The sequence below is a fragment of the Lontra canadensis genome, unplaced genomic scaffold (genome assembly GCF_010015895.1).
Source record: "Lontra canadensis isolate GAN:19392208 unplaced genomic scaffold, GSC_riverotter_1.0 scaffold8, whole genome shotgun sequence".
In the NCBI taxonomy this organism is placed as follows: Eukaryota; Metazoa; Chordata; class Mammalia; order Carnivora; family Mustelidae; genus Lontra; species Lontra canadensis.
The window spans coordinates 26,908,662-26,978,394 of NW_022631002.1; the positions used below are offsets into that span (position 1 = coordinate 26,908,662).

General features: G+C 48.2%; 4 protein-coding genes and 1 long non-coding RNA gene across 8 annotated transcripts in view; 1 reads left to right on the forward strand and 4 right to left on the reverse strand.

The window, feature by feature from the left end:
• Positions 1 to 22,277: 22,277 nt before the first annotated feature.
• LOC116865851 (metallothionein-1-like) lies at positions 22,278 to 29,619 on the reverse strand. Its single transcript, XM_032854434.1, has 3 exons — positions 29,554 to 29,619; positions 23,196 to 23,261; positions 22,278 to 22,511 (listed from the first exon to the last, which is right to left on the reverse strand). Exons 1-3 carry the CDS (start codon positions 29,579 to 29,581, stop codon positions 22,420 to 22,422), a joined length of 186 nt encoding a protein of 61 aa, XP_032710325.1. The 5' UTR covers positions 29,582 to 29,619; the 3' UTR covers positions 22,278 to 22,419.
• Positions 28,139 to 29,619, reverse strand: LOC116865850 (metallothionein-1). The gene is made up of 3 exons (XM_032854433.1): positions 29,554 to 29,619; positions 28,961 to 29,026; positions 28,139 to 28,295 (listed from the first exon to the last, which is right to left on the reverse strand). Exons 1-3 carry the CDS (start codon positions 29,579 to 29,581, stop codon positions 28,204 to 28,206), a joined length of 186 nt encoding a protein of 61 aa, XP_032710324.1. The 5' UTR covers positions 29,582 to 29,619; the 3' UTR covers positions 28,139 to 28,203.
• Positions 29,620 to 34,110: 4,491 nt separating this feature from the next.
• Positions 34,111 to 34,721, reverse strand: LOC116865849 (metallothionein-1E-like). Its single transcript, XM_032854432.1, has 3 exons — positions 34,688 to 34,721; positions 34,497 to 34,562; positions 34,111 to 34,320 (listed from the first exon to the last, which is right to left on the reverse strand). The coding sequence occupies exons 1-3, from the start codon at positions 34,713 to 34,715 to the stop codon at positions 34,229 to 34,231; spliced, it is 186 nt and encodes a 61-aa protein (XP_032710323.1). The 5' UTR covers positions 34,716 to 34,721; the 3' UTR covers positions 34,111 to 34,228.
• A 1,301-nt stretch (positions 34,722 to 36,022) lies between these two features.
• LOC116865976 lies at positions 36,023 to 45,914 on the forward strand. The gene is made up of 3 exons (XR_004382285.1): positions 36,023 to 36,068; positions 38,569 to 38,655; positions 45,861 to 45,914. It is a non-coding gene; the product is annotated as an uncharacterized LOC116865976 (long non-coding RNA).
• An 18,027-nt stretch (positions 45,915 to 63,941) lies between these two features.
• The window catches only part of MT4 (metallothionein 4), a 20,316-nt gene continuing 14,524 nt past the window's right edge, over positions 63,942 to 69,733 (reverse strand). For all 4 annotated transcript variants that reach the window (XM_032854634.1, XM_032854633.1, XM_032854632.1 and 1 more), the window contains 3 exons: positions 66,040 to 66,106; positions 64,761 to 64,826; positions 63,942 to 64,199 (listed from right to left, as the gene is read on the reverse strand). In XM_032854634.1, the coding sequence (XP_032710525.1) occupies positions 64,108 to 64,199; positions 64,761 to 64,826; positions 66,040 to 66,070 (189 nt within the window). In that variant the 5' untranslated portion in view covers positions 66,071 to 66,106 and the 3' untranslated portion in view covers positions 63,942 to 64,107. The remainder of the gene's footprint in view (positions 64,200 to 64,760; positions 64,827 to 66,039; positions 66,107 to 69,733) is intronic.

The following is a 69,733-nucleotide window of genomic DNA, read 5'->3' on the forward strand; positions in this document are numbered from 1 at the left end:
AAAGAGAATCTCAGGCAGACTCCAAGCTGAGTGTGGAGCCCGGCAGGGGGCTTGATCCCATGATCCTGAGATCACGACCTGAGCTGAAATCAAGAGTCAGGCGCTTAACCAATTGAGCCACCCAAGTGCTTCTAGTCCTGATTTTTAAAATTGTCAATTTCTTCAGTGTTTTTGTAAAATCTATCCTGGCAAGAAGCAACTTTTCTGGGTTTTTTTCCCCCTGAAATGTATTACTGCAAAGAAAATAAAAATATGTTCATTTCAATGTCAGACCTTATGCAGAATGAGCACTTAATAAGTGTGTCAAATGAATGAAAGAAAGAAAAGAACCTGAGAACAGGAATAACTGCTGTGTTGTGAGTATGAATGGGCTTGACTCAGCCCATTGGTGCATTTCACCAGCTGGCAACATTTAGGGAGGATCTATCGCCATTTATTTTGGCAAAGAGGGCTCTTCGCTCCCTGCCTTCCACTCAGCAAGCGGGAGCATGGCTGTTTGAGCAACCGGAGCTGCTCCTTCCTGGATTGCTGGATCGGGGCTGCTTTATCTCTAGCTAGCGAATAATCTTAGCACCATACTTTACACCCAGAAGGGTGCATAATTAGAATATATTGAATTAACAGTTTCTCACTTCTCAGGGACAAGGAACACTAGAGAACCCTATTATAATAAAGGGAAAGTTAAGGGAAAGGAACTCCATATGCCAAAAACTTTATTTATGCTGTTTAATTTAATCCTGCCAAGAACCCTTTCAAAGCATCCCATGTTTCAGAGGAGGAAAGGAGGCTTAGAGGAAGAAGTTGCCCGAGGTCACGTAGTTAAGGAACAAAAAAAGGATTGGAACCCAGGTTGGTCTAAGGCTGCAGCCCTGGGTCTTGCCATGATACCATTTTCTTTTCAGAACTGATTTTGGGGAATGAGGCTCTGATTTGGGGGAATGAGGCTGTTTGGAGAGGAGTTGAGCTACACACCCCAGAGCAGGGTCTCAGACGAGGATAGATGGCTGATGGGGAGTCATGCCAACTTGGGGACAGCATCTAACAGCAGGCATGTCCTTGCCTCTCTCCCCAGTCCTGGCCCTGGCACACCCCACTGTGAATGGGGGAGCAGGATTTCACCTTTACCCCCTGAGGTACTTCATTTCCAGGCCTTATTGTACCATTGTGGTTCCCAGGTATTCCCAGGATGCCCCAAGGAAAAAGTCAGGGGACCTGAATTCTACCTGTGGCCTGTTTGGGACAGGGGGCAAGATGTTTTGCCTTCTGAATCTCAGCCCCCGTCATGTCTCAGGGGGAATCAGTAATGCTTATCTAGGTCCAACCCACCTGGCAGAGTGCACTGAGACCACAAGAGGAAACATGTGAAGTTGTAGAAATGCTCCAGAGAAATTGCTTGGTGGGTTTTTGTTTTGTTTTGTTTTGTTGTTGTTGTTGTTTTGTTTTTTTTTGGTCACATCCATTAACCAAAGAATGAAAAGTTGACCTTCCCCCTTTCCCCAACAAGGAAAACAGGCAAGTGTTAGTATTTGATTCAATTGCATAAAATAAACCAAAAATAATAATGATAACAACACCAGCACCTATTGGCTTGAGCAAGATAAGACATCATTTCTCTTTCACATTAAGAGAAGTCTGAAGAGTGGCCATGCAGATGAGATGGTAGCTCTTGAATCATCAAGCACACCAGGGTCTTTCTACATTCTTTCTCTAGCATCCTTAGCATCCTGCCTCACTGCCCAAAATGGTTGCTTAAGCTCCAGCTCTTATGCTCAGGTTCCAGCCAGCAGGCAGCAGGAAGGAGGACAGAAACCTGAAGGAGCACTTCATCCTCTTGAAGAATAAGGTTTTGTTTTTTTTTTTAGGGCTTATTTATTTATTTTAGGTGGGGGAAGGAGTGACAGAGGGAGAGAGAGAGAATTCTCCAGCAGACTCCCCACTGAGCAAGGAAACAATGTGGGGTTTAATCCCATGACCCTGAGATCATGACCTGAGCTGAAATCAAGAGTTGGACAGTTAACCAGCTGTGCCACCCAAGTGGCCCTCTAAAGTTTTAGATCCACTTCCATTTACTAGTCATTGGACAAAACTTACTTACATTGGTTACCTCTGGTTGAAAGACAGGTTTGGAAATTTCTTAACTGGAGGCACATGTACCAGATAATTGAATCTTTATTACTAAAAAGAAGGGGGCATGGATATTGGGGGAAAACCCATTGCCTCTGACCCATCATGTCATAGATACTTAAGTTCTGAGTTCCTCGTGCCATGTGGCAGGAGTGTGCGTGTGTGTGTGTGTGTGTGTGTGTGTGTGCGCACACGCACATTAGGAGGAATGATGCCTGTGAGGAAAAATACCCAACAACGCACCATGATCTGGTAAAAATATGGTCAAGAAGCAATGATTCTTAGAAAACGGGCACTAATCAAAAGGAACGAGACAACCCATTGGTTTTCATCAACCACTAAAATTCCGATGATCCAAAGATACCATTAAGAAAATGAAAAGGCTGGGGCACCTGGGTGGCTCAGTGGGTTAAGACTCTGCCTTCAGCTCAGGTCATGATCTCAGGGTCCTGGGATCGAGCCCCACATTGGGCTCTCTGCTCAACGGGGAGCCTGCTTCTCCCTCTCTGCTTGGCTCTCTGCCTACTTGTGATTTCTTTCTCTGTCAAATAAATAAAATAAAATCTTTAAAAAAAAAAGAAAATGAAAAGGCAAGCCCCAGACTTAAGGACATTTTTCCAATACAGATATACGGCAGAGGACACATATCTAGAATACATAAAGAACTTCTGCAAGCTAACAATAAAAAAAATAGCCTTGTTTTTACAAATGGTCAAAAGACTTACATAGGCACTTTATGACATACCAATAAATACATTAAAAAAAAATCTCCTTAGTCATCAGAGACATCTAAATTAAAACCACAATGAGATACTACTTCACACCCACCAGAATGGCTACAATTTCAAAGCCTGACAACACCCAGTGCTGGCAAGAATGGGAAGCAACCGGAACGCTCACATTTGGCTGGTGAGAGTACAGAATACTACAACCGCTTTGGAAAACAGTTTGGCAGAGTCAATTAAAGGCCCAGCAATCCCACTGCTAGGTCTCTACCCAGGAGAGACGCAAGCGTATGTCCACAGGACGCCTTGTACAAGAATGCTCATAGCAGCTTTCTCCATAACAGCCCTGAACTGGAAACAAGTGTCGATCAAGGAACAGACAAGGAAATGGTGGTGCGTGCACACAGTCGAACGGCACTCAGAAAGAAAAAGGAACCAACCAGGGATACATGCAACAATATGGATGAATTTCAAACACTGGGCTGAGAAAAGAAGCCAGAAGAAGCACATAGCATATGATGCCATCTACTTGAAGCTCATAAGCAGACAAAACCAATATGGGATAGAAATCGGAACAGTGGGGGCACCTGGGTGGCTCAGTGGGTTAAGCCTCTGCCTTCGGCTCAGGTCATGATCTCAGAGTCCTGGAATCAAGCCCTGCATCGGGCTCTCTGCTCAATGGGGAGCCTGCTTCCCCCTCTCTCTCTGCCTGCCTCTCTGCCTACTTGTAATCTCTCTGTCAAATAAATAAAAATCTTAAAAAAAAAAAAAAAAGGAAATCAGAACAGTGGGTGGGAAAAGGCAATGTCTTACAAGGGGGAAGACGGGAACCGCTGGGGGATGGCTATATTCCGTCTTTCTTGACTGAGGTATGGGATACAGGGGGGTGTCCATCTTGCCAAACTTAGGTGGCACAGATTTGTGCCTTTTGCTAAGTGTGAATGTAATTTTATCTCAAAAACTGTGCATGTGTGCGTGTGTGAATTACTATCCCTGACCTCAGAGATTCTGATTCCTGGGACTCAGGGAATTGACATTTCCTGGCCTAGGAACTGGCCTTGGTATCATTTCCCCACCTGAGGGTATCCTAGTGCAGGTAGACAGGACAGATGGGATTGTTGGAACTGGGGAGGGATGTGTGACTCTGAAGGGAGTGGCTTCCTGAGATCCAAAGGACAACAGGGTGGCAGCAGGACACACTGGGGAAGGGGCCTGAGTCCCCTGCATTCAGTGCCTTGGAAGGGGTCCCTCCCGTGGAGGTGGCACAAGCGTGCTTGGGACTCTAGTACCTCCTGGTGGAGCTTTGGGGGAGCAGACAGGGCCCCATCATGGCAGCCCATGCTGAGCACGGCTGGGAGAGCATCTTTGTGGCCCAGAGCAGCTGTAACAGATGGCTAATGGGAGCACAACCCTGTGAGTGGCATGGTGACATCAGTGTCTGGGGCTAACAATCACAGTATTACTTAACATTTATTGAGCACTTTATCACTGTTAAGAGCTTTATATGCATTTATTAATTTCATTATTCCCATTTTATAGATAAGAAAACTGAGACCCCAGAGTGGAAGAGGGAGTCTTAGCAACTTTCCAACTTTCCAAGCTCACACAGTATCTGAACCCAGATGGTCTGGTTCCAGGGCTCATATCTTTACCCTCTGTGCTGGTCTTATTCCTGAGTGCCTCAACCCATCACTGGCTTCCTGGACATCACACAAATTGCCATAGCCAGAGGTAGGGAACGGAGACTCAAAAAGACGACTGAGAAGAAAAGAAGAAGATGATTTGAGGTGAGACTTCTCAAAGCCATCATGAGTGGGAAGTCCCGACCCCTGCAGGGCTGCCCACATCTTGTCAATGAATGAAGCAGGCAGGTGTGAGGCACTAGGGAGTAGTGGGGACTATGGCAAACACACTTTAAAGGGGGCAGCCATGACTGAGATAGTCGCAGGGAAGCCATGCAGGAACACTGGTCTTACACTCCCAGAGATTTTTAAGGACTTTTAAAGATTTTAATTCTTACAGTCCACTTCTCAATCAAATGAAACGAACGAGTAAGATGCAACTCAGGGGTACAGGTCGCAATGTCTGCTGCCCTGTCCATCCTGGCTTCCTTGCAGCAGGATGGACAGCAGCCCAGTGTCCTTCAGAAGGTCAGGCCTCAGCCTTCTAAGGATGAAGATATTTAATCCCTTAAGAGCAGACCCTAACCTGCATATCGAACCTGAACTTGGTGAGGCAGCCAGGAGAGTCCCACGCTGCCCTCCTCTGTGTAGTTATCTTCCTGACAAATAGCAGCTTCATCCCAGAACCTCACCATCCATCCCTCTCGGAGGCTCCTTTGCCTCCTGCAGCCTTTTCCAAAGGCCCATAAATCTGCCAAAGCTTAGGATAATCTTCCCTCTGCCTCCCCCTTGGCCCCCCATCCCCCGCAGCCTCCTGCAGCTCTTTGACTGATTTTTTGGTTTATGTCTTAAATTCCATTTGAGCCATCATGTGGCCCAATCTTTCATCTCGTTCCATATCTAGCTGCAGCCCGAGCTTGGGCGTTTGTGGGTTTTGCAGCCAGAAATGAAAAGACGAGAGATTCATTTCCTGCCTCCCGCCTCTCCAACCCCAAATCTTCCAGTTTAATCCAAGAGCTCTGAAGATTTGCTTTAACCTCACAGATGCTTCTTATGAAACCTCACTCATCAAAAGGTGTCAGCAAGGGTCTTGGGAGGCAGGCGGTGGGTGTTAGGGCGTTCCACACCCCTTCATAGGCTGTCACCTTCCCCTGCCTGACCCTGTGACCTCTGCCTCCCCCTAAGATGCCTGGCAGGTTACATCCCACTCCCTGGGCAGCCAGGGTCTGACAGATGTGGGGGAACAAAAGCTCACCTCCCTGCCCACAGCAGGACAAATCAGTGGTACCCGAGTTTTACTCCAGAGTGGGTGGGAAAGGTCAGGCTACGCTCGAGGGTCCCTGACTCACAGACTTGCTTAGCCCTTTCCTTCCCTGTTCTGCTTCCCTCTGTCCTCCAAGAAGTCATGTGCACGGAATCCTTGCCTCTAGCTCTGCCTCTGAGAAACCTGTGGGCAGAAGAAGATTAGTGCTAGGCTAAGCAGGGAGAGGGGCAATACCCAAAAACAGAATGGCAAAACATTCCGGTATTCTATACCTAAATGTGATACTTAAAAAAAAAAAAGATTTTATTTATTTATTTGTTGGAGAGAGACAGCACAAGCAGAGGGTAGGGACAGAAGGGGAGGGAGAAGCAGGCTCCCCACTGAGCAGGGAGCCTGATATGGGGCTCGATCCCAGGACCCCAGGATCATGACATAAGCCCAAGTCAGACACTTAACCGACAGAGCCACCCAGGTGCCCCTAAATGTGAGACATTTAAATCTTATTATCATGGTGAAAAATAAAGTCTTAATTTTCCAACAATAAGGAAAAGCTTTAATAAATGACAGCACATGCTTACAACGCATATTAAGCCATTATTAACAGTTCTGTGCAGAGTACGGCAAAATGTTGACATTTATTGAAGCTGGGGGTGGGGGGTGGGTATTTGGAGGTTAATTTTACCATTCTCTCTACTTTTGTATATGTTTGCAATTTTCCATAATGGCTATAAAAAGACAGATGAAGAAAGTGCTTCAAATATTCAATGATATTTGGAAATTATTCACGCTATATAGCTAAGTGAAACATTTTAAATATGGGCATTTAAAATTTTTCTTCAATTAAGAAATTGAAATGCACATACCCAGTGACCCAGCAAGTCTTCTTCTTCTTCTTCTTTTTTTTTTTTTATAAGATTTTACTTATTTATTTGACAGAGACAGAGAGAACAAAAGCTGGGGGAGTTACAGAGGGAAAAGTAGGCTCCCTACTGAGCAAGGAGCCCAGAGCAGGATTCCATCCCAAGATCCTGGGATCATGACCTCAGCTGAAGACAGAGGTTTAAACAACTGAGCCACCCAAGCCTCCTTCCAGCAATTCCTCTTCTGGGCAGAGAAACAAGCTTGAGAGAGGACGTGGGTAAATGGCCTAAGTGTCCACTAATAGAAAAATAGCTTTTAACTAGTATCATAATTATTTGAAATATTAGGTAGCAGAAAAAAGAAACTTACTAGCTGACACATAAAGGCATGTACCCTAAATACTTAGGCACACTGATCTCACTCTATAATGTTCGGACTATAACTAAGTCACTTTATAGATGAAGAATAAAAAAATTAAGAAACTTGCCCAAAGTTTATTGGCCCAGCGTTGGTCCTGGGGCTTGAGCCCAGATGGCAATCAGCCTAACTTCAGAGCCCATGCTCTTGGCCATTATGCTTATTTTACTACTTAAGAATGAGATGGTCCCAGGGGTGCCTGGGTGGCTCAGTCGATAAGCATCTGCCTTTGGCTCAGGTCATGATCCTGAGGGTCCTGGGATCGAGCCCCTTATGAGCCTCCCTGCTCAGTGGGAAGCCTGCCTCTCCCTCTCCCACTCCCACTGCTTGGGTTCCCTCTCTTCTTGTGTCTCTCTCTGTGTCAAATCAATAAATAAAATCTTAAAAAAAAAGAGGGGCGTGGTCCCAGAGGTATTAACAAATGTATCAAATCTAACATTTATTTGTAGCATCCCACATGGCAGGGACTGTTTTTAATAGTTGATCTCATCTCATTCACCCTCAAAACAACTCTTTTTTTTTTTAAAGATTTTATTTATTTATTTGACAGACAGAGATCACAAGTAGGCAGAGAGGCAGGCAGAGAGAGAGAGAGGGAGAAGCAGGCTTCCCGCTGAGCAGAGAGCCCAATGCGGGGCTCGATCCCAGGACCCTGGGATCATGACCTGAGCCGAAGGCAGAGGCTTTAACCCACTGAGCCACCCAGGCGCCCCTCAAAACAACTCTTTGAGGAAGCAAGATACTAACTACTAAAAGCTTTCAGTTGAAGCACAGAGAGGTTAAGGAGCCCACCCAAGCTCACACAGCTAGTAAGTGGTAGAAACAGGATTCAAATGTCTGTAATCAACTCCCAGAGCCTCCACTCTCAACCCTTTGCCCTAAATCATTAAATCATTTAAGCTGCACATCGGTATGAGTGATTCAGTTCAAACAAGTTTGAGAACCTACAAAATATATTCTCTTTAAGGACATATAGAAGTATACAGAAAAAGTACACACATATGAAGTAAAAAAAAAAAAAATGCAGCTCCAAAGCTGAATTTCCTATATAAAATATATTTCCACCTAAAAATAGGTCTTTACATCTCCACGCACATAGAGATCAGTCTGGAATGACATTTATTACCCTGATGGAGTGGTCATCTGAGAACAGGAGCTGGAGGGAAGGGACCAGGAGTGGGGCTGGCTGTTTAAGGGGACCCGAGGCCTATCTGTAATGCCTTAATTTTGTACAAGAAGAATGTATCTGTGTATTATGCATAATCAAAAATTAATATTGTCAGAAATAGACTACATGGATAGACACTAAAATGTTTGCAAGGATCATCTCTGGGTGTGAAATTTCCTTAGTTCTTTTCTATAATTTACAAATTTTCTACCACTATGAAATACACGACTTCAGCGATCAAGGGGAGGGGAGGAAGAAGGGGAGGAAAAAGAAATTAAAACATCATTCTCACCCATGATACGCTCCCCTCACCCAGCCCTCTCCTCTTGGGTGCATCCAGCTCATTCTCTCAGGCCCCATCAGGACTTGCTGGTTTCCAGCCTCTCTTTCCCAGAACATGTTTATGTTCATCGTTCCTGCCTCACCTGGGACTCCCTGTGAGCCTCCAGGGTCTTCTGACTACCCTCTCACCCCCCAGTGCCTCCAAGAATGCATCACCAGCCCTGGCTTCCTTCTCACTGAGCACATACTATGTGCTGGGCACTGTTCCAGGCACCGGGTTGGCTCACAGTGACATGCCTAGGAGTGACAGACAGCTTGACAGCAGGACTTCGGAGATGCAGCCAACACACTGACTCTAGAATCTCAGGCCCTAGAAGCATCCAGGATTAAACTCCTTTTAGTTAGAACGAGCCCAGCAGTCGCAATTCATTTCTTGGCACCTGTTTTCCAATGTGGGTGACCTCAAGTCCAGGGCAACTGCGCCCCGACTGCCCTGCACTGTCCCCATTCCTTCCTGGATGGAATAAACCCTCAAGGTACCAAGTAGGGGAAGTATAGGTCAGATCTCACCTAAGCCTATGAAACCAAGATGTGAGATGATCATATAGCTTCATGGGCTATGTAAAAAAGATTGAACATTGTTACCATGATTATAAGACATCTTTTACAATAACTATATAATGGCTTATAAATGGTGTCCTTCAAATAATGTCCCTATTAAAGAGAGAGATCTTTCATTGGAAAGTCTGCCTTGTCTGCCTGATTGCTGCAGCACACACCCTGTCAATAAAGATCTGTGGTCAGCAAGACTTCTTCCATTAAAAGAAGTCCCTGCCCTCTGTTACGGGGAGATAGACATAGTGTCAAAAAAATATGGGATATGAGACTACAGGTGCTCGATCATAAAGCTGGGCCAGGGGATGGAGTGGGTTTCTGAGGAGGAGGTGCCGAGAGAAGACTTGAAGAAGATGGGGTGGGGAGCCAGTCTGACAGAGCATCCCAGGCACAGGGGGACAGGAGATGCAAAGGTCCTGAGACAGAATCTTCATGATGCTCACAAAGAACAGGTCTAGGTGAACGGAGCTGATGGGCTGATGGGAGAGAGTTTCCTAAGGCCATGTGAGGACATTGACTTTTACTTAAGAGAAATGCCAGGTCATTATGGCGTTTGGCACAGGGCAGTGAGGTGTCATACCAGATTGAGTCTGGCTGCTATGTCAAAAACAGACCAAAGTCTCACTCTCTTGAATTCCCTTAGTCTCTTGAAACTTTGTTCTCATTTCTGTTAAATATCATCCATAGTAACAGTGGTGGGACTTGGCTTTTCCCCAAGCCTAAGACCTGAATAGACATTTTGTCTGGGCCCAGATGGACAGCAGGCAGCACAGACCTGAAGACTGAGTCTCAGGGATATTCCCCATCCTCGAGGTCAGACAGCAGGGTGAATCACTAGAGAGATAACTCTGGCACCATGACGCTGAGGCTTCCAGACCTCCTTGCTGCTAACAGTCACTGGAGGGCCCTACCTGAGACCTACTTAATTTCTAATTCCAGAGGAATTTGGAAAACACCACTTTAATACAAGACACCCCCTTTTAATGATATCCTCAATACATCTAATTATCTCCAAGTGTACTATGAAATTCTCAAAAAGGTCTTCACAAAATGAATTCGAATGCACCTGATCATAAATTATAAACACATTCCAAACAGGGCCTTCAGTAATAGGAAAAGCAGGGGCAAATTCTGTATACCTCAAGTTCAAACCAAGGCCCTAGAAAATTGGCAGGTCGCTGCTTATACCACTTCCTGATAACTCCAGACTCCTTTCCCAAGGGTCCGTCTGCGCTCCGAACTTAGAACTGCTTTCTAGCATCCGAGAAAAGCGTGTCAAATTGTCTTAACCTTTGGATGTGCTGGTGTGTGACTAGTGAAACCGGACGGGCACTCCCTCCAAGCATGCAATGAACAAACTTACCACCAGGTGGCAGCAAACACCCAGTAAGGGAAGTCAATCCCTTTTTCAACTATAGGGCGCTCAGACTTGCAGATTTGAGAACAGCTGGGATCTAGGACACTGGGAGGAAGAACACTTAGAATTCTGGGTAACCATAGCTACATCATGTTGTTATTTTTTAAAAAATGTATCCAGCTTTCAACCTGCCTGTGATCCAGATCTTCATTCAAAGAAAGTGCTTCCTGGGTAAATGAATCAATGAATGAAACCGTTCTCAGCTGGGGGGTTATTTTGGCCTCCAGGGGACGTTTGGAAATATCTGGAAATATTCTGGGTTGTCACAACTACTACTGTGTCTCGTAGGTCAAGGCCACGGATGCCGCTAAACACCCTCCAATACACAGGATAGCCCCCACCTCGAGAGTCAAAATGTCAGTGGAGCCCAGGATGACATGCCCCAGATTAAACCCCAAACAACAGAGTTCTGCCCCTAGGGAGGTGAGACGGGGGCTCCTAGGTCTCTTCTCTCTGTAGCCAGGCTCCTAAGTCTGGCAGGGAGCAGACACTCCATAATTCTACAGCACTGAATTGTGCAAGAACTTGGGAAAACAGATCTTATCATGATCCTCAAGGAACTGACAGTCGTGGAGGGTGACATTTCAGATGCCTACACGGCCAGAGCGGTAATAAAAGTGGACCAGAAGACAAGAAAATGGGGTTGGGCTGTGGCGGCTTGGGAATGTGTCTCTCAAGGGGCTCGCCGTGGCCATGCAGCAGAGTGGCCTCAATGTCGCTGGACCTTCCACCTTGGGGACTGAAAAGGGGTGACATTTGGGCCAGTCTTTGAAGTAGGAGCAAGACTGAGGTAGGTGAAAGGGGAATGGGCTGGAGTTAGCATTCCAAATAGGGATACACCAGCCAGGAGCTGCAAATTGGCTAAATCTGGTCTTCTGACTTCCGTTTGGTCCACACTATTTTTCTCCTCTCTCTCTCTCTCTCTTTTTTTTTTCTTAAAGATTTAATTAATTTATTTATTTTTATTTTTTTAAAAGATTTTATTTATTTATTTGACAGACAGAGATCAGAAGTAGGCAGAGAGGCAGGCAGAGAGAGAGGGGGAAGCAGGCCCCCCGCTGAGCAGAGAGCCCGATGTGGGGCTTGATCCCAGCATATCATTACCTGAGCTAAAGGCAGAGGCTTTAACCCACTGAGCCACCCAGGCGCCCCCATTTTAACCATTGTTAAAAAGATTTTATGTATTTATTTGAGAGAGAGAGCATGCACAAGTGGGGGGAGGGGAGAGAGGGAGGACACTCCCCGCTGAGCAAGGAGCCTGACACGGGGCTCTATCCTAGGACCCTGGGGATTTGGGGCTATATCCCAGGATCCTGGGATCAGGACCTGAGCCTAAGGCAGATGCTTAACTGACTTTGCCATCCAGGCGCCCCCATTTTAGCCATTTTTAAATGTGCAATGCAGTGGCATCGAGAATATTCACAATGCTGGGCATCCATCTTCTCAAACAGAAATGTGTTTCCCACCAAACAATAACTGCCCATCCCCCTCTTCCTCTAACCACCCTCTTCTGTTTTATGTCTCTATGAGGTTGCCTATTTAAGGTACTTCATGTAAGTAGAATCCTATAATATTAGTCTATTTGTGTCTGGCTAGTTTAGTAAGCATGATGTTGAGTTTCCATACAATTTTTTAAAAACCTGGATATTTTACATAAAAAGCTTAATTTCCAATTTGTCCTGAAAATTTGCAAGGTCTGACCACACTGAACCCACATTCCGCCAGACAAGGGGCTGGAGGCAAGCCGTGACTGCCCTTTAGAGAGGTGCTCTGAAGACAGCATCAGGCCAAGAGTTGGGAGCCTCTTAAGTTTTTATCCACCTTTTGACCTCGTGTATGCCTCAGTTTTATTTCACAAATAATCATTTTTAATTGCAAAAGAAATGCATAAACTCATAAGCTTCTCAAAAAAAAAAAATCAGAACCCTGGAGGTACATCTAAGGGCTCGTTGGTCTTTCAAAGCAGCGGGCGAGCATTCTCATTTGTTATTGTCAAACTTTAAAACCCATGTTAATCTGGTGGAAAGCTACACATCTGTAGCATTATACTATCTGCCACTTACTGATCAGCTTCTACATGCTGGGCATCATTATTTACCCTTCAAAGTCCCATTTGTTGGATGAATAAGCTGAGGCTCAGAGAAGCTAAATATCTTGTCAAATATCACCTAGACGGTAAGTGGCATAAACCAGAATAAAATTCAGGGTTGACTTAGTCCATGCCCTGTAGCCTTCCCACATCATCAGTGAGTGGTCACAGCAAAACCAGGACGTTGTGGGAGAGTAAGCATCTGCTGATGTGAGCCATCACGGAATGACTTATTCTGCGATCGACCAGTGGGAGCTCTCTCTGTCGAATGCAGATGCCCTGGCAGAAGGAAAACCACTGTGAACACTTTGGCCAAGAAGTTTCCATTTAACTCTGTCTCTGCACACCTTTGAGAACAGACACCAGGTAGGGAAGCAGAGGTCCCAAAAGCAGAACCTAGTGACTTGAAGTCAGGCCCTCAAAAGGGGGTAAATCCAAAATAGGACACTGATCCCCCAAAGCCTGGTCCCTTGTGCATCCCTCTTGGTCTAGCTTATCTGCACCTTCCAGACTGGAACTGTGGCTCAGGGTCTGGGATGGGCCATTCAAAGACTATGTGACAAGCATCAAAGAGCCCAGCTCAGACTGGCTTCAGCGAGAGCACAAGCATGTATTGGCTCACCAAACAGAAAATCCAGGAAACTCTTCTGTATCCCAAGGACTGTGAGTGTTCCAGCAAAGACATCAGGACTCCCTCCAGGTCTTGGCCCTGCCCTCCTCTGTCTGCTTCACACTCAGATGGCTTTTCTTCCTGCGGTGGACCCCGCAGCTTAGCAACCCCAGCAGAAACAGAGCATCCTTGGCCCCAGAGTTGAGCAAATGTCTCAGAATCCACTCTGATTGACCTGAATTGGGTCGTGTGACCATCCCCGGACTCATAACTCTGATTGGCCAGGAGCGTGTCATGTACCCATCCCCAATGCCAGGCAAGGCCACTCCGTACTGGGAAATGAGGGTCCCAGTATCAGAAGGTGCGTGTTGCAACTTTCTTTGTTCATTAAAATAACACAAGTGATTTCGTTGGTGAAGATTCTTTTCCCTCAATTCTTTATGCTCCTCATAATGGAATGCTTATGCATTTTAGGTTTGATCTGCATTGTCAACATTAACTGTATCACTTTTTAATCTAGACAATCGGCAAATAATCAAGCCTTGGTTTTCCGTGTTTGCTAATTTAGGTGCTATAAACACTACCCAAATTTGTAGCCACCCACATGAGGTCACTGAACCCAGAGTTGGGAAGAGAGGCACAGTAATATACCATTGCATAGTGTTTTCACCAATCAAATACAACAAACATAAACGATTCCAATACTATAGACCAAGGGTCAGTCAGTTATGGCCAGTGAGTCAAATTGAGCCAAAGTTTGTCTTTCAGTGGCCTGAGAATGATTCTGCATTTTTTAAAAAGATTTTATTTATTCGACGAGAGAGATCACAAGTAGGCAGAGAGGCAGGCAGAGAGAGAGGGGGAAGCAGGCTTCCTGCCAAGCAGAGAGCCAGACTCGGGGCTCTATCCCAGGACCCCGAGATCATGACCTGAGCCCAAGGCTTCAACCCACTGAGCCACCCAGACGCCCCTGATCCTGCTTTTTTTAAAGGTTGGTTTAAAAAAAAGAAGAAGAAAAAAAGGGTACACAAGAGAAACCATGGTTGGCTTTCATTTTACTCATTAATGAAAACAAAACAAAACAATGAACCTGCCTTCATAATGGAACTATATTTACTCATCAATTGCAAACCATCCTACAACGGCAAATACAAGTGTTCAGCAAAAACCAGTGACAAAGTGTTCTGTGAAAATCAACAGACTATATGGACAATACGGAGTATGATAAAGAGTATTGCATATTTTGTTTTTTTTTTTCTAAATTGTGTGCTACATAATCTTTATATCATTACAATTTATAATAAATGTATGTATTCGTGTGTATGAATGCAAACCAGCCCCCCTCACCCCCACCCCCCGGCTGGAGAACTGGAATGCATCCCCCCCTGTTAATGAACTGGTTCGTGATAGGAAGGTTTGATATGCTCAAGATGTCTGCTCTCGCTCTTTCTCTGCCACGTGAGGACACAGCAAGAAGGCAGCTGTCTGCAAGCCAGGACACGGGCCCTCCCCAGAACCCGATCAGGCTGCCACCCTGAACTCAAACTTCTGGCCTCCAGAACTGTGAGAAAATACATTTTTGCTGTTTGAGGGTGGACAAAAAAAATCTGCTTCCCCCAGATTGATCTGTAGTTTCAAAGCAGATCTGATCAGAATCTACAGGAATTTTTCCTTAGAACTATAATAAGGTGATTCTAAAATGAAGAGCAAAGAGCCAGGGATAGCTGGGATATTTCTGAAAAACAGCAGGGGCTTGGAAATAGTGGCATGGGGAGACATCAGGGCTTATTATAAGGTTTTAGAAAAGAGAGGTGATTGGCTGTCTCAGTCAGAAGAGCATGCAACTCTTGATCTCGGGGTTGTGAGTTCGAGCCCCATGTTGGGTGTAGAGATTACTTAATAAAATTTTTTTTTTAAATATTTTTTAAAGAAGAGAGAGCTCAGGGGTGCCTGGGAAGCTCAGTAGGTTAAGCATCTGCATTCGACTCAGGTCATGATCCCAGGGTCCTGGCTCTCTGCTCAGCAGGGAGCCTGATTCTGCCTCTCCCTCTGCCAGCCACTCTCCCTGCTTGTGCTCATGCCCGCGCCCACATGCTCGCTCTCTCTCTCTCTCTCTCATTCCCCGTCAAATAAATAAATAAATAAATAAATAAATAAAATCTTTTTAAAAAAGAGAGAACAATCTCAGAAAAAGAGAGAAGCAATCTCAGAAAGAGATCCACGCATCTATGGAACTTTGGTACTTAACAAAAGTGGCAAGTCAGGTCAGTGGAGAAAAGAAGGAAAAGAAGGAACATGCAATAAAGGACCTGATTACTCACCAGGAAAAAGATGAAATTGGATGCTTGTCTCAACACTATATACAGAAACCCTATTCCAGATGGATGAAGGACTTCAATTTAAAAACAAAACTTCAGAAGATATATTTTAGATATTTTTAGGTATTCAAATATCTTTTAGACTTCACAGTAGCAAAAGATTTCCTAAACGAGCCACAAAAGAACTGATTATATAATAAAATTTGATAAGTTTAACTAAAAGTAAGAATGTTTGCCCATCAAAAGACTCAGACGAAGGTTGAATTTCAAGAGCGTACAATGAACACCTGTAACATAAGAAGGATACAAGTAACCCACGGAAAAATGGGCACAAACGGAAAGTAATGAAGTGATTAAAAAAAAAAAAACCAAGAAAAGAAAACCCACAATGATAGGGGTATGTCAAAAGGGTCCAGGAGCCAAAAACGATCAGTAGCCAGACTGGAATAATTTTTTAAAGATTTTATTTATTTATTTGACAGACAGAGATCACAAGTAGGTAGAGAGGCAGGCAGAGAGAGAGGGAAGCAAGCTCCCCGCAGAGCAGAGAGCCCGATGTGGGGCTTGATCCCAGGACACTGAGATCATGACCTGAGCCAAAGGCAGAGGCTTAACCCACTGAGCCACCCCGGCACCCCCAGACTGGAATAATTTGAGCAACAAAATAAGTAAAGTGGCACTGGATTATAACCCACAGTATAAAGTAAATACCCATGAACCCAGGCTGATAGAAATGAATCACTGAACAAGAAAATAAATTGAAAAGACATAAATCTCCTGTGTGGAATTCCAAATATGTATATAGATACTTGACCTTGAGGAGTGTAACTTCCCATCCCGTGAGTGTGGAAGGGCAAAGTGACTTCCTTTCAAAGAGTGAAGCACAGAGATGGGGGCCAAAAAGAATAACCTTACTGTGGAGACACCTGACAACTGCTGCTTTGGTCTGGGGGTCAAGGTCAACATCAAGAGTGGTAAGTGTAAGGCCACTTGCTGGTTAGATGCAATGCCGTGTCTTCCCTGGAACAGAAAAAGGAACTTAGGGACAAATTAAGGAAATCTGAATAAAGGATGGACTTCACTATTTCCTTTTTAAATGAGCCCAAGATACAGACAGGCATTTTTCAGAAAAAGAAACACATATGGCAACAAACATATGAAGAGATGTTCCACATCAGCAGTGATCAAGAAAATGCAAATTAAAGTCACAGTGAGGTATCATTTTGCACCCATTTCACTGGCAGAAATTTAAAAATCTAGCAGACAATGTGCATCCATAGATAGATTCTCTTACGGCCCTGTGGGTCCTGGTGAGGACTTGGCACACAGATAGATACCAATGTTGTGTTTTGAGCAGAACACCCCTGTTTGCTGGGCTGACAGACTGCAGGGGCCCAAGGCAGACATAGAGAGACCAGGTAGGGGACGAGGGCAAGAACAGATGGCAGCCTGGACCAGCAACCGCCTTTATTGAATTTATTTGTGTACTTGACTCTGCCCACATACCCCTAGAGGGCAAAGGCTGTCTAACTCGTTACTAATCAGTCCTTGCACTGGCCCAGCACAGCGGGAGGACCCAGGAGTGAATAAATGAACAGCTGTACTCAGACTGTTTCTTTGCCCCTTAACCTTCTATAGCTCCCTATTATCTGGGAAATGATCGAACAAGGCTCTTCTTCCCAAGCCTTTTCTTATACTGTGCCCTCCTCCAGGAGAGAAAAGGGCCCACATTCAGTTGGGCACACTGCAAAGGGAGTCAGGCGTGCCAAGCACCAGGCACACGAGGGAGCTTTCCTTGGGAATCTGTCTTGTTTTTCCATCTGTACCAGGGACCCAGCACCATGTGACACACAGGGACATGAGGAGCCTCATCGGACTGGTACAAGCTTTGATTCCCTGCCAGGAAAGTAATTTTCCCATTCCTGAGAGTGGCAGGCCCCAAGGGCAGGAAATGCCTACTGCCCAAAGAAAACCTCACCCATGGGTGTGTCTCACAGGCCTAGGCGAGAAGGCATGTGGGCCAGGATGCTGTGAGGTAGTATCAGGCCCCCAGACTGTTCTGCCCTCGGAGTCTCAGGACCTGGGGGTCTGGTCAGGCCAATCTTACGAACTGTGCTCCTATGATGCCACAGAGGAAGCCTCCTTGCCCCACCAACACCTTCCCCACTTTTTTTTTTTTTTAAATTCTAAATCCAGACTCCTTAGTAGAATTAAGCTAAGTGTTATTTACTGGAATGATAAAAGGTTGGGGTAGGGGGGGCACAAAGGGACCAGGTTTGGAAAGAGGCAGGAATGAAGGAAATGCCACGCATAGGGTTGGGACACAAGATCCACAGGCCTGCTCTCTGGGCCCAAAGAATCTGGTCAGGGCACGTGCCTGTGAGAAATGCCCTCCGAACCCATTCTAACCCACGTGTGAGTTCCAAAGGGGGAACATCTGATTGCTTGGGGATCCTTGGAGGACAAGGGTCTGAACTTCTGGCTTTTTGGACTGGACTCCTGAGTCTCCAACACCCCCTTCTCCAGGGCTGGGCAGAGGAGGTTCACCAGAAGAAAGATCGGTACCAGACAGCCCAGCTTGACCAGCGTCCATTGCAAGCCTGAATGAGCGCCCGGAGTCACTTTGTGGATGAAATGTGGCCTTCTCCGAAGAACAAGGCCGATCTGTGGAAGCCTCCAGCTGGGGTGACTCTGAATCACTTAATGCCTTCCTGGTGGAGGGTATGGCTTGGGAGTTGGGGGTAGGACACAGTAAATATCTTGGAGAGAGTGAGAAGGGTGCCCCAGTTTGTGGCCGAACCCCCACCCTCCGCAATGGCAATGATGTGTCAGGCAGGCCAGAGTGACCTGTGATGGGGCCCCAGATCTGGAATCCCCTGGGATCCAGTCCACCGAGTCTGTTGAGGACATCTCCTCAGCCTCCTCCCTTGAAGGTTCAAGAATCCCTGAGCCCGTGCAGGTGAGGGCAGAGGTCTGGGAGGGTCTCCGACTCCGGAGAGGTCCCCATTGCTGGCTGTGAGGCGAGAGCAAGCCAGCTTTTATAGCATAGCTCGACCTCCCTGTCCCGCTCCATAGCGGAGTCTACAGAGGGCGGGAGGCAGGCCGAGGCGGAGGGGAGGAAGGGGCCAGGCAGGATTTGGGTGTGGTGATGGAATGGGGGTGGGGGGTGAAATCAGCTTCATGGCTTTGCCTCCAGGGCAGGTGTAGGCCTTTAGCCAGCCAGGAGTGGCCTCTGGGATGCTCTGCAAGGGTGGTTCAGTGATGCCAAAGGTGGGGCCAGGTGAGAGTTCCTTGGGGACACCCGTGCATGATTCAGTTTCTCCTCTACCCTCCTCCCCCCAGGGCTGGGCAGACTTAGTCGGCCACACCTGCAAACCGGCATTCTGAGGGACCTCCATGCCCCACCACAGGGCTTCTAACATCCTCCTTGACACCTCCCTTCTTCCCTCCAGCCCCTCGAGTTTAATTCAGCCTCAGATTAGCGAGATTCTCCTTGGGTGTGGCTTGGGCAGATGGCTTCTACGGATGGCGGCACACCCTATTTGCAGGGTGTGCTGGCTATCTTCCCCAATCCACTGTCCACCCTCCCCTCCAGGAGCCAGGCCAAGGGTGCGGACCCAAGAGCATCTGGTTGGGGAGAGCGAGAGGTCACCAAAAGTGTTCCCCTGGCTCCCCTGCAAGGCTGCATGCCACCTGAAGCTCACAGCTGCAGCTGCTCTGTCCAGGGACAGCCCCTTCTCCGCAGGTGTAGGCCTGCTGATGCCTCCTCGGCTTCTCATCTCCAGATCAGTGTTCTCTGAATTCTTCCAACTCCTTGCTTCCCAACACCCCACCCCCCCCAACCCAAAAATCCCCTTATTAAACTCTCTGGAATGACTCACTGGTTTCCAGCCTGGAACTTACTGGCATCTTACCCACAGAGTCATTCTGGGGTGTCTGCAGGATCCTGCCTCCCACTGGGGAATCGACAAGTGGCCAGATAGGCCTCCTCCCAACCCCCAGCCAGCTAGGATCTTCAGGTCTGGGACAAGAGGCAAAGAGCTTAGTGGACAGTCGAGAATTGAGTTGCAAGAGCTGTGGCCAGTGGCAGCAATGGCAGGGTCCAAGGGTTACAGAAGCAGTGATGACAGTTGTGCCCACTGTGGTGGCCCAGCCAGGCTGCTCCTGGGACTGGCCCTGCTGCTTGCCTCCCCCTAGTACCATGGCTCTTGTTTTCTGGGCCTAGCTCTCCATCCTTCTGATCAGTCCCACAGTTCCCTTTGCCCTTTCAATGGATTTTTTTTTTTTTAACCTGATTTCAGCTGGAGTCCATTTCTGGTAGTGCCCTTGAAGGGTTCACTTTCAGAATTGGAAGGGAGGTGTCCCCGAGACTCTTCCCAGCAGGTGTTCAGCTCTCCGGTCCCTAGAAGACAGATGAACAGCAGTCCTCATAGAAAACCAGTACTCTACTAGCTCCTGGGTGGCTCAGTCAGTTAAGCCTCCCACTCTTTTGATTTGTGCTTAGGTCATGATCTCAGGGTGGGGAGATCGAGCCCTGCATCAGGCTCCACCCTACGTGGGGAGTCTGCTTGGGCTTCTCTCCCTCCCTAAAATAAAATCTTAAGCGGGGTGAGGGGATGGAGAAAACATTTGTAGCTTGGTCAAATCATCCTCAAGGACACCATTTGGGTGGATTCTTTGTTCCCTTGACATCGAACCAGTTACAGCCTGAGCTCCAATTCCTTTGTTCCTGCCACCTTCACCTTGAATTTCTACTTCTCTGCAACGAGTGCTGATCAGTTCATCCAATACTAAGTATCTGCACTGGTTAGGCATGTGATACCAGCTTCCTCCCTCTCCCCTGGAAGAGTTAACCCCCTACTTGTCCAGTTCTCCAATTAGTTCTGGCCAAAAACGTGGCCATGTGAATGAAAGGATGACTGAATAGGGTTTTCTCTCCACCTCCTGATCACACCCTCCACAGCTCAGCAGGGCCATCCTGAAACGCTAAATGCTCCCTGATTTCAACAGGGATTTGAATAAGTTCTCCTCCAGCAAAAGCATAGATCTTGTTCTCTTCCTTCCCTGCCCAGCATAAGGGTTTACCTACAGTAGGAGTCCTCTAAGTGCTCTCTGAACTCAGCACTCATGGATCACCTACTGAATGTCAGATACCATGCCAGGCCCCAGAGGGAAGGGCACTTCCAGAGCCCTTATTTTGAGCAGGGACTATGATAGCCACATAGAACCTCACAACCCTCTGGGTAGAGGCTATGACTGTCTTCCACTTTACAGATGAGAAATAGGAGGCACCAAGAGGCCACACAAGTCACCCAAGTAGCGGAGCTACCTACGGTCCTACCAGGCAGGCTGGCCCCAGCGCAGCCACACACAACTGCTTTCCCAGCTCAAGATACTAACTTCTGGAATTCAATGAGGCCCTGTGACGCAGCCATACTGTGAACTAATCTTTCCAACTGATGCCGTAACAGTGACACCCCACCACCCCTTGGGGAGATGGCGCTCGGGGCTGAAGCAAGATGCCACTTGACACATGCCTTGAAAAATGGATCATAGTGTTTGTCAGGCCGAATGGAAACATGCTGTACCCTTCCACAGAGAGGACCGGCAGCTCCTTGTCTCCAAAGTAGAGCTGTGAAATCTCTGGGCACGTTTGTGACGGTGGCACCATGACTTCCAAAACAAGCAGGGCCAACAGCATCCCGCACCCCCGCCCAAGAGTCCTTAAGGTTTGGGCCAGGCTCCCCAGGAAATGGGGGCAGGGACACCAGCCCAGCCACACTGGATGTTTCTGTGGAGTGAGCCCAGCTGCCCTTTCAGCCTATTTGGTCTCCACGGTGACCACCCCCTGCAGTCTTCACAAGAACAAGTTTCCTCCACGTTCCCTAGACCTCCAGTTCAGGCCATTTTATGTTGGGGAGTCGGCTTCAAATTCCAACCAGGATGGAAACATTCCCTGGCAGAGACTCAGTTCATGTCACTGAAAGGCTCCATGTGGTCAGTAGGATCACAACCCTAAAACCCGGGTTCCCCATTCCATCTTATGCCTAAGAAATTGGAATGGGGGCTGGGAAGGGGAAAATGGGACCATGGTGCAGCACTCCAGACCTCTCCAAGGCATTCACAGAGCAAACAGGTTGCAAGTCAAGCAGAAGAGACACATGGGACTCTGCTCTCTTCTCTCAGAGGTCAACTTAGCACATCCCCTCACACACTTGCCCAGACGAGCTAGCCCACCCCTGTCCCCATCACAGTCTTTCCAGTTGTCCCCCCCACCCCGACAGGAATGCAGCTGTCTGTGTGAGGTCTCCTTACTTGGACTCACCCAACAGCATTCTGTCACAACCACTGTCGTTTTTCCATTCAGTAATGACCTCTCCCCAACAGGCCCCAACAGTCTGGTAGCGCCCTGTTACGTCAACACTGAGAGCCCGATGCCTATGTATACAGTAGATGATGCTATGTATACAGTAGACACACCATAGGTGACTACTGAGTGGATATAGGCAGTGACACAGGGCACAAACTCTCTAGGTGACAGAGGAAACCATGTCACAGCCAAGCCAAGAGTAGTCAAAAGAAAAAACAAAAACAAACAAACAAAAAAACAAACAAAAAACAAAACCCAAGAGCTCAAGGAGGTGAACCAGGACAGACCACAAGAACCTTGGACCCTGCTAACATCAACCCCCCAACCAGTTTCCCCTACAGCCCAATTAGAACCAAGTCCCATCTTCCCATCATATCACCAGACACTTGGAGCCGGAACAATCTAGATGAATTTACTCTCATTCAAAGAGTTCATAAAAATGGGAATGTAGCAACTGGCTCAGGTAGTATGAACACATAAAAAACTACAGGTTTGTACATGTGGTTCTATTTACATCAGGAATGGGCTTCCCCAGGATCAGGCACAGCAGCTGCACTTGTCCGACGCCTCCTTGCAGATGCAGCCCTGGGCACACTTGGCACAGCCCGCAGGGCAGCAGGAGCAGCAGCCTAGGGGACAAAGTCCAGAAAATCAGAGACCCCCCGCAGCTTCCTAAGAACAGGACTGGCACCGGCCCTGCCCCCAGCCCCAGAGGACCCTGCCTGACTTGATAATGACATGCTCTCCCTAGACTAGATCCTAGGCACTAGGAAGCCATCTCCCTGCCCCCATCTGATTCCAAGACAAGGCAGAATGCCTGGAAACACAGTGACAGGGTGTCCAAGAAACAATGCAGGCTGGTCCCTTCCCTTCCGGAAGGGACCATGCATCTTAATGGAAGTCCTCAAGATCAGAGAGAGGGAGCCCCCTGACTTGCAGCTCCAGACTGTCCCCTCAAGAAAGGGCTGCACCATGTCAGACAAACCACACATGGTCACCAAGTTCACGTACACCAAGTGTTCAGGACACTGGAGAGTTCAAAGGCTGCAGGAGACGAACACCTGGACTGTAGTTCCGGCTCCTTCCTTGACACTAATTACTGACCTCTCTGAGCCTCAATCTTCCCATCCTAGAGAAAATTGAGACAACTATCTACATACCCTTTCAGTTCCAATTCTGAATCAAGGGCTCAGAGCAAGAGCTGCACAGAGGCTGGGTCACTGACCTGCTCCTGCCTGCTGAGCGCCAGGTTTCCCCCTCTCCACAACCAGCCCAAACCCCCGGATCTCCACAGAAGACCCCACTCCACTCACTCTTCTTGCAGGAAGTGCATTTGCACTCCTTGCATTTGCAGGAGCCGGCGCACGTGCAGGAACCACCTGCCAAGAAGAAGAAAGAGCAGTGAGCAAGGATGATGTGGGAGCCTCAAAAATAAGGCAACGAAGGGTCCCCGAGGCATTCTGCCAGTGCCCAGCCATGGGAGCTCCTTTGTCACCCACGGTGAATTAAGAGAAACTCCACTTCTGCTGCTGGGCAAAGTAGGTTCGTCCCAGATCTGACTCAAGAAGGATCCCAAGCTCCAGAATCGGCCCATGCAAGGAGAGTCCCCCACTTACCACCACGTCCTGGCACCCCCGTGGCCAGAACAGCGTACCGGGTTCGAGGCCAACACCCCTAACCAACAGGGAACCTCAACATGACCACAAATACCCTCAACTGTAAACCCAAAAGACAAGAGAACGGCCGTACCTCTCCAGAGGCTGACTCGAAAAATCTACTTCAGTTCCAGCCACGAACACCGGCTTTTCCCACACCAGAGACACCCCGCGACCCACGCCTCGAAAGCGTATCCCTTACCTGTGAAGCAAGAGCAGTTGGAGTCCATGTCAGACCACAGCGAGGACGGAAACTCCAAACAAACAATGCAACGATCACAACGCTGCAAGTTGAAAGCGCGGTAATGCCTCGCCCCCGCGGGCTGACATTATGGGCAGAGCGGCTGGCCCGGGCGCAAAGGCCCCGCCCCTGCCCTTGCACCCGCCCCGCCTGGAGCTCGAGGCCCGCCGGTGCCTTGACCGAGCTGTGTGCACCTGGCGGGGCCGGGCGCACGAGTCCCGGGAGGGCCGTAGGGCTCGCTACGCACCGCGCCGGGGGCACGAGATGTTTCAGCCTCCCAGCTCGCCCCGGGTCTCCCCGAGGTCGGTAGCCGGCCCTGTTCCCGCGTGTTCCGGGAACCCGGCGCCTGGGTCCAGACCGCCTTCCCCACCCCCGTACCCGGTGCAGGCGTCCCCGGGGTCGCCCTTTCCTGGAGCCCGTGTGCAACACTGGCCTCTCCCGGTAGGGGGAGGGGTTGTGCAGAGCGATCCCAGAGAGTTGTGTGCAGAGGACAGGCGATGGATGTGACCTTTGTGGCCCTTGGCTTTTCTCCCCCTGTCCCCAGGTGGGACTGGGCTTTCAGGCCATTTTCTGCTGTACACAGTGTGGCCGACGCAGACCACTGCTTCTCTCCATTTTGCACACCCAAACGGATATAGGGGCGCGATCGTGCAGGGTCTTCTTGGCATTACAATTAGTGCTCCCCACACCTGCTGGGGCACCCCAGTCCCGGCGGTTTCCAGAGGGTGAGGTACCCACAAAGGAGGGATCCCTTTAGGTGATAGGAGACCTGGCTTTAAATAAAGAAAAAAAAAAAAAAAAGAGGTGGTTATTTCCCTTTCAACATTCCAAGAATTACATAGCATTTAGTGACTTCCACTGCCCCCCTCCCCGACCCCAACTTGGGCCCTCCGCCATGGCTCTTGTAGACAGAAAGGCGGTGAGCTCAGGCTTCTGGCTCCCTTCCTTTCCTCCTCCCCCCGCCCCACCACCCCGCAAGGCAGAAGGGATGCGTGGGCGCGTTTGTCCTGGCGCTCCTTTCCCGAAACTTTCTTGGGGCTCTCCTCAGCCCTGTCCAGTTCACTCAGGGTGGAGGTTCCCAAAGTATGGGATGCTACCCACCCCGTTCACCGCACCCCCAGAAGGGATCCTTTTAGATGACAGGCGGACCTGGCTTCAAATAAGAAAACAAGGTGGTTCTGTCCCTTTCAGATCCCTGAGAACTACACAGTGTGTAGTCTCTTCTGAGTGTTGCTTATCACTCAGCATCAGTCCTAAAGGGGACATTAGTTATCAGCCAGTTTCCCAAAGGCAGAAATGCACACAGTCCAAGGATTTTAAGGTAGCTAACCCAGGGTCACAGTGCTGGGAAGTGGAGTCCTGGATCTGCTTCCAGCCACTCCTGGAGGGAAAGAAAGTAGATGATAGGGGCACCTGGGTGGCTCAGTGGGTTAAGCCTCTGCCTTCCGCTCAGGTCATGATCCCAAGGTCCTGGGATTGAGCCCTGAATGGGGCTCTCTGCTAGGCAGGGAGCCCGCTTCCTCCTCTCTCTCTGCCTGCCTCTCTGCCTACTTGTGATCTCTGTCAAATAAATAAATAAAATCTTTAAAAAAAAAAAAAGTAGATGACAAAGCTTCCCTTCAGCCCATAGGTATGTCTTCAGCACCTCTCTGCTGTCCGATGCTCAATCCTGGGAGTGACAAAGTGATAACAGAAGGAATTTACACACACACACACACACACACACACACCTCTTTGTCTAGAAGTAAACTCATTCTCATTTTCAGGAGGGGCAAAGAGTTTGCTTTTCATATAAATATATTTCAGGAAATATGAATTGTTCAAAAGAAAATGTTAAGTAAATTACTGGTGCAAAGGACCGCAGAAATGGCAGGCGTCCTTCTGTGTCTATTACCAGGACATAGGCCATCTGGCTTTTGGCTTTATATCCCTAGTGCAGTTCCTTCTTTTGTGGGAAGAGAGGGTAACTCTCTCTGGGCAGCTAGTCGCATGATCTTTGGGTGGATAAGGACAGTACAGGACATGCAGCTAAGCCCACAAGTCTGGCCTTTTTTATCTGGAAATAGAAAACGTCTCCAAAGCTATGAACGCTATTAATAAAATAATAGCTAATGTGGATTACTCACTGTGTATGTGTATGGCATCATTCTAATTTCTTTGCATTACTTCTAAGATTAAATCAAGTGAATTTAATCTTTCCATCATTTCCTTCTAAGAGCCACACCCTATTTTTTTCCCTTTATAGAGAGCTGGAGACTGAGCCACAAAGAGGTTCATGTCACACAGCTGTGACATGGGTGGGACTGGCACTCCGTGGGCTGACTGCAGCAATCATGGCCTCACCCACCACCCCGTATGTGTGAAAGGTGAGGACTCTGGACACCTGGCACAGAGGCAGTGTGGGAAGAACTTCTGCATAGCTCTGTCACCTCTCTGGGCTTCCGTTTCCCACGTCTCAAGATAGGGCACAACTAGACTATCTCAAAGGACCCTCCAGCTCTGGAAAATGACAGGCAGAATTTAGCACCCACTAGCATCCTGACCAGCCAGTTGGGTTACGACTCTGACTAGGAACTGTGTGATTTTGGGCTGGTGGCTTAACCTCTCTGGAAATTGGCACAATCACTTCAGCCCCTGAACATTCACTCTCTCACTGGTTCCTGTACAGGTGAAATGACATAAAGGATGGGAAAGACCCTTGGTCTGTCCAAATGCTGTGGCAGCCTCCTGTCCTGAGGGCCTTTTTGCTAGCCATCCACACTCCCCCTGACCCCAGGTAAGCAAATTTCCAATTCCATCTCTAGCCTCCAGCCCAGAGAAACGCTTCCAAACCAATGGGCCTTTCCCTAAGGCTTGTTGGGAGCTAGCAGTCTCTCTCCACAAACGTCATGTGAATATAGGAGTGACCATAGTGGCCCACTGTTTATTAAAAGCCCTAGATAGAAGCCAGGCCACTATCTCATTTAATTTCCCACATTGCAAAATAATCTTTTTTATACATGAAGAAATGGAGGCTTAGCAAGTATCAACGACTTGCCTAGGTCAGTTGGCCAGGAGGTGAAAAAGTAGGCTGTGAACCCACCAACGCCCACGCGCTGGAAACACACTGCCTTCCGAAATCCCCCTTTCACACCAAGCACCTGCGGGCAAGCAGCGGCCTGACTCAGGGCCACGTGACTCCCTTTTCCCTTTGATCCAAGGTCCAGCAGCAATTCCCTCCACAAACAGCCAGGGGAACCAACCGTTGGTGTTAATTACAAGTCACTGTGGGCCTCACTTGGAATAAACACAACCTCCACAGGGCTATCAGCCAGCACGGTTCCCAAGCAGCAGTGAACTCCATCTGGAACCAGTTCTCAGGCACCCTCCCTCTTGCTGGGAAATGGTTGGGACACCAGCCCAAACCAGTGGAGCCCGTGTTGCCGACGGGGCTACTCAAGATGGTCCACAAACCTCGTGAATTGTTCCATGCATACTTTCAATGAATAAATGTGTACTTTACAATTTTTCAATGTTATTGTTCCTCATATGCTTATTGAAATAAAAAAAATGGGGTTTCCAATGTGCCGGTTACAAATTTTTTCCAAAGCTTAAATCTTGTGTTAGAAAATAAAAATTGGGGGGCACCTGGGTGGCTCAGTGGGTTAAAGCCTCTGCCTTCGGCTCGGGTCATGATCCCAGGGTCCTGGAATCAAGCCCCACATCCGGCTCTCTGCTCTGCTGTGCAGGGAGCCTGCTTCCTTCTTTCTGCCTACCTGTGATCTGTCAAAATCTTTAAAAAAAAAAAAAATTGGTCCCTTAAGTGTTTTAGAAACCCCGTGAGGAAAAGCCTTATCAAGTGAGTAATTGGGCTGCATCCCGAGTTACTTTTTAAGTTTTTGAAGTAATTTCTACACACAACATGGGGCTTGAACATAGATCAACTGAGATCAAGAATTGCAAACTCCGACTGAGCCAGCCACATGCCTGAGTGTTTTTGAAAGCCAGCATTGCTGAGAACCTAAGTTTGACAAAATTCCAAGAATGAAATAGAAATTAAGTTCTTAGATTAACACTTTCAAGGAGAAGGAAAATGAACCCACCCCATACCCTTAGATCAACCAGATACTTTCATCTTCTGTCAAGAAACTAACAGGAAATCATTGACTTGCATAAGGGAAGTTGTCACGGGCCAATTCTTGGGTCCAGAACCCAGGTCTCTGTTCCAGGTCTAACTCCCCACCCCACCCACAATGGGATTGCAATCCCCGAGCTCAGAAGGGCACAAAAGAAAACAGCCAGAATAAATTTAACTTTTTATTGTAACTCATGTTATTTCATAGAAACAGGAATGTAGCAAACAGGTCAGGTAGTATGAAAAAGAAGTCTTTAAACTGTAGACTTATACATGTGGATCTATTTACATCAGGAACGGGCTCCCCAAGATCAGGCACAGCAGCTGCACTTGTCCGACGCCCCTTTGCATACGCAGCCCTGGGCACACTTGGCACAGCCCACGGGGCAGCAGGAACAGCAGCCTAGGTGACAAAAGCCAAAGCATCAGAAAACCCCCTCTTAAAAGCAGGCTTGGCACAGGCACTGCCCCCAGCCCCAGAGGACCCTGACTTGAGAATGACATGCTGTCCCTAGACAAGTGTGTCCTACACACTATATACTGTCCTGCCCCCATCTGATTCCAAGACAGGGCAGAATGTCTGGAGATACAGTGACGGGGGCCCAGAGACAACGCAGGCTGATCCGTTGCCTTCCAGATAGGAATCTTTGAAATCAGTGAGGGGGAGCCCCCTGCCTAGCAGCTCTGGGCTGTCCCCACAGAACGAGCTGCACCTGATCAGACAAACTACACGTGGTCACGAAGTTCATGTACACCAAGTGTTCAGGACACTGGCAGAGTTCGGAAGGCTGCAGCAGGAGGCGTAACACATAGATTGTAGTTCTGCCTCCTTCTTTGACACTATCTGCTGACCTCTCTGAGCCTCAGTCTTTCTGTTCTAGACTGAGGTTGGAACTCACCCCTCTACATGCCCTTTCAGCTCCAATTCCGAGTCGGGGGCTCATAGCAGGGGCTGCCAGAGACTGAATCACTGGCCTGCTCCTGCCTGCTCAGCTCTGGGATTCCCCAACACACATACCCACCCCAAGACCAGACCCTGATCCCCACGGAAGACCCCACTCCACTCACTCTTCTTGCAGGAGGTGCATTTGCACTCCTTGCATTTACAGGAGCCGGCGCACGTGCAGGAGCCACCTGCCAAGAAAAGAGAGAGAGGTGAGCAAGGGTGATGTGGGAGCTCCAGCACTCGGGCAACCAAACCACTCTGCACCACCTAACACTGCCCAGTCCTGGGAACTCCTTTCTTGCCCCACCGAATCCCATTAAGAGAAACCCCGGTTTCTTCTACTGGTGGAAAAAATAGATCCCTTCCAAATCTGACTCCACAAGGAGGATCCCAAGCTCCAGGACCAACGCAAACCAAGCACATGGAGTCCCCGCCTGCTATCACGTCCTGGCACCCCCAAAGCCTTAACAGGAGTCCCAAACCAGCAGCCCCGACCAACAGCAAACCTCGACATAACCACAAATACCCTCCACTCTAACCCCAAGACACGGAAAGAACACATACTCTAGAAAGCTTGGCAAAAACCCACCCACAACACGTGCTGACTCGAAAAGTCTACTCCAGCTCCAGCCCCCCAAACCCGCCCCTCCGACTCCAAGAACACACTGCGGTAACCTAAAAAAACTCTCTAAAACTCAAAATCGTGGTTCCTTACCGCTAGAGCAAGAACAGTTGGGATCCATCTCCACCAGGATAGAAAAGAACAACTCGAAACAGACAACAAGAAGAAGAACAGGAGAAATCTGTTAAGAACCTTACCGACCGCCGCCGCGGGCTGACTTTATAGGCCGAGCGGGTGGCCCGGGCGCAAAGGCCCCGCCCCTGCCCCTGCCCTTGCACCCGCCCCGCCGGGAGCGCGCCTCCTGCTGCGGCCTTGGCCGCGCTGTGTGCACTTGGCCGGGCCGGGCGCACGAGTCCTGGGGGAGGGGTGGTGGGGGTCGGTTGGGCTCGCTGCGCACGGTGCGGAGGGGATGCGCGCCGGTTGGCATGCCGTGTCTCAGTCACCCTGCTCGCCCATGTGGGTCTCCCCGAGGTCGGTAGCCGGCCCTGTTCCCGAGTGTTCCGGGAACCCGGCGCCTGGCTCCGGACCGCTTTCCCCACCCCAGTACCCCGTGCAGGCGACCCCGGGGTCGCCCTTCCTGGAGCCCGTGTGCAACCCTGGCCTCCCTTCTCCCCGGGGGGAGGGGGTTGTGCAGAGCGACCCGAAAGAGTTGTGTGCAGAGGACAGGCGATGAATGTGAACTTTGTTTCCCTTGGCCTGTCGTCCCCGTGTCCCCAGGTGGGGCTGGGGTTTCAGGCCGTTTTTTGCTGTGCACCGTGTGGCGGACCCAGACCGCTGCCTCTCTCCATTCTGCTCACCCAAACGGATATAGGGGCGCGATCGTGCAGGGTCTTCTTGGCATTACAACTAGTGCTCCCCACAGCCTGCTGGGGCACCCCAGTCCCAGTGGTTTCCAGAGGGTGAGATGGTGACAGGGAGACCTGTCTCTGAATAAAAAAGTAAGAAAAAGTAGTTATTTCCGTTTCAACATTCTGAGAATTCAAATATCATTTTGTATGTGCCAGGCCATGTTATATTCACTTTTGATTTGTGTACCCTTACAAAGACCCCGAAAGGGAATTACTATTACTCCTAAGCACTTTTTCTTAACGGATAACTACAATACAGAAGTCTAAGTTACTTGGCCCAGGTCCAACAGCTAGAAAGTTGTACTCTGATGAATCCAGTCAGCTTTCTAAGGGAAAGAGAAGGTCTATGATAAACCTGACTGTAGCGTGGGAATGGCTACACTTGCCTACTGCTTGGAACCTTTTCATTAAGAGTTAGGCTGCCACGTTGGGATGCCTGGGTGGCTCAGTCGGTTAAGGGTCTGCCTTTGGCTCAGGTCATGATCCCAAGGTCCTGGGATAGAGTCCCACGTCAAGGTCCCCGCTCAGCGGGGAGCCTGCTTCACCCTCTGCCTGCTTCTCCCTCTGCTTGTGCTCTCGGTCCAACAAATAAATAAACATAATCTCAAAAAAAAAAAAAGGCTGCCACATTAACCATGGGTAGCAAAAAAAGTGACCCATTAGTGAAATATATATAGTTATATATTATATTCTTATATACTAGCTATGCTTTTCTCGCTATTTTCTTTTTTTTTTTTTAAGATTTTTTATTTATTTATTTGACAGAGATCACAAGTAGGCAGAGAGGCAGGCAGAGAGAGAGGAGGAAGCAGGCTCCCCGCTGAGCAGAGAGCCCGATGCGGGGCTCGATCCCAGGACCCGGAATCATGACCTGAGCCGAAGGCAGCGGCTTAACCCACTGAGCCACCCAGGCGCCCCTTCTCGCTATTTTCTATGTCTAGAATAAGACTGATTCTCATTTTCAGTTAAGGATAAACAGTTTCCTTTTCATGTAAATTAAAGAAAACAGGAATCATTTCAAAGTACAATGTTTAATAAAATATGGTGTAGTTGGTAACAGAATGAGCAGGTGTCTTTTGGTATCTGATATAAGGCACAGAACATCTTTCTCAGTGGCTTTATACCCACCATGTGGATCACAGTTGTGTGGAGGAGATTGAATGATGCTCTCCGGCCCATAGGTCATATTCTTATGTGGCTGATAAAGACCACACGGGAAACATAACCGCGCATACCAGCCTGAGCTTATTTGTCTGAAGGGAAATAAATACCCCTATGCTACGCATCATAATAATAAAGTCATACCTAGCACCTCAGGCCCAGCGTGTTTGTCTGGAAATAAACAAATACGCCTTATGCTAAGTATGTATAATAATAATAAAGTAACAGCGAATATTAATAGACCACTCATCACATGCCAGACACTGTTCTAAGTTCTTTATATGTATTAACTCAATCATTTGAGTCAGATGCCTTTTTTTTTTTTTTGCCCTTTTTACAGTAGAGAAAGCTATATGCCAGAGAGATTTATGTCAAGCAGCTGTGACACAGGGGGGAGTGGCACCCACGCACGTTTACTGCAGCATCATGCCCTCGCACTAGCACCTGGCACCATGACTTCATGGGAAAGGTGAGACACAGAGCCTGGCACAGAGGCAGCGTGGGGAGAGCCCTGAACTGGCAGTCAGACCCTCTGCATAGCTCTGTGACCTCTCTGGGCTTCGGTTTCCCATGTTTCAAGCTGGGGAGCAACTGGTCCATCCCCAAAGGCTCTTCCAGCTTTGACTAGTGAGAAGCAATATAAGCACCTAGTGAATCATCATCAGGCAGCGATGGACCGGAGACCCCTGATTAGGAGCTGTGTGACCCTGGGCAGTTTGCTTAACCTCTCAGAGGACAGCACAATTACTCCAGCCCCTGCATGTTCACTCTCTCTCTGATTCCTACAGACAAGAGGACGTGAAGGATGGTAAAGACTTTCATGTCTGTCCAAACGCTGTGGCTGCATCTTGTCCCTGGGGACATTGTGTAGGAGGTACCTCCCCTCTCCCAGCACTGTGTCAGCAGATTTCCAATCCCATCCTTAACCTCCAACCCAGAGTAATGCTTGCTAACTATTGACCCTTTCCCCAAGAGCTTTTTGGGATCCAACAGGGATACCCTCTCCACAAATGTCGGTGTAGACATACTGACCAGTTTATTAAGCCCTAGCCAGGAGCCAGGAAACTGTCATTTAATGCCCACACAGAGACAGAATCTCCTTTCTACAAAGGAAGAAATGGAGGCTCAGTGAGGTTGAGCAGCTGGTCCAGGCCCCCTGTGGCAAACTAGGCTGTGAACCCAGACTGCCTAACACTGAAGCCCACGCCCTGGACACACGCTGCCTTCTGAAATCCCCCTTTCACACCAGGCACCTGCCGGCAAGCAGGGGCCTGACTCCGGACATGACTCCCTTTTCCCTGTGATCCAACATCAAGAAGCAATTCCCTCCACAAATAGCCAGGGGGACTAACTGTTGTCATTAATTACAAGTCACTGTGGGTCTCACTCCTGCCTAATAAACACCACCACGCCCTCCAAAGCACAAAAATCAGCCACCACCGTTCACAGGCAACTGTGAACTCCTCCATCTGGAACCAGTTCCCAGGTACCCTCCCTCCTGCTGGGAAATGGCTGGTCACTTCCCTCTAGTTCTCTAGTCACTCTGTTGGTTTCAAGTTGCCAAGGACAACTGGATTGTGGAGGGACAGATTCCAGCCTGACCTAGGGAGGAACTTCCAAAGATTCAGAGCCAAGCCACAGCAGGGAGCACTCAGGGGTACAGGGTGTTCCCTCAGTGGCAAAATGGTAGAGAGGAGGCAAGTTCCCCGTGGGGAGGGATAGCCAGGACAGTGGTCCTCAAGGTGTGTGGTCCATGGCACTGGGGCATTTGTGAATTCTCTCTAGTGCTCAGTGGACATCTTCCGTGTACATATGTATGTGTGGCATTATAAAAACTAATTTTGTTCTTCCCATATTCATTGAAATCATGTGTGCTCAACCTAAAAACATGGGCTTTATATTGTTCTTTTATGGCATTTTCATAATATCTGTATTTTTTTTTTCTGTAAATGTTTTTACAGAGAGCTCGCACAAGCAGGCAGAGAGAGAAGCAGGGAGCCTGATGGAAGGCTCAATCCCCAGGACCCTGGAATCACCACCTGAGTCTAAGGCAGCGCTTAACTGAGCCACCCAGACACCCTTATGTATATAAAAACAAGGTTTAATTCGGGATGGACAGGAAGTAAAAAACGCGACTTTCCCACAGGTGTTTTTAAGCCCCAGATAGGATTCAGAACAGGGGAGGGTTTTTTTTTTTTTTTCCATGTCTTGTAGTCAATTTCAAGCCTTGACTCCATGAGGAACTGAAGTTAGGCAGAGAAACCGGGGAGCGTTAAGTCTGTATTGATAGGGAACCTGCCTGGTTGTCTATAGAGCTGTGACCGGATCTCTGAGCGGTGAGTTCAAACCCCACACTGGGAATAGGTTGTTACTTAAAAGCAAAATTGGCATGAGAACACAGGGCTCCCAGGCCTTTATATCCTCTGGAATGATGCCTTTTTATTTTACCAAAGATGAAGGTCCCTGAACTCACTGGCTTTGCCTTAAAGCATTCAGTCTTAGAGAATTAACATGTGTCCAGAAACAGGTTTCCGCAATTCTGGTGGAATTCCCTACGCCAACCCTCGTGGGCACGCAAAGAAAAACAGACTGAGAATACAAGTTAACAGCTTTTATTACGTAAGTCACGTATTTTATAAGGGTAAACAACAAGGAATGTAGGAAACTGGTCAGGGTTGTATCCCAAACAAAAAAGCACCAAAAAACACTGTAGGTTTGCACACGTCGCTCTATTTACATCGGAAACAGGCTCCCTGGGATCAGGCACAACAGCTGCACTTGTCCGACGCCCCTTTGCAAATGCAGCCCTGGGCACACTTGGCACAACCCACCGGGCAGCAGGAGCAACAGCCTGGAGGAAGAAAAACGGCAGAGATTAAATAGGGCACACAGATTTTAAGAACTGGGCGCACTATGAAGCAGCACCTTCCCTCCCAAAAAAAGGATTATCAACCATCCAGTTTAAACTCCCCTCAGGGCATAAAGAGTAAAGATGCATGAAGTGTCGTCTCAAAAGATTCCACTCACTCTTCTTGCAGGAACTGCATTTGCATTCTTTGCATTTGCAGGAGCCAGCGCAGGTGCAGGAACCACCTGCAACAACAACAACAAAAAAAGGCAGAACCATGAGTGGACTCGACAGAGTCCCCGTGAGCGTCCCTACCCACAAACATCCCCATCACCGAGAAACAGGAACCAAAGACTCTGAATTTCCTTACCCGTGCCACAGGAGCAGTTGGGATCCATAGCGTAAAAAAAGGTTGGCTGGACTCCGCGGACAGTAGCACAACAAACAGCAGAGACTTCAAGGAGCCGCGGCGAAACACCCCGCCGACGGCCGACTTTATAGCCACAAGGAGCCGGGGCGAGTGCAAAAGCCCGCCCTCTGGCCGCTGCCTGCACACGCCCCGCGCTGAATCACCCGCGGCCGCGCGGAGCACGGGGCTCTGCGCACGGGGCTCTGCGCACGGGGCTCTGCACACGGCCGCTCGCCCGGTTCCCCGAAGTCGCCTCTGTGAGCCCCGGGCCACCTCGCATGACGGAGGGCCGGGTGCAGAGCGGGAACGCCGCGTGCCTGGTGGCTGGGCCGTGTGCCCAGCACTCTGCCCCCGTCCTCTGGCGTGCACACCTCCCGCCCTCCTGGCCTGTGCCTGAACTCATCTGTGGAGGGGACAGGGAGGTGGGGTAAGCTGGGAAGGAGTGGGGAACTCTGCTTGGATAGAAAAATCGGCTGGAAGTGCAGATCACAAAAACCACTGGGTACCTGTCAAGGCTTAATAATTCTAACAGCAGAGTAAGCCCATGGGAGATGGATGGTTATGGGTACCCTATCTGTCCAGTGTACATTAAGGGGCTTTATTGTGGGATTGTGTGTGATTATGTGTTATCTGCCTGCTCTCATTTAATCCTGTAGTAACTGTTAAAAAGAAAATGATAGGCCCAGAATGGTGTCACTTAGGTCAAGTCTCCAAAGTGAGCTTAATACCTAATCTAACTGCAGTTTCAACCTCCCTCAGAAATAGAAGTCTTAGGGGTCAATCAGGAATTTTCTGGTCAGCACCCAAGAGGCCATCTGTCCCCGGGTTCCTCTCCGTTTCCCGAAGGAAGATGAAGTAGTCCACTCAGTAAGACCTCTGCCCTTCCACCTAACCAAAGGTGACCTTGCCTGAAACAGTCCTTTCTTTTTCCTTGCTCATAACTTCCTGACCCACTCTCTTTCCTATAGAAACCTTCCACTTCCACTCTGAGGTACAACACCTCAGAGCTCCCCTCCACTTGTTAGATGGGATGCCGCCTGATTCATGAATCATGAAATAAAGCAAATTATATCTTCAAGTGTGCTCAGTTGCATTTTGTTTTTATTTTATTTTTAAAAATATTTTACTTATTTATTTGACAGCAGGAGAACGAGAGAGAGAAAGCACAAGCAGGGGGAGCAGCAGAGGGAGAGAGAGAAACAGGCTCCCCACTGAGCAGGGAGCCTGTTTTCGGAGCTGGATCCAAGGACCCTGGGATCAGGACCAGAGCCAAAAGCAGACGCTTAACTGACTAAACCACCCAGGTGCCCCCGAATTTTGTTTTTAAATACAACGTTGTGAGGTAAGGACTATCCCTTAATTTAAAGAGGAGGAAATGGAGGCCCAGAGAGGTTAAGTAGCTTGCCTACGTCACAGAGCTAATATATGGCAGAGCCCAGTGATTCAAAGCATCCAGCAGATGCTAAGGATAGATCATCTAGGGGTAGACATCACGGGCAAGGGAGAGCAAGGATCAAGAAACTATAAGCTTGGTGCTCAGGAAACTCAGAGTCAAGGGGGCAGCCCCATGGGCACATAGGGAAAAGTGACACCAGCGTCCTGGCTAGGATGGAGATTGCCTTAAGGGACAGGGGGAGCAGAGAGGGGAAAGCCAGTCCAGCCTGGAAGGAGGTGGGCCAGTGAGGTAAGGAGGGTGAGAAGGTGTCTGCTAAGCAGAGGAAGGGGAAGGAGTTGTATTACAGCCTGCAGAAGCAGCAGCCCGTTGGAAAGTTGGCATCACCCTGGAACATTTGGAAGGGAAAAGCCCACAAGAGCCTTCTTCCCCCATGTAGCTGAGGGGAAAGCGTGGAGGTAGCGTCCAAATTTCTCTCCGAGGGAGCACACCCTGCTTCCCTGCTCATGTGTGTCTGGCTGCGGGCTAACAGATCTTAGATCATCATCCTTGGAATGCTCTGAGTGTGTCATCAGAGGAGTCAGCAGCCTTTGGTTGCTGGAAGTTTCCTGGAAGCTTAGGGAACACCGGTGCTGCGGCAGGGAGTTCAGTGAAGGGGCGGGCAAGGACAGGCTGTTCTCGCAGCATTTACTGTATGGTCCTGTGGAAATGTCTTCATAGCTCAGCAACCGTCACTTGCTCGGGAACCCGTCCTGAACCCCGTGCTGGGTCACAATGCCCTTGGAACCTGCTGGTAAACATCCTGTCCTTTTACTTCCTGGCACTTTCCTTGTCTGTAATATGTAGGAACATGTGCGATTCTTGGATCCATGTCTGCGTCCCTCCCCATTCCAGCGCACTGCTGAAAAGAAGAATGGTTGTTACCCCCAAAATGTGGCTCCAGCCCGGGCACAGGGCCAAGTCTGCAGTAGGTGCTAATGCATACTTGTCAGATGAATTAATGGGGGTTATCCCCTTAATGTCCCCTCCATCCCCAGCCCCACCTTACATTAAGGGCCCATTACAAAATGAAAGTAAAAAACTTTTTTTCCACTGCCCTGGGACCTGTGTGCTCACGCCAATAAAAACAGCAAGCAGGGCGGGAGAGTTGTGCCATCAGAGGGACTAAATTCTAACAGTCACTGCCACTCACTAGCTGAGTGACCTGGGTGCAGTAGCGTGCCAGCGCTCCTCAGAGCCTCTGTTTACTCATCCTGTCAAATGATCCAATTGTACTAGAACTCGAGGGCCATGTGCAAACTGATTTTAGAGCCAATGTCTCGGAAGTCTCACTGTGTCCAGCAGCGTTGGGAACTAGTGCACTCATGGGTCTCCTCCTCCTCGGGTAGTGGGCTGATTTTGTCATTGTTGTTGTTATTTACATAGACATGCATGTTATATTCAAAGGTCCTGGTTTCTAATCAGGAAGTCCCTGGTCCACTCAGGGGAAACAATGAAACTCTATGAAGAGACAATAGGGCTTGTTTTTTGCCCTGAAAGTCTTGAATTTAGCCTTGGGTCTGAGCCATCCATGTTGGTTTTTGTTTTTGTTTTTTAAAGATTTTTATTTATTTATTTGACAGAGAGATCACAGGTGGGCAGAGAGAGAAGGGAAGGGAAGCAGGTTCCCCGCTGAGCAGAGAGCCAACGCAGGCTCGATCCCAGGACCCTGAGATATGACCCGAGCCAAAGGCAGAGGCTTAACCCACTGAGCCACCCAGGCTTCCCTGAGCCATCCATGTTGGGAGTAAAATTTGCCTCCAGGCCTTAGCTGTCTGCGTTGAATCACTGTGACTCAGTGAGGGGAAGGTTGGCCAATCACCTAGACCTGGCCCTAGTCTTGCTCATTGACTTGCCCCTGAAAGTCTCACTGTGCTTGGGACAGAGATGGAGAGGAAGGACCTTCCAATGTCTGCATCCCTAGCATGGCAGAGGATGAGGGAGATGAAGCCAAGCAGTATTAGATGAAGAAAAATACCCCCCTGCTAATCTGATGTGAGTCATCAGTGTGAGGCAAGGATGGCCCTAGCTTGCATTAATAGAAGTATGTTATCTAGAATGAAGGAGGTGAATTTTCACTCTCCTTTTAACTGCCGAGGTGGATGTTTATAGTTCTGTCCAGCCATCCACTCATCCTTCTCATAGCAGTACCCTTAGTTCTCCTTTGTACAATCTCACCTCCCTACTCTTGGTCCATATGGTTTGGATGGTGGAGACCCTGTCTCTGGGAACCTGGGCCATTCTGTCTCTCTGGCCACAGGGATTGGCTCTGACTGGTTCACCCAACCATGAACCAAAGAGAATCACTGAAACTTTTGCTGGGAATGCTGGGAAAATGAAGTTACTCTTTCCATCTGCATTTGAACCTGAGAGGAGGTGAGGCTGACTTTCTAAAGCCTTTTGTCTCTAGGAGAAGAGCCTGAAAATAAAGCCATGGCAAAGGAAATGGAGACCGACCTCACTGGAACACCTGGACCCCGCCATCCCTGAAGCCGTTGTGAGTCAATCATTTCCTTTTTAGTGAAATCATTCTGGATGAAGTCCTAACTGGCACTGTGGGCCAGACTATCCTGAGGGTTGTCTTCATGTCAGGCTTCAACTGTTCAGGAGACGGTTGATCACAATGGTCCTAAAACTCAAAACCCCATCTCGTGAACAACTTTTGAGAGGGGTGGACAGGTTCACTCTGGACGAAAAGTTACGTTTGCATGTTTGCACAATGGATGCTCTGATTGTCTACCACTGTGCGACAAATGACCCAAAGCTCAGCACCTTAAACCACCATTTTACTGGCTCTGGTTTTGGGGGGCAGGAATTCCAACAGGGCTCCTTTGTCTGATTCTTCTGTTCTGCGCGTGATCGACCGAGTTTACTTGGAGGCATTCAGCGGGTGAATAGGCCTAAGTCAGCTTCACTCACAGGTCTGGCCCCCTGGCAGGGATGGCCGGAGGCCTGAGCTCAGCTGGAGCTCTAGACCAGAGCTCGCACATGGGGCCTCTCCAGCACAGCAGCCCCTGGGCAGTGAGGCTCCTTCCGTTCAGGTCAGGGCTCCAAAGGCATGAGGACCAAGGGTCAGCATGGTAGCTGCGTGTCTCTCAAACCCTGGGCCCTGAAGCTTGCACAGCTCGGTTTCAGCACGTTGTGTTGGTCAAGCGGTGCCACATCCTGCTGCTCAGATTCAAGGGGAAACGATGAAGGCACTATTGTTGATAGGAGGAGTCAGTGACTTTGCAGTCATCTCTAACCTGCCAGAGTAGTTGTGGGGAATACGTATATAATATATATATAAATATATAATCTATAAATAATATATTATATATTAATATTATTATATATTATTTATAGATATAATTATAGATTTTATTAATATATATTATTTATATATAGATTATATATAATATATATTATATATTATACATAATAGATTATATTAATATATAAATATATATTATTTATAGATGATATGTGTGTCATATATATAACTGCAGTATTAATATATGTTATATATGTTACATATGCACTATTAATGTATAATTATATGTGAAGATATAATTATATATTAATATATATTGTTATAGAATATATATTATAGAATATATATGCCATATATTATATAGTGTATGTTATATATGTTATTAACATATGTTTTATATATATATACACACACACACACACTTGCTATATATATATATATATATATATTTATTTATTTTTTTTTTTTTTTTAGAGAGAGCACATGAGCAGGGAGTGGAGTGAGAGGCAGAAGAGGGAGACAAAGACTCTTTAACAGGTTCCACACTTCATATGGAACCCAACTTGGGGCTATCTCATGACCCTGAGATCATGACCTGAGCCAAAATCAAGAGTCAGATGCTTCACCGACTGAGCCACCCAGGCGGCCCATGGGCAGTAATACTGAGCACCTGCTACGCACCAGGCCTGGTACTAAGGACATCCTGAGTTTATCTCAGGATAAACTCAGGATAAACTGCACAGCTCAAAGGCAGACCCTGGTTTTTATAAGACAAGACCCTCGAGGTTCATGGCCGCTCGGGGGCACAGCTGTCAATGGCAGCACTGGGATTTCAACCCAGAATTTTCTGACTCCCCACTTGCATGTTTATGCCATGCTGAGAAGAAGAAATGAGGCTTGTCCTCTGTGGTCCCTAGGGCAGAACCTGGCCAAGGATGGGGCTGCAGGCGTAGAGGTTCTGCTCCAGAAAGGAAAGGCCTTTCCTGCAGTTAGAGCTGGCCATGACCGAAATGGACCCACCTGGAAGATAGTTTCCTGTCCCCACTGCAATAGAAACAGAGGTGGTGATTCTAGCACCAGATAGGGGGATAGAAAGAGGTTAGGTCCCTTCTTGTCGGGGATCCTGGGATTCCAGGGTTCTATCACAGGTACCAACTGTCTGCTCTTAGATCTTCCTTCTCTTTCTACTGACCCTGCCTTCATTTTGGAGGTGTCTTTGTTATCTAACGCTGCCTAACAGAGCGAGCAGCTGAGACAACACACAGGTATTATGTCGTAGTTTCTGTGAGTCAGGAATGCAGGCAAGGCTTAGCTAGGCCCTCGGGGCTCAGGTTCCCTCCCCGACAGCAAGCAGGGTATCAGCCAAGGCCACAATCATCTCCAGGGTGAGCTGGGACAGGATCAGCTTCCATGATCATGGGTCGTCAGCAGGGTTTGGGTCCTTAGGGACTACCATGCTGAGGCCTTGGTTCCTCATAAGCTATTGGCCAGAGGTCTCCCTTGGCTCTGGGCCACACGGGCCTCTCCCTAGAGCATTCCACAACAGGACAGTGAGCAAGCAAGAGAGAGTGTCAACAGCAAAATGTGATCAGATGAAAGTCATGGTCACTTTAACACAGAGTGACATCCTGTCGCTTTTACAGTGTTGTATTTGGGAGAAGAAGTCATTGGGTCCAGGCCACACTCAAGGGGAGGGGACACGCGAGGGCCTGAGCAGTGGAGTATGGATGGCATCATGGCATCATGGAGGCCATCTTGAAAGTCTGACTACCCCCGGTGAAGGTGGGGGGAAGTGCTTTCTCCCTGCAGGACTTTGCACGGGCTGCTTTCTTTGCCTAAAATGCTCCCTCCACCCCTGTCCCTTTCATATGTTGGGTCCCAGTGTAAGGTCACTTCCTCAGAAAGGCCTTCCTGGGACCCCAAATATTGGAGTCTCTCTGTCATCTGCAAACATATGCCTTCTCTGTGGCACTTATTACAATGATGGGCATGAGTGACAGAGCAGGTAGTATTTACGTCCTCCCGATCCTGTGCCAGGTGCTCAGGGCTGTACACATGTGAACTCACTTGATTCTTCTGACAGCTCCCTAAGATAGGGCCGGTCATCACCTACATTTTACAGAGGGAGAGACTGAGGCTCAGAGAGGCTGAGTAACACTGCTGAAAGCCACTCGCTGGTCAAGGGCCCAGTCAGGAGGTCTTTCCCCTGAGCCTGTGCGCTTAGGCCTCTGCCACACAGCCTTCCCCAGCAGCTAGTGCACTGTGTGATTTTTTGTTGTTGTTGTTTAATCTCTGATACCCCACTAGGCCGTGGGCTGTGTCTGCTGTGCTCCCTGTCCTAGCTCTGGCACCTGGCACAGTGCCCGGCTCGTGGTGGGTGCTTAATAATACAAAGCAATGGAGAAGATGGAGTCTTGCCAGAAGCCAGTAAGAAGGCTCCTTGAAGAGCGAGACCTGCCTGGTGCAGAGTCCACTTTGAAAGCCTGCATTCAGAGGGCAGCTAAACACCCTTTGGCATCCTTCCCTTCTTAGTAACCTGGCCTCCACCTCCCTTTTCTGTCCCTAAGCACTTCCACTCTAGGATACTAGGGCGTCCCACACCCTCTTCCAAACACATGGGACACTCCCACTCCACATTTTTGCTCCCTCCTTCCATCCCTAAAAACTGACTGCAGATGCCTCCTCCTCTGAGGAGTCTTCCTTGATCTCCCAACCTGGTGGAGTCTCTCCCTTCTTAAAGCCACCAGAGCCTCTGCTTGTACTTCCTCACCCACCCTGGGCCTCAGCCTCCTGAACTCTAAAATGAGGAGAGCCTGGGTGCTGTGGTCTTTAAGTTTCTTCCAGCTTCTAAAGCATCCGGGATTAAGGAGGGCAGGTGATGTAATGAGCACTGCGAGTCATATAAGACGGATGCATCACTGACCTCTACCTCGGAAAGCTAATAATACATTATATATTAACTAACTGAATGTAAATTAAAAATTATATAAAGCATCCAGGATTCCACTCCGGATTTTTGTGATGGCTTTACCCTCCCCACGGGTCTCTGAATTCCTTGAAGGGCCGAGACAATTTCCTTTCCTCTCTCCTCAGTGTCTACCACAGAGCTTGGTGATTTTTAGGCATTCATAAATATAAACGATTTGAGGGGGTGGGTTGAGATGGCAGCTCGGTGGAGATGTATGTCTCCCGTGTCTGCTCAAAATCCCATGGAAAGAGGGAAAAGATCATTCATTAAAAGGCTGAGTAATGGAAAACTCTAAAGAATGACACCAGAAGGCATCATACTCCCTGATTTCAAACTATATTATAAAACTGTAATAATCAAAACAGTATGGTATTGGCATAAAAATAGTCAAATAGATGAAGGGAACAGAATAGGAAGCCCAGAAATAAACCCATGCATACATGGTCAATTAATTTATAACAAAGGAGCCAAGAATATAGAAGGGAGAAAGGACTGTCTCTCCAATAAATGGTGTTGGGAAAACCGGATAGCTACATGCAAAAGAATGAAACTGACCACTATCTCACACCATATATAAAAAAATAACTGAAACTGGATTAAAGATTTGAATGTAAGACCTGAAACCATAAGACTCCTAGAAGAAACATGGGCAGAAAGCTCCTTGACATCAGTCTTAGTGATGACTTTTTTTTTTTTTTAGATTTGACACCAAAAGCAAAAATAAACAAACAGGACTCCGTTAAACTAAAAAGCTTCTGCACAGCAAAGGAAACCATCGGCAAAATGAAAAGGCAACCTACTAACTGGGGAAGAAATGTCTGCAAACCATTTATCTGGTAAGGGGTTAATATTCGAAGTATATAAAGAACTCACATAACCCAATAGCTAAGAACCAGACAATCTGATTGAAGAGCGGGCAGAGGACACTTTTTCCAAAGACATAAAGATGGCCAACAGGTACATGAAAGGGAAACCTAGCCCTGTTGGTGGAGATACAAATTGGGGCAGCCACTCTGGAAAAAATACGGAGTTTCCTGAAAAAACAAACAAAAAAAACTACCAGTTAATCCAGCGATTCCACTTCTGGGTCTTTATCAGAGGAAAATGAAAACACTAAATCGAAAAGATACATGCGCCTTTGTGTTCACTGCATTATTTATAATAGCCAAACAGCTATTTGGGAAACAGCCCAAATGTCCACTGACGGATGAACAGATAAACAAAGTGCATTATCTACATACGATGGACAAGCAATTCAACCTTCAAAAGGAATGAAATGCTGACCAGTGTTACAACATGAATTAACTTTAAAGACATTACGCTCAATGAAATGAGACATGAAAGGACAAATAAACATCGTATGAAGCCACTTACATGAGATACCTAGAGTAGTCTCATGTAAGTAAATTCATGGAGAAAGTAGAATGGTGGTTTCCAGGAGCCAGAGAAAGACAAGAGTGGGGAGTTACTGTTTCCTGGCGACAGAGTTTAGTTTGGGAAGATGGAAAAGTTCTGGAGATGGATAGTGGTGATGGTTGTACAACCAAGTGAATATATCCAAGGCTACCAAGCTATATACTTAAAAATTTTTAGGGGCACCTGAGTGGCTCAGTGGGTTAAAGCCTCTGTCTTCAGCTCAGGTCATGATCCCAGGGTCCTGGGATCGAGCCCCACATCGAGCTCTCTGCTCAACAGGAAGCCTGCTTCCCTTCCTCTCTCTCTCTGCCTGCTTGTGATCTCTGTCAAATAAATAAATAAAATCTTAAAAAAAAATTTTTTTAATGGCCAACGTTACGTTATCTATATTTTACCACAGTCAAACATTTTATGATGGGCAAAATATTTGAACAGACTTGCCAGCAAAGAAGACACAAGAATGACTATTAAGCCTATGAAAGGGTGCTCAACATCATTAGTATATAAGAGAATCGCAAACTGAAACCACAAGACAATACCACTTTATACTTACTAGGAACGGCTAGGGTACAAAATGCAGGCATCTAAGAGCGCCAGTGAGGATGTGGAAAATGTGCAACACTTATGCACCGCTACTGGAGATGTAAAATGGTACAGCCACTTTGGAAAGCAATTTGGCAATTTCTCCAGAAAGTTCCAGAAAGATCCAGCAATTCTGGGCACCTGGGTGGCTCAGTTGGTTAAGTGACTGCCTTTGGCTCAGGTCATGATCCTGGAGTCCCGGGATGGAGTCCCGCATCGGGCTCCCTGCTTGGCAGGGAGTTTGCTTCTCCCTCTGACCCTACCCCCTTCTCTCTCAAATAAATAAATAAATAAATCCAGCAATTCCACTCCTAAATATCTAACCAAGAGAAATAAAATATATGTCTACACAAAGACTCATGCTCCAAGGTTCACAGCCATTTATGAACATTATTTGAAATAGCCAAAAAGTGCAAACAACTCAAACGTCCACCAACTAGTGAATGGGTAACTATAACGCGGTATATCCATACACTGAAACTCCTATTCAGCAATAAAAAACAAACAAACGAATGAATGGATGAAATGAATGAATGAATGAATGACTAAGATGTGCAGCTACGTGGCATGAATCTCAAAGACACTATGCTAAGTGAAGGATGCAAAAGGCTATGGAGGACGCCATTTATATGAAATGGCTATGGGGCGCCTGGGTGGCTCAGTGGTTAAAGCCTCTGCCTTCAGCTCAGGTCATGATCTCAGGGTCCTGGGATCGAGTCCCGCATCTGGCTCTCTGCTCAGTGGGGAGCCTGCCTCCTCCTCCTGTCTCTCTCTGCCTCCTTTCTGCCTACTTGTGATCTGTCAAAAAAAAAAAAAAAAAAAAGAAATGGCTAGAAAAGGCAAACTCCTGGAGACAGAAAGAAGGTCATTGGTTGCCTAGGGTTTGTGGTGGGAGCAGGATTAAACTGCAAATGGGCACAGTAGAACTTCTGAATGACGATAGTATTTTAAAACTGTATTGTGGTCTGGACATTGGGAAGGGTATGTGCTATGGTGAGTGCTGTGAAGTGTGTTAAGCCTGATGATTCACAGACCTGTACCCCTGCGGCAAATAATACATTATATGTTAATAAAAATAATTAATAAATTTTAAAAAATGTATTGTGAGGGTGGCACAACTCTGAAAACTTGTTAATATACTTGAATCGTACACTTAAAATCAGTGAATTTTGCAGCACGTAAACTATATCTTGAAAAAGGTTTAAAAAAAAAGAAAACAGAATTCCGGCAGAAGCCAAAAACCTTTGAGAACTTCCTGGGGAAAAAAAAAAGCAGATCGAAAACAAAGGATCAGTGTCCAAAAAATATTTAAATAGCTTCTATAAATCAGTAAGAACACTACAAACAAATAAGCAGGAAAAAAGAACAAAGGACATAAATCTGTAGTCCACAGAAACCAAGGGCCAATAAATCACTGGAAAGGTTCTCAGCTTTACTGTTAAAAGGAAAGGTGTAATTTAAAATCCGCCATTTTTCCCTTCAGCTTGACAAAAAAATTCAAGGTTAATGCACAGGGTTAATGAGGAAATGGAGCATTGAACACTTGCAGATGTTGCTGGTGAAATGCAAGTTGGAACGGTCCCAGTGAAGGACTTTTGGCCAGATCTATTAAAAAGTCTGTTCCTGGGGCACCTGGGTGGCTCAGTTGGTTGGGCGTCTGCCTTCGGCTCAGGTCATGATCCCAGATTCCTGGGATCGAGCCCCACATTGGGCTCCCTGCTCAGCGGGGACCCGGCTTCTCCCTCTCCCTCCGCCTGCCGCTCTGCCTACTTGTGCTCTCTCTGTGTCGAATAAATAATAAAAATCTTAAAAAAAAAAAAAGTCTGTTCCTTGTACTCCAGCAATTTGTTGTATCAGCTTACAACTAAGAGAAACTCAGTGTATGAGGAGAAGCCCCAGTCTGCCTGTTGGAAAAAATGGAATCCACCTAAATATCCATCCATTAGTCTGTAACAAAATTTTGAAATGAGCTATGATGTAATCATTCCACGATATGCTCTATCGCCATTATTAGCTATCTGTGTCCTAACAAATATCTCCAAGGCAGATTGCTGAGTGGAAAAAAAAAAAAAAGGAAGTTGTGGTATTCACTTGCATACGTAAAAATTAGCCAAACAGAAGTGAGTGCATTCTCTTCGCAAAAGGTTGGTATGAATAAAGCTAAAGATCCCCTTGATTGTCTTGGGAAATCCCAATGTCCATATACATATATGAAATTTTTTAAAAAAAGATTTTATTTATTTATTTGAGAGAGAGTGCATGCATGAGAGAGAAAAAGAGAGTGCGAAAGAGAGACAGCACGAGCTGGGAGCGGGGAGCAGAGGAAGAGGGAGAGAAGCAGAGTCCTCGCCAGCAGGGAGCCCAATGCAGGGCTCCATCCTAGGACCCTGGGATGGTGATCTGAGCCCAGGGTCCTAGGATGTGGACCACCCAGGCACCCCTATATCCTTGGAAAATTTTTAAATCCTGCTGTCCATTTCTTACTAATTTGTATTAACTATCATATATTGTCAGTGTTGGTTTTCTCTTTCTCTCACACATAGGATTTGACAGCTCAGGCTGCCATGACAAAATGCCATACACTGGGTGGTTTAGACAACAGAAATCTGTTTTCTCACAGTTCTGGAGGCTCAAAGTCCAAGATCAGGAGGCAGCTAGGGTTCGTTTCCCACGAGAGCCAGCCCTCTTCCGGGTTTGTAGGCAGCCACCATCTTGAAAGAGAGCTCTCGGCTGTCTCACCTGAGGACACTAATCCTAATCCTATTATATCAAGGTCCCACCCTGTGATCTCCTTCAACCTCCCTACTGGCCTGTCTCCATCACATAGGGGGCTCGAGCTTCCACAGATGAATTTGAGGTGGATACAGTTCAGTTCGTAGCGCACATATGTAGCAACTATTTTTTATTGCCATGTAGCTTTGCTTATTTTGTTTTTAATTGTGGTACAATGTATGGAGCATAAAGTTTACCATCTTTTTAAAAATATATTTTTAAAAAGATTTTATTTATTTATTTGAGAGAGAGCATGAGCGAGGAGAAGGTCAGAGGGAGAAGCAGACTCCCCTGGAGCTGGGAGACTGATGCAGGACTCGATCCCAGGACTCTGGGATCATGACCTGAGCCAAAGGCAGTCGTCCAACCAACTGAGCCACCCAGGCGTCCCAAAGTTTACCATCTTAACCATTTTTATTTTATTTTTTGTTTTTTAAATTTTTATTTATTTAATTTTAAAGATTTTTTTAAATTTATTTATTTGACAGATAGAGATCACAAGTAGGCAGAGAGGCAGGCAGAGAGAGAGAGGGGGAAGCAGGCTCCCCGCTGAGCAGAGAGCCCCATGTGGGGCTCAATCCCAGGACCCTGAGATCATGACCTGAGCTGAAGGCAGAGGCTTTAACCCACTGAGCCACCGAGGCGCCCCATATTTTTTTAAAGTTTGTTTGTTTGTTTATTTATATTTAGTAATCTCTACACCTAACGGGGGGCTCAAACTCACTGCCCTGAGATCAAGAGTCTCATGCTTTTCCAACTGAGCCAGCCAGGTACCCCTCTTAACCATTTATTATAAAGGTTTTATTTGACAGAGAGAAAGCACGCACAAGCAGGAGGAGCACCAGGCAGAGGGAGAAGGAGAAGGAGCAGGGAACCCAGTGCAGGACTCATCCCAGGACCCTGAGAACATGACCTGAGCTGAAGGCGGACACTTAACCGACTGAGCCACCCAGGTGTCCCTCCTCTAATATTTTTTAAAAAGGTTTTATTTTTATTTTTTTATTTGAGAGAGAGGGCACCTGACTGAGGGTGTTGGGGGTGGGTAACAGACAGAGAGAGAGAGAGAGAGAGACAGGAACAAGCAAGACTGCACGTGCTGAGCTGGGCTTGTAGAGGGGCTCAATCCCACGACCCTGAGATCTTGACCTGAGCCAAATCAAGAGTCGGGGGCTTAACTGACTGAGCCCCCCAATGAATAGATAACAGTCCGCTGTATGTATATACCACATTTTGTTTATCCATTCACCTATCAGTGGATACCTACATTGCTTCCTCCTTTTGGCTACTGTGAATAATGCGCTATGAACATGGGGTCTACAAATATCTCTTTGAAACCCTGCTTTCAATTCTTTTGACATTACCCAAAGGTGGAATTGCTGGGTTCTATGGCCATTCTATCTTTAATTTTTCTGAAGAGCCACCATACTGTTTCCATAGTGGCTGCACCATTTTACGTTTCTGCCACGGGTGCCGGAGGATTCTAGTTTCTCCACATCCTTGCCGACACTTGTCATTTTTTTTTTTTAAGATTTGTATTTATTTATTTATTTGACAGAGATCACAAGTAGGCAGAGAGTCAGGCAGAGAGAGGAAGGGAAGCAGGCTCCCTGCCGAGCAGAGAGCCTGATGTGGGGCTCAATCCCAGGACCCTGGGATCATGACCTGAGCTGAAGGCAGAGGCTTTAACCCACTGAGCCACCCAGGCGTCCCAAAGTTTACCATCTTAACCATTTTTATTTTATTTTTTAATTTTTTATTATTTATTTATTTATTTTTAAATATTTTAAAAAATGTATTTATTTGACAGACAGAGATCACAAGTATGCAGAGAGGCAAGCAGAGAGAAAGGGGGAAGCCCCTTGTTTTTTTGATAGTAGTCATCTGCTATGGACTGAATGTTTGTGTCTCCTGGGGACTTTGGGAGGGGTTTAGGTCAGGAGGTGGAGCTCTCCTCAATGAGGTTAGTGCTCTTATGAAAGAGACCCCACAGAGCTCCCCCCAGTCCCTTCTGCCCTGGGAGGATGCAACTGGAAGTTTTGACCCAGAAGAGGCCCTTACTCGGACATGCTGGCACTCTGATCTCGGGCTTCTCGGCTCCAGAACCATGAAAAATAAATTTCTGTTGTTTATATGCTACTCAGTCTGTAATATTTTGTTATAGCAGCTCCAACAGACAGAAACATCATCCTAATGAGTGTGACGTGATTTGGGTTTGTTTTGATGCTTTTTGTAATGCAAGGCAAGCCAGAAGCAAGAAAACAAGCATCATTAGGTTTAAGGGTCTGATTTGAGTCCAAATCAGGGTTCAAATCCTGACTCTACCATGTTCTAGCTACCTGGAAGGTAGAAGCAATGATCTTGAGATCATGACCTGAGCCTGTTCTTTTTCTTTTTCCTTTTTCTTCTTCTCCTTTTTCTTTCCTTTTTCCTCTTCTTCTTCTTCTTCCTCTTCTTCTTCTTCTTCTTCTTCTTCTTCTTCTTCTTCTTCTTCTTTTTTTTTTTTTTTGGAGTGGGGGTTGTTATAACTTCATTGGTCCTGCTCCTTTCTGTCTATGAAAGTCTTCCATTTTGTGCTCCTTGGCGCTCCTTTCGATCTGCCAGACTGGAGACTGTCTCATTTGGATCAACGTTTGCGCAAATAAACACATATGCCTCCGTTTATCTTTTTAATAGACCTCATGCAGATTACCCTAAGCTCTATTTCCCCATCTGTAAAATGGGTATAATCATCATACCATTCTTTCAGAGTTTAAGGATCAAGTAAGATAATGTACTTAAAAGGACTTAGCACAAGATAATCTCAAATGTATCAATCTTTTCTTTTATGTCTCATTTAAAAGAATCGTATCTATCCCAGAGTAATAAACATTCAATTTCCCCCTTCTGAGTCTTCTATAGCTTTGATTTTGCTCCTAGGCATTTAAGCCAATTGAAAAATACTTTTTACATGATATGCAAAAGGATAGCCAATTGTTCCAACACCTCTCACTGACTAGTGTATCCTTCTGTCACTAACTTGGACATCTCTTACTCCCAGCTACACAGGGTCTGTTTTGGGACCCTCTTCTCTGTCCAACGGATCTACTCCTGAGCTGACATCACTTCCTAGAGCATTAGAACAAGTAATGCTAGCAGGTTAGAGCAAACCCCTTTTGCTGTTCCTTTTCAAAACTGGTTTGTCTTTTCTCGCACTCTGTTTTTCTACGCTCAGCCTCTTAAGTCTTAAAAATAAATCCTGGTGGGCTTTTGAATGAGCTGTCCTGAAAAACTAAGTTGGAGGAAAATTGATGTGTTTACAGCATTGTGACCTCTTGCTGGAAAACTTTTGTCTCCCAGAATTCTTTTTCTCCCTTCTCAGCCAACCCAGGTGGATCTGAATGTTCTCTTTCACCAAGGACTGGATCACAACCACAGTGGATAAAAGCTCTTATTACCCTAGTTGCCCTTGAAGAAAAAGGGGCTGAACACAAACTGCCAAATGAGATGATTTGAAGGGAGCTGAACAGCCTAGCCCGTTTCTGGGAGGCACGCTATTCAGGGTGGTGACCTTGGAAACACAGCTGACAGTTTGCCAAGACAGACCCCTGGGCCTCCTGGACTCTCTCCTCTGATGGCTCTGACAACAAGCAGCTTTGCAGGAGCAACTAGAACATTCCAGGAATCACAGGGCTTTGAGACTGGGACCTGGTTTTAATTTCCCCCAACCCCATTGTACGGATGAAGAATGTGAGGTTGACCAGTGGGAGCAAGAGACCAACATGGGGTCTGGTCTCTCTGTCCCAGACTTGAGCTTGACTTAGCAGGAAGCTCAAGTGTTATCCGAAGGTGGGGAGGACTGTACTCTGGCACCCCAGAGCTCCATCCTAGCCCCAAACAGAACAGTGGCCATGTCTCAGGATTTCAGTTTTCAAAGGGGCAGTTCCTTCAGATTAGGCTCCCCCTACCCCCACCTCCTTCCCCCTTAAGAAGAGACCAGTCCTTGGCTTATGCCGTACATGGGATTTATTGTCACTTGCCAGGGGCTGGCAGCCAAGCCTCACCACAGGAGAGGTAGCACTGGGCCACCCAGGCACTCTTCACACCCGCTTCACACCCGGTTCACACGGAGGGGCCGTCTTCACTGGCAGCAGCTGCACTTCTCAGCCCCCGCCTCCGTACCCTCTCCACCTTTGCACACGCAATCCTTGGCGCATTTCTCACATTCTGCAGGGCAGCACGAGCAACAGCCTGCGGATAAAATCGGGAGCCTCTGATGGCCTCTCCCTGCATCTGTCTCCATCATAAGGGAGGGGGAGAAGGAGGGGTGCTAAGGGCCTAGTCACTGCGCCCTTCCTAGTCTCATGCCGGGTCTGACTCAGCATCTGCGGTGTGTCCGTTGCATCCTGGGGAGAGGGGTGTCCAGTAAGTAGCCCACAGCCCCTTCGGTGGGTGCAGGGGATGCACCACTGGGATGGTGGGGTAAGTGCTGGACCTTAAGGAGAAAACATCATAGGGTGAACGGCCTTGAAAAGGGACTTGAAGGATGAACTCGGAGGAGTTGAGATGGCCAGGTGTGAGGGTTCCAGGAGCTCCGTGGGAGGATCTAGGGTTAGTCTTATTCCTCCAGCCTCTGACTCCCCAAGCCTATTACACTGCTCCCCGGGGAGACTGAGGAAGGTCAAGTTGAGGAGATCCTCAAAGGCCTGGGAGGGGCCAAGGGACCAGAACTCCAGAGCTGCCCCCCAGCCTCTCCACTGGCTTCCTCAGGCACTGAGGTTTGGAGGTGAGGGTTTCAACCAGGGTTGCAGTTCTCCACCCCAGCTCCCCAGGAGAAGCCCACGATTTACAAAAACATCTTGCCCCAGGCCTTGGGTACCCATCATTGGGGGTGGGGGCTGGGCGACTGTATCTTATGGTCTCCCCAGGTGGTTCTGTCCCAGTAAGAGTCAAAAGCAATATAATAGGGGGCCTCGGGCCTCCCATCTTGCATAGACAGACTCCGACAGTAGGGAGCACTGGGGGCAGGGGTGGGGTGGGGGGCGCCCACACTCACTCTTCTTGCAGGAGGTGCATTTGCATCCCTCGCACTTGCAGGAGCCTTTGTCGCAGGTGCAGGAACCGCCTAGAGGGGGGACGCCACAGGAAGAGTTAAATATGCTAAAACTGGGGTGCAGCCAGGCCTAAAGAAGGAGACGGGGTGTCGAATCTCAGTGCCCTCTGGAATATAGGCACGTCCACCTTTTGACGAGGTTAAAAATGGCAAGCAGGGAGGGTCCCTTCCCCCAAATGTCCTTGAGCGGCCGGTAGGGCGAGGGGTTCTCTGCAAAGTCAGGGGGGCGCTGTGCCGCGGGTTGGGGGCGGGGGCTCACCAGTAGGGCAAGGGCAGGTCTCAGGGTCCATGTCCAGAGGAGCTGCCGCTGGAGGAGGTGAACTGACTTCTCCCGGCAACTGGACGCACTAGTGGCAGCAGGTGGCGAGGCTTTTATAGCCCCAGGCGGGGGCGCGCAAGCAGAGTCCGCGCGCGCACGGCGCCCCCTCTCTCCATCTGGGCACACGGGCTTCGGCGGAGGCGCGCATTGCGGCAGCGGTCCCCTCTCCCCCGCCCCACCCCACCCCACCCCACCCTACCCTGCTGCCGTGAGCACTGCAGGGTGCGCGCGCGTGCTCCCCAGCTCCTCTCCCGGGGCCACTCCCCACTGCGTGCACAGGGGGCGACACTCCCCGCTCGTCCGTGCGCGCGCGGCTGTGAGCACCGATGGGGACGCGTCTGCCGCGGCACCTATCCGCGGCAGAAAGCGCGCACCTCCCCGCTCAGAAAGCCGCATTGCATGTTCCCCAGCCCTTCCCTGCCTCTCATCTCCTCTTATTCTAAGATTCTGGGGCGCGCTACTCATCCAAATGGGGTGCTGAGCACCCTGCTGCTCCAGGACTCCATTCCCCCATCCCTCATGAATTGGGAAAGGAATCGTAACAACAATGGAAGGGCCTTGCAAACTGGATTTGGGAGGGGCGGGGCTCTGCGAAGCCTGAAGGACAGGCCTGGGGTGACTTGGGGGAGATCTGGGGCAGTGGTACTTGGTGGCTGCGTCCTAGCTTCCAAGGGAAGCAGCTCTCCATTTATCGTTTCCTTCTGTTAAGTCCCTTGTACCTGTGGTAGGCTGAAGAAATGGCCCCCAAAAGAGATCCATGTCAAATCCCAGAACCTCTATTACCTTATTTGGACAAAGGGTCTTTGTAGATGTCATTCAACTAAGGATTTTTTTTTTTTTTTTTTTTTTTTTTTTTTCAGCTAAGGATCTTGAGAGGAGATCATCCTGGATTGGGCCTTAAATCCAATGACAAGTGTCCCTGTAAGACACACAGAGAATAGACGGAAGAGGAGGAGGCTGTGTGACAACAGGAGCCAGAGATTGGAGTGACGTAGCCCACAGCCACCAGAAGCTGGACCCAGAGCAGATCACTTCCTTCCTTTGGGCCTCACTCGCCTTGCTCAGCAAATGAACACACTTAATCCCCAGGAAACAGAGGAGCAAAGGAAACCATTAGATAACCGGTCAAAGAGTTTGAAGAAGAAGAATTGCCAGTGGTGGCATTTCACACAGTCAGTCCCCTGGTGACCGCCCCCATGGGGATACCTCAGTTTACCTGCTGGTGGTGCAAACACCTTTCACGCAGCAGCGGCTTCCTAGGGAAAAGGCTTATCTAGAGACAGAGTTTTATTATTCTTTAAGCTTTTATTTATTTATTTATTTGAAATACAAAGAGAGTGTGCACAAGGAGGGGCACAGGGAGAGGGACAGACTCCCCAGTGATCAAGGACCCAATGCGGGACTCAATCCTGAGATCAGGACCTGAGGTAAGGCAGAGGCTTTAACCCACTGAGCCACCCAGGCAGGCATTCCTAGGGACAGTTTTAATTTTTTTCTTAATTTTTTTAAGATTTATTTATTTATTTGACAGACAGAGATCACAAGTAGGCAGAGAGGCAGGCAGAGAGAGAGAGGAGGAAACAGGCTCCCCGCAGAGCAGAGAGCCTGATGTGGGGCTCTATCTGAGGACCCTGGGATCATGACCTGAGCCGAAGGCAGAGACTTTAACCCACTGAGCCACCCAGGTGCCCTAAGACAGAGTTTTTAAAAAAGAGAACAGTGGAAGGAACGAAGGAAAGAGGGAAGAAGGGAGGGAGGGAGGAAGAAAAGGAGAAATTAATTCCAGGATCTTTGCAGTAAAATGTTGGAAAGGTGGAGGTGGGAGGGGACCACCCAGTGCCTCCCCAAGAATGGACATTCCTCCATAAGCCCTCCCAAAGTGTCCTTACCACCTCTCCCGCCCTAGCTTTCACTTCCTTCCAGGAGATGCCTCCTTAGAACCTGCATCCCTCCCTCTTTAGACATGATCCCAAGGCTGCCTCCCAAAGAAGGAAGGTCTGGTGAGCTTTCAGACTTTGGTTTTGTTGAGCGTCTCCAAATATCCCCCATGCAGAGTGAGCCTCTGTTCTCAGCGTTGGACCCTCACTTCCAAAGGTTGGCTGGAAACTCTTCGTCCCCCAAAAGATGAGCTACCCCAAGGGCCTCCAAGCGGCCTCATGTAAGGGGTGGAGCTGGCTGGTTCCTCCAAGCTTTTCCGGTCCCAAACGTGTTGGTCTGTGAGTCTAAGCATCAGTAGTAGTGAAAGAAGAGAAAAGCAGAAGATGAGAACCTAAAGTCTCAGGAGACCCTATGGTGCGATCTAGCAAGGTATTTAATGGGAAGTCCAGGTTGGTTCTCAACACTGACTTCCTGCTTCCTGTTTCGGATGACAGAGTTCACCAGCTCTAGCATCACAGCTCATTTCCTGTTTGTTTTCATGTTGCCTAAGGCTCCTCTGGCCCCACATCCTGTTACCTGTAGCCCTCCAGGCTTCAGCATCTAGAACTTTCCCTGCCGGTGAATGTGCCTGCCAACACACTTAGCCAGAGCTTCCCCCTCCTTTCCATCAGGCATCTCAGACTTCCTTGGGATTGAGCCTCAGAGGAGGCCATTCAGAGGGTCCTGGGGTAGCTCATCTTCTAGGAGATGATCTCAGAAAAAAAGCAGGAGTCCAGCAAGCCCCTCCCCTGGGTTGAACTTGATCCAGGGCCGCACTGGGCTGTTGCACTGTCCTCAGAGGGTCTCCTAATTTACTGTCCTGGAACCAAACAGTTGAGTAGTTTGAGTTGAGTAGGAGTTCAGGAGCCTGGACAAATAGTGGTGTCCCGAAAGAATTTGCAAATGTGCTTCTCTGCAAGTAAAACCATTTCTGGGGGAGGACCCGGCTTTATTAGTAGAATGAATGTTGAGTGAGCAACTGTATCCACCGGCGCAGCTGAAGCGGCAGAAGGGGCCGGGGTCACAGAGAGGGTAAGGAGGCAGGGTAAGGATGGGGAGGGAGCCTCACCCTGGCATAGAACAACTTAGCTAGAAACTTAATAGCCCTCTATCTCCATGGTTACCTCCTGTTTATGGCAAATTATTCAGTTTCTCCTCTGCAGTAGTGATACAAGACCTCCTTTTAAAGTAAATTTAAGTATAATAATAGACCAGGTGATATGTGATTATGCCTAAAATCGAGTAGGTGGTTCTCAAAGGACAGCAATCGGGGAAACATTGCCCTACAGCAGGCTGATCCCTTGAGTGCTTGCATCCAACGCGGCTGCTGCTTCTGTCTCCCCTGCCCTCCTGCATCCTTCCTAGCCGGGCATTAGCACCTTTTGCGTGGGCTCCAAAGGCCACGGGAAGATTCTGTTCTTCTCTTTGATCACTCGTGGGATGGGAAGTGTTGGAGGAGGTGGCGGGGAAAGGCAGCCTCCATGCTTCCAGGTTTCAGAAAGTGGCCAGGTTGACCCCAGCTGCCATGCCAATACCTTGGTTCCTGAGATTTACTCCAAAAATCTAAGGATGATAATGCAAAGTTTTCCCCAAGGAGCTCCTCAGTAGAATAGGAACAATGGTGGTCTGCCATCTCCTCTCAGTGAGGGACCTGGGGGTGGGGGGTGGATCATGAAGCCCAGAGCGAGGCAGGGCTCCAGCTGAGCTGATTTGGGCATCAGTGGGTTGGAGTTCAAGGGCCACCCGTCGGGGAAGGTCTTGTGCATGGTGGGGGCAGGAGCTCCATGGCTCCACAGGGAGGGGGTCATGATGAGGGAAGGGTCTGTTTTAGCGGGGGGGCACCAGGAGAAAGCCCTCAGCGCCCCCAAACTACAGGAGACACTCTGGGTGTCTGCTGAGCTCCCACATCAGGATAATGGGAGTCCTGTCCTGCTCATATCATCCAGACCACCCTGACAATCCTGCCAGAATCTTCTTCCTGAATGCAGCGAGTGAAGACTGAAGTTCTTCAGAGTGACTGGCTTTGGTGTCAGGCCTGATTTTGAATCTCACCCGTTTCCCTCTGCTATTCACTGGGGATAATCATACTCCTTTTTTTTTTTTAATTAACATATAATGTATTATTTGCGCCAGGGGTACAGATCTGTGAATCATCAGGCTTACACACTTCACAGCACTCCCCATAGCACATACCCTCCCCAATGCCCATAACCCAACCACCCTCTTCCTACCCCCCAACCTCCCAGGAACCCTCAGTTTGTTTCATGAGATTAAGGGTTTCTTATGGTTTGTCTGCCTCCTGATCCCATCTTGTTTCATTTTTTTTCCCTCCCTAGCCCCCACGACCCCTGCCCTGCCGAATAATCATACTCCTTTCTCCTTATGGTGAACATTCTGAAGTTTCTTCAAGCAGATTGCAGAACACGTCCCAGGTGCTCAAAAAACAGTGCTTCGATGACCCCTCCTCCAGGAAGTCTTCTTTCCTGCTTGCAGCCAGATGTAACTGTCCTTGTTACAACTTCTATGGGTTTTGTCTAGATATTTTCTTCCCTGTAAGAGAAGGGAGAGGGTTAGTCCAACAGTGTCCCTGACACACTCTGAGGTCTGTAAAGGCAGAGCCTAAGCAAGGAGTTTCTTTCCTCTCCTCCCTTCTATGCTTAGCAAAATTCCCTGTGCATCTAGAATGTCTTTGAGTGCCGAGTGAATGAATCAAAGTGAGAACTAGGAGTCTGAGTTCAGGCCCACCCTTTTTTATGGGATCCCTTGAAGTCTGGGTCAGGAAGAGTCAGGTTAAATTATGTATATCTTAATGAAGTTACCCCGTGGTTCCCATCATCCTGCTTAGTGTAATGAGCACTGTGGTCTTGAATTCTCTCCTTCACTACCACAAATGTTTATAGAACACTGGCCTTAAGCCACACATTGTGTTAGGAATGGCAGGAGCAAAGGCAGCAGGACAATGACAACGTCTGTCTTTTCTGAGAACCCACTATCTGGGTAAGGAGGCATTTAATAAGAAATCCATCTGCATGTGGTACCTGGGTGGCTCAGTTGGTTAAGTATCTGCCTTCCATTCGGGTCATGATCCCAGGCTCCTGGGATAGAGCCCCACATCAGGCTCCTTGCTCAGCAGAGAACTGCTTCTCCCTCTCCCTCTGCCCCTTCTCCCCATCCGCCTTGAGCTCTGTTGCGCTCTCTCCCAAAATAAGTAAATAAAATCTTAAAAAGAAAGAAAGAAAGAAAGAAAGAAAGAAAGAAAGAAAGGAAGGAAGGAAGGAAGGAAGGGAAAGAAAGAAAGGGAAAGAAAGAAATCCACACATAGTAAGCTAAGTGTTGCCAGGAGGTACATAACATGGTGGTGCCCGTGCTTTCTGCATAAACCCATCTCCCCTCTCTCCCTTCCTCATTAGATCCCCACTCCTCTCCACCCAGGGCTGGGAGCCAGCAGCATCTCCTTCTCCCAAAAACCACCCAGCTTGACCCAGGGCTAAAGATCTGTCTCACATCTCACCTTCCTTTGGTGGTTCTCCACGGTTGGCAATTTTGCCTGCAGAGGATATTTGGCAATGTCTGAGAACATTCTAGTTGTCACAACATAGTGGTGGTGGTGGTGGTGGTGGTGGTTGTCCTAGTGCTGGCCTCTAATGGGTAGAGGCTAGGGTTGCTAGCATCCTACAAAGGCCCAGACTAACCTCCCCCCAAAAGAAAGACCTGGCCTAACATGTCAATAGTGCCGAGGTTGAGAAACCTTGCTTGACTTTATCCTATAACAAATCCAGGATGGTTTTTTTCACAATATGTTTTGAGTTGAGCATCAGAAACTCTGCCTTATCACCGACTTCCTATCACCAGACCTCTGATTCATCCTCTGTCAGATGTGGGAAGTCATGCCCAGGGACTGAACTATGAGAAAGTAAGTGAGAGCACTTGCCAGGGAAGGTGGATGATGAGGCTGGGCATGGAGAGGGAGGGAAGCCTCCATTGAGCAATATGTATTGTGGTCACGTGACCCAAAATTTCCAAACTGAAGCATCAGTTTCAAGTACTCTGCCCTATCCTTGCCTCTAAAAATAAATTGTACAATTCAGACCATCTGTACCTCAAATTCAAAAACATCTGGGTCTAGCTCCCCTCTCCTTCTTCTTCCTTGTTTATTGCAGAAATTTTGAAAAATTAATAAATATAAATCTTTCAAATATGAGAACAGAAGCCTACCATATACACTGATTTATAAATGACCTTTCTCCTTGCTTATCAGATTATGAACATTTGTCCATGAAATCAATTCCACTTCTATAATTTTATTTTAGTTCATTACACACTTCATTTAACCAGTCCCCTACTTAGACACACTTTTGTCATTTCCAGATCTTCACTGTTATAACCCGTGATGTGGCAAACATCTTGGTAGCTTTTGCGTGTGTGTATATTCATGATTTTTTTTCCCTGAGGATACAACATTCCTTACACTGGAATTTCTGGCTCAAAGGATACATTTTTTCCCCATTGTCAAACAGTATTTTTTTTTTTTTAGAAATGTGCTACCTCAGTAAATTTCGGAAAATCCAGAAAAATAGAAAAGAAGGAAAATGAAAAATTATCTTTTATCTGTGATTTGAACATAACCACTGTTCACATTGTGGCATATTTTCATTTCCATGGTTTGTATTCTGTGTGGCTTCTTTTCTAAAATAAATGACTGCATACCTAATTTGCAACCTAATATTTACTTCAGATTTTACCGTAATTATTTCCTGCGTTTTTGCATTTTTCGTGGCTGTATCATATCCTGTTGTATGTGCTGCTGTGTTACTTGAAATGATCTCATAGACTTGAGGCCGTTTCCAGTTTTTCACAATTGCGGATGGTACTGCAATGAATCTTTTCATGGGAGTGAGGCTTTTTTATTTCCCCCTGAATCTGTGGCAAATTCTTTAGACAGCTTTCCAGAAATGAAGCTACTGGGACAAATAAAAAGGATTTCATGGTTCTTGGACCCATACTGCCAAATTATTTTAAAAGCCTCATGTCTTGTGAATCTGGGTGAATCATTGTTAAGGGCTTTTTACACCTAACCGGCCCTTGGAGATTTTGGCCTGATTTATCTCCCCTGCAGCCTCAGTCAGGGTTCTAAGCCCTTTCTGGGATCTCTTGGGCCCCACACATCGCCTGACTGAGGCGGAAAGTACCACCTCAACGCTGGCACCAGGCTCAGAGCGCCGCCTCCGCACCTGCCTCTGGACCTCGAGCGCCCCCTGCAGTCCCCGTGAGGAACTTCCGTCCTCGTCCTGCGACCTGCCTGCCTTTCCTTGTTTTCCCCACTAAGGCTTCCTCTGGCTGCCATCCAAGTGGGATAATGTCCTAAGCCCGTGCAGACGCGGTCCCAGCCTCTCATGGGTTTCCATTGTCCCTTAGGCAGCACAAGAGCACAATCCGTGATGTGTGAGTCTCCTGATACAACAGCTCTTCCTTGAGAAAGCTCTTCTTTTTCTTGGCCTAAAAATCTGTTTCCTTGGTGTTTCCTTCCCCTGCTCAGGTTGGACCCCTCATGGTCGCCGGTAACTAGTTGCTCACTCTTCTCTTGGACCTTTTCCCCAATTTATCTTACCCCGCGGTCTTCAAGCATCTTAACTAGTCCTATCTGCGTTTGGGGAGAGAGACTTAACTTCTCCGAGTCTCCGTTTTCTCGCCTGTAGAATGGACATCATTATCCCACGAAGAAGCCTAGCCTGGAAGTTTGGGCTCGAGATGGGAGACGGAATACATGCATTTACCTCTCCCTCCTCCTGAGAATCCACGGAAGGAAACTAAAGAAGGACAAGGAAGGACAAGACAAACTAATAGGAGAGCTGAGAATTGGTGTGGGGGAGGATGACTTGGACAGCACACCAGTGAATCAGAGGTTACAAAATTTTTCTGGAATACTGGAATCGGTCAAATCCCATTGATGAGTAAACGGGTGGAGAGGAAGCCGCAGCTCAGATAAAAAAATAGAGAAGTCTATGGGGGTTCTGTGTTATTTTGTTTTGGGGTGGTTGAGGGGGTCAGGCTGGGAGAGTGGAAGAGGAAGTGGTCACAGAAACCAGGATGGGGACTGAGGGAAGACGTGGCTATAGCCTGCCACGTGATCATCAGGTTGGCCTCTTTCCCCCTCCTTGTAAAACTCCACCAATTCCCCATAGGCTGAGCCTACGAGATGTCTCTGAAAAATGGAGTAACCAGTCTAGGAGGGGCCGCGGCCCGTGGAAAAGGGTCAGAGGAGGGCCTTTTAGGTTTTGGCACTGAGCGGTGGGCCATACCTGCCTGCCAGCTCCCCACCTGGGCGTGCTAAAACCAAGCCTGCCAGTCAGCAAACCTCACTGACACCCACACATCCTGCTTGCAGCTCAGAGAAGCAGAAATTGTTCGAGAAAGAGGAAACTTAACAACAAACATTTAAAAAAATTTTTCATGCATTGGAGAGATTCAGGAAAGGACTTAAACAAATAAATAAGGTATTATGATAAATGTTTACAGAAGAAACTCTTACTCTATTAAAATATGATTGACCAAAATTTTTTTTAAGATTTTTAAAATTTATTTATTTGACAGGCAGAGATCACAAGCAGGCAGAGAGGCAGGCAGAGAGAGAGGGAGAAGCAGGCTCCCCGCTGAGTGGAGAGCCCAATGTGGGGCTTGATCCCAGGACCCTGGGATCATGACCTGAGCCAAAGGCAGAGGCTTAACCCACTGAGCCACCCAGGTGTCCCTGATTGACGAAAATTTAAAAGATTAGTAAGAGGATTGCAAAAAGCCTGAGAAATTTCTCGAAAGCGCCCAGTGAAAAATAAAGGGCACGTCATGTTGGTATTTGTAGCAGCAGTGGCAAACATTGGAAGACAATGGAGCAATGCCTTCAAGAGGCCTAAGAAAAATTATATTGAACTTAAAAAATTTGATATCCAGCCAGACTATCAAACAGGCATGAGAGGAAAATAAAAGTGTTTTCTGATATTGAGGGAATCCCAAACTCCTCTGAATTCATTCTTTTGGTTAAAAAAAAAAAATTGATTGAGGTTATACTCCAGCAAAATAGAAAGGAGCCCAAGATAGAGGATGATGGTGGAGCCAAGAAACAATGGGTCTAGCCTAGGAGAATAATGAAAAGAGATCCCGGGATGACAGTTGTACAAAAGATCAGGAAAGCAGCCAATACATACTAGATCGCTCCACAAATAGCAAGGAGGGGAAGGCAATTCGAAATGCAAGAAAACAAAAGCCTGATGGTCTCTGATGGCCAACTTGACATTGGCTGGTGAAGTTGACAGCTGCTCCCAGCCTCGGAGGGGCCCGGCTTTTGGGCCCTTGACAGTATGAATGAATACTACCCCAGAGCTTGAGTTATCCACGCGGTGCCGGGGGTGGTGGTATGGGGGCAGAGTGGACCCAGTCTCCCCCTCCTCAACGCCAGCCTCCAGGGACGGCAGCCTTCGCCTCACTCCTTCTACGAAGCTGTTTCTGCATCTCCACTTGCTCTCAGTTGCGCGCCTTTGGAGTCTGTAAATCCAGATTCGAATCTCAATTCCATAAACTGGCTGTGCAGCCTTGGGCAAGTCACATAACCTCTGTGAGCCTTGGTTTCCTTCTCTGGGGAAAATGGAACCGATAACAGTATTGATCTCGTGAGGTTGTGTTGTGATGATCAAAATGAAAATAATGCAGCGGAGATGTTGGGCCCAGTGCCTTGCAGGTGGTAGGTGCTTAATATTTTCATCTATTATTAGACCACTTTATTCTTTTAAATAACGGGTAGCATGCATGGACCATAGATTCCTAACCCAGATCTCCTGGGGGATCCAGAGATGGCTCAGTGGGTTCAGACTGCATGTAAAATTGAGTGAGGGTAGTTAATATGTGCATTTTTAGGGAGAGGAAGGCTCATTGCTGTACTTCTTATAGATGCTTATGGCCCGTGCTCTGCATGGTCCCTGGCAGGGCTAGGTCGGCTTAGTGGTGGCTCTGTCATGGGAGAGACGCGTGAAGTTTCCTCTTTGTTTCCCACTATGTTTCATCCACTAATTCTTGTTTTGTCACCCTATTTCTTTGTGGTTCAATCTTCTTATTTTTTCCCCTATTTACTCTTCTCTCTTAAGTGGAAAAAAGGACTTGGTAGAGAGTTAACTCTATAAGGGAAAACACCAAGTTTCCCCAGGTATATAATACACTGCCGCGCGTGCGTGTGTGTGTGTGTGTGTGTGTGTGTGTGTGTGTGTGGCAGCATGTCATCTGTGATTGTACAGGCAGGAAATACCCCTGGAGTGTTACACAAGTAAGTGCTTATTGTCATTGTCTTCAGAAGGAGGGACTGGGGCACAAAGGTGGGGAGGAGACTTATACCCTTTGGATCTTTTGTGTTTTGTACATTGTGCATGTAGACCTATTTAAAAATAAATGATTTTTTAAAAAATCCAGGATTCCTCCATACAACCCAGCCTGTTGCAGGGCTACCCTGGGGAGTAAATGAGAGCGTGTGTGCGGAAGGTTCAGCATAGTGGCTGGTGCACTGTAAGGGCTGTGTTAGGCACGATGGCCGCACCGACAGTCATCAAGCTTGGCTGGACTTGTACCAGAGCAGGTGGAAGCTGATGTGTGTGTCAGCAATCTGAGGCAGCGGGGGGGGGGGGGGGCACAGCAGAGACCTCAGACTCTCTTCACATTGACTTCTGGGAACAGCAAGAACCTCAGTGAACAGCATCACTTTCTCCCGGCCCCTGTCTGTCCCATCAACCCCATCCAAAGTGGGCCCAAATAAGCAGACCAGGGAGCAAATGCCCTTGATGTCTTGGCCTTGGGGATTTTCTTTAGATCCACTCAGATATCCTGCACTAGGAGTTCATGGGTGATTCGGCGTGAAAGTCCCTTAAATATCACTCTTAACACAACAAGGAATTCTGGGCCAACATTATGCCAGGAGAGCCTGGCTAAGATTCAGTTAGTCCCAAAGCAGACCCTGTACAAGGACTTTCGTTGGTGGGGAATCCCAGGAAACACTGATAGGAAAATGGACACAAGTGAGGTAGGGAGGGAAGGGAGCCAGTATGGGGTAGGTTATTGAGTGGGGTATGGCTGTGGGCTACTGGAGTGCTACACCGCTGGGGACTTCTTGGGGCATGGTGTGGAACCTGCCTCAGATTTGTCCCACCGTAAGGGTAGAGATGCTGGGGGTATGTATCTGCCAACTCTCGTTTGTCATCAGCTAAGGGCTGTTCCCAGGGGCACTGACTCCCCAGTACTCCTGGGCTGCTCTGTGCATGCACCAAGCAAGATCACACGGCAGGAGAAAGCCCCCTCAGGCAGAGCTGCGGGATCCTGGGGTTAGCAGGCACCTGCCGACGGGGTGCAGGCTGGCGCTTACCGTATGCAATGGTGTCAGCCCTTCGTGGTCCTGCTGGATTAGGGGAAAACAGTGCTCTGAGCCACCAGACAACCATGAGTGAGACCTTTATTTTTCCAGCACTTTACATGAAGCACACCAACACCGCATCTGAGCAAATATATAAAAAGCATAACCTATAGTACAATAATTCCAACTTCTCGACTAAGGCACTGTACAGATGCTTCCTGGGCCTCGGCCCCCAGCACAACAGATGGGTTTCAGGGGCAGCAGCTGCACTTATCCGAGCCCCCTTTGCAGATGCAGCCCCGGGCACACTTGGCACAGCCCGGAGGGCAGCAAGGACAGCAGCCTGGAAGGGTCAGGAGATGGGACAGGTCAGTTTGGGGTCAACTTTTTCCGCGTCCTCTCCCACCGCTTAAGAGAAAGTAGGAAGGGCAGAGCAGGCCACAGGCTTCAATCCACAATAGCAGAAAACCCCAGGGCAGCAAGCTGTGGGATGTCAGAACCAGGAGGGATCTCCAGGGTCATCGGGAGTTTACCACTTGCAGAGAGGGGAAGGGGCTTGCTCAAGATCATAGGTCAGTGGCAGATCTAAAAATAAAACCCAGAGCTCGTGACTCCCCGTCAGTGCTCAATCCCTTTCAGCACTGGGCACAGCAGGATCTCCCTGAAGCCCTCTTCCTCCTCGAACACCCACAACTCCTCAGACGCCCTCACCCCCAGGTGAGGCTGTCCTCCCCTTAGGAGCTTAGCCCCTCAGGCCTCAGCTCAGCTGTCATTTCAGATCCCTCCCAAACGGGTCCAAGCCCTCCAGAACCCGCTTAATCCCACCATGGCTGCAGGGTTGGGAAGGGAGGGAAAAGACTTTCCTAGCTTCTGGCCAGCAGTGCCCCGGGTCAGCATAACTCACTTTTTCGGCATGTTTTACAGTTGCAAGTTGTACATTTGCAATTGTCTCCGCAGATGCAGATTCCTCCTAGAAGAAAGAACAGAGCCCTAAGCGTGAGGACTGAGGTCAAATGGGGATGCAAGGTGTGCAGCAATCTGTCATAGTGCCAGGGTTTCTGGCCTGTCTTTGGGGAGTGGCTGGACAAGAGGATGGAGATGTCCCCTGAACATCACCCCCGGGGCGTGGGCCCTTGGATGGTTCCCAGCCACAGTCCCTGGATGGAAACTGGGGTGGCTGCATTGGGCCCCTCAGCCGGGATACTTGCTAAAATGCAGATTCATGAGATTGACCCTTGATATCCTGATTCATAAGTCTGGGTGGAGAAAGGGAATCATATCTTAAAAAGCAACCCAGATGATTCTGAGGTATGATCAGGTTTGAGAACCACTAAACCAGGCCAAGTCACCAAGCATGAGGTCCCCCAGGGACTGTGGAAGCCTTGTATACCCTCTTTACCTTTTCAAGGCATCAGGCAAGACAGAAACCCTGAATGGGCAGGAGAAAGACCAGGGACACCTTAATAACCTTAAAGCGAGAGCTGCAACCATTTTTCATATAAAAACCATCTGCACTTTAAAAAAAAATCATTCCACTTATCATTTGGAGCGTCAACTTTTGAGCGTCAAATGCTGGAAGTTTCTGTCTCTTGGGCAAGTTTGGGGTACAGACATGTCCTGCTAAGGACCGGAGAGGTTTAATGAGAATTCTTGATGCCATTTCCAAAGCCCAAGATGCCTCCAAACTTTGACCTATCTCCTCCCGTGCTATGTGCTTCCACGGAATTAAGGGGATTCAGAGACTCGGGAGTCCACATAAAACTTCCAATGACTCCCCTGACCTCTGCAAGTGCCTTGTGATTTTAGCACTTTCTTAGCAGCCCTGGGAGGTGGGCAGCTGGGGAGGAGTGACCCTAGTTTTCAGATGAGGATACGGGGGCTCAGGAATATGAAATGTCAGGAGTGAATGGCATCAAGGGACCCAAACCAGATTGCCAGGCCCTTGACTGTGGTGGCTGCCCCTAGGGGCCTGACACTAAGTGCCCCTTGAGCCAAGGTCTCAATTTTAGCAAATCAGCCTGGTAGGCAACTGAGTGGGCACCACACCAGAGGTCGCCAGTCTGAGACAAACCCCATGGGCAGCTCCTAATTGGAGGAAGAGAAATATTTATCAGAGTCCTGTGGGCTCCATATTGGAAGCTGGTGCAAGGTTCCAGGACCCCAGACTGGGCATCCTTACTCACCAGACATGCAGGTGCATTCCCCGGGGTCCATGGTCCAGGCGTCCAAGAGGCTTCAGTGCTGTGACGGCTGGGGAAGAGAAGCTGAGTGAGCCACTGCCAGAGGCTCCCTATTTATAGCTGTGTAGGTGTGCACTTGGGCGCACCCCACCTGTCCCTGGGGCCAGACGCCCTGCACACGGCCCAGCCAGACGCTGCAGGCTGGGGGTTGGAGAGCGCGGGCAGAAGGAGGGCAGAGGAGAGGACGAGCAGTACAGTCATACAAATGCTTCTCACAAGGGGTGCAGGTGGCTGCACCCGCCATCTACCCACGTGCCAAGGTGTCAAGGAGCCAGGTTCAGGCTCCAGCGGCACTCACAGTGCTCGGATTGGCAGGTACACCTGTTTGGTCTCCAAGTCCTCTGCAATCTGCTATTTCTGCTCCCTCCTTCCTTCACAGGGCCTGGCTCACAGGGCTTCATTTTTGTCTCCCCTGGTCATGAAAGCCCTTACCGTGGGCAAAAGGGGGCCCCTATCTGGAGTTGTGGGCTTTAGAATACTCCACTCAGGCCTTATCTTGGCATGTCCCCCAGACCCGAGTGAGAAGGCCAGAAGTAAGGGGCACGTGCCCAATGGGAGTGTGCAACCTCTCCTTCTAGACCACACATGTAACATGCTGAATTCTGGAATTTTCTCTCATCCCAAGCCAGTCTGCTTTCAAGGGTTTGCTTGGACCTCTGCCCTAGGCTCCTAAAGGGCAGATGGGCAGCCAGTGTGTGTCCCTCTAGGCCTGAAGGCTGGCTGGAGGTAGCCGTGTGCTGGGGGTATGAACAGAGTTTGGATGTGTGGGCTGGGTGCCTATGGGTATATGTGGGGTCTCGTGCAGTGAGGGAAGGAGGTAGGGATGGAAAAAGACTGGACATGGGCCCCAGATTGGGGGTTGGGGCCATGGGGCGGATCTCTGGGCACCATCCTGTGTGAAGATTTGAGAATTAAACATTGAACCCGGCCCTTCAGTTTGCTATGAAGCTCTCTTTGGAGGGCTGGGGGATAGAAAGTATTTTATTTGTTCATTTGATTTATAACTTTTAGGTATTTTAGCCATTGACATGGGAACCTCCATTTACACTATTGCTCTGACACACACACACCCTCCCACCCCTGGCCACAAACATTAGGAGGGGTCTGGAATCAGCCTCCTGTGGCCTGCCTTCTCCTCTTTGTTCTCCACTCCGCCCCAGAGATCTAGCCCCCAGATAACACTGGCCATGTTATTCTCTTGCTCAAAACCTTCAGTGGCTCTCACCCTCTGCTAACTGAAGCCCAGACACCATAGTCTTGCGTTCCAGGTTCAACTTACCTCTCCAAGGTCACTGTCCACTCCTCCCTTCTACCCCCTCCACCAAAACGTAAGGAATCCGGTTTCTCTGTACTTGGCCTTGAACTTTTCCACCTCCAGGCCTTTGCTCCTGTCAGGTGTTCATCCTTTTCCCTTCCACCTTGAGTCCAAATAAATCCTCCTCATTTACTGAGGCATGAATCAGATGCCATTACTTGAGTGGGAGAAGCAAGGGGATACTTTGTGGGTGAATGAAGCCCCCGATCTCATCATGATCAGGCAGCTGACTGATCTTCAGTCTTATGGAACGGGCCCTCCTGATGATGCAGCTTCAAGCTGCCCCCAGATTCTGCCACCCTCACCCCATCTCCATGAAGAGATTCTGGAGCTGTGGCTGCTGACCCTTGCTCCAGGAAGCTGCATCTGATCTCTCCCTTTCTCACCTAGAAGAAACCTTTCCTTCTGGGACCCCTCTGTGACTGGTCTGTATATTTCTCATGCCATTTACTACTTTTTACTCCACTGTGTGAGTGCGTTCATGGGTCTCGTGCTCTGTGTCCCAATCTCAGAGCTCTGGGAGGCAAGCCCTGTGTCGGAAGCATCTCGATTCTGAAGTGGTCTGCACAACGTTTAGGAAATGAACGAATGAGATGAAGAGTAAGATGACTGAAGATGGGAGTGAGCATGGGAGTGAGTGAGAAGTGGACAAATAAATGCACGAGGCTCCTGCCTGTGGGTACTGAGGACCTCTCCTGAAAAATACCGTCACCCTTCAGAAAGGCTAAAAAGATGGGGCATGGCCAGACCAATGGCGACAGTTCCTCCTCCTTGTAAATTGCTGGGGTCTCCATCATTTATGGGGTCTCCATCATCCATTATGTAGAAGGATTGCTGAAACCATGGGTTTGAGCTAAGAAGTTCCAGGGAGGACAAAGGCATTCAGCCCCACTGGACACCAGCAAGGCACAGGAAGGGTAGGTAGGGGTTGTCTTGTGTTGATGTAGAAATGGGCCCTGCCTGCGACGAGTTTATAGCCTTCCAGGGGATCCAGGCAGATTCCATTCACTCACCTTCTTCTGAGAGCCAGCACTGTGCTGGGCACTGGGGAGCCAAGGGTGAGTAACACCAGAGCTTACAGTTCGTTGAGAAGGTCAGGAGGACATCTCAGGCCGGGAAACCCCTGCCTTCGTAGGACTGTTCTCAGAGCTCAGAGGCTGGTTTCGTCTCCCTGGGCCCGCATTCCCAGCCCATGTCTTGGCAGGACCAGCCTCCCCCCACCTCCTGCACGTGTCCCCTGCAGCAGATATCAATGCCTTACAGGGTCTAGCCTAACCTGCGAGCCCAGAGCAAGGAAGGGATTTTCCTTCACCTTCATCCAAACCAACTCTCCTCCCTCTTTCCTCTCTGAGTCAGGAATGGCTTCTTCCTCACATGATTGACTCCGTGATGTTGCTTAAGGCCCCAACTGAATGATAATCTCCAAATTCAATCCCGTAGGTAGCATGAAGCTATTTCCCAGGTTCTGCGCTGCGTAGATTGAAACGATTTTGTGTAGCTTCAGGCAGTCAAGTTCATGTTGAACTCTGCCCCAGGCTGTCCGCTGTCCTGTCCTGGTTGCACAGTCCTTCCAGTGCCTGGGGAAGCACACCCACAGGTCCCTTTTGCATGTCTTCTGGGTCTCAGCTCCAGATTTTTGCATGGAGCATAAAAACAAAAATACATGCATCACCTTGAAAACATGCAATGGCTGCAGGCAGAGCTTAAATCCGCGCTTAGAAAATTAGTATTTCAGGGATGCCTGCGGGGCTCAGTCTATCAGGCCTCTGCCTTCCGCTCAGGTCATGATCCCGGGATCCTGGGATGGAGTCCTGCATCGGGCTCCCTGCTTAGCGGGAAGACTGCTTCTCGCTTCCTCTGCTGCTCTCTCTCTGTGTCAAACAAAAAAAAAATAAAATCTTTAAAAAAAAAAAAAGAAGAAAATGTATATTTCAAAGAAGTATTATTTAATCTTGAAAGAAGTGATCCTTCGCTTTCTTGGGGTTTTCAAGGAGTCCTATGAAAATCTGATGGAAGCTCTTGATCCTTTACCCAGAAAAAAAGGCCCCAAACCACAACATTTCCCCCCACAGGTTCAGAGGTTCTGTGCATCTCTTAAATCTTGTTGGTGAACCCAGACTCCCACCCTCGCACCGTGCCCAAGGGGTCCCGAGGTAAGAACTTCTGTGCAGGCTGCAGCCTCTCTCCCCTCATCACACGGTAGCGGGAGCTCCTTTGAGCCGCAGCCCTAAGTATCTCCTCCAGGTATGGCCTCACCTTCGTGCCTACGTCGAGGGTTTTTTTTCAGAACAATGAAACAGGTTGTTCCCAAGAACCAGCTAA

Excerpts from the sequence above, each read along its gene's own strand:
- LOC116865850 (XM_032854433.1), bottom strand. The coding sequence starts at position 29,581 with ATGGATCCCAACTGTTCTTGCTCTAGCG. Across the intron at positions 29,027-29,553 it reads CAACTGTTCTTGCTCTAGCG|GTGGCTCCTGCACGTGCGCC; the intron begins GTAAGGAACCAC and ends TTTTCTTGGCAG. Across the intron at positions 28,296-28,960 it reads ATGCACCTCCTGCAAGAAGA|GCTGCTGTTCCTGCTGCCCC; the intron begins GTGAGTGGAGTG and ends TTTGTCACCTAG.
- LOC116865851 (XM_032854434.1), bottom strand. The coding sequence starts at position 29,581 with ATGGATCCCAACTGTTCTTGCTCTAGCG. Across the intron at positions 23,262-29,553 it reads CAACTGTTCTTGCTCTAGCG|GTGGTTCCTGCACGTGCGCC; the intron begins GTAAGGAACCAC and ends TCTTCTTGGCAG. Across the intron at positions 22,512-23,195 it reads ATGCACTTCCTGCAAGAAGA|GCTGCTGCTCCTGCTGCCCT; the intron begins GTGAGTGGAGTG and ends TTTGTCCCCTAG.
- LOC116865849 (XM_032854432.1), bottom strand. The coding sequence starts at position 34,715 with ATGGATCCCAACTGCTCCTGTGGCACGG. Across the intron at positions 34,563-34,687 it reads CAACTGCTCCTGTGGCACGG|GTGGTTCCTGCACCTGCGCT; the intron begins GTAAGGAAATTC and ends TTGTTGTTGCAG. Across the intron at positions 34,321-34,496 it reads ATGCAGTTCCTGCAAGAAGA|GCTGTTGCTCCTGCTGCCCG; the intron begins GTGAGTGGAATC and ends TTCTTCCTCCAG.